Source organism: Cupressus sempervirens, chromosome 11, assembly GCF_028749045.1.
Source record: "Cupressus sempervirens isolate cs-2001-9-10 chromosome 11, ASM2874904v1, whole genome shotgun sequence".
NCBI lineage: Eukaryota > Viridiplantae > Streptophyta > Pinopsida > Cupressales > Cupressaceae > Cupressus > Cupressus sempervirens.
The window spans coordinates 435,934,904-436,006,992 of NC_143128.1; positions in this window are offsets into that span (position 1 = coordinate 435,934,904).

Here is a 72,089-nt window from a genome sequence, read left to right on the forward strand (position 1 = left end):
GCCAAATTTAGTGAAATATAAGCTCCTAAGTGTTAGGGGTATGGGTTGGGGAGCTTGTTAACACTAATAGAACCTCCTATGGCTTTGATGACCCTCTAAATATTCCACTATCCATATGTTGTGAAATTTGAGTGAACTCTTGACCTTTCCCAAACCCACACTCCTTCTAAATCTTGCATTTATGATGGGGAAAACCTGATGCCCAAAGGATATAGGGTCAATTATAAATTTATTGCTAGTAGGTGGATTGGTTTTAGAGGCCCTTGGGGAAGTGAGTGGATGTTCACCCAATCTCTATCTTTAGAGAAATTAGGTTTGGAATGGGAGCAAGCAAAGGGATTAGGGCTCTTCTCAAACATCATTTATCCATAATACATTGTGAAGGTTGGTGACCTCCATTTCCATAGATACTTGTTATTATTTATCAATAAATTAGTATGAGCTTGTAAATCTCTTACATATGTGCATTGTATATTTTTTTGTATTGTAATGTAAGGGATGATATTTTGGGTTTTTTTTTCAATCTTGTTCTTGTTTGCTTCTTGATTTTTTTGTCTAATTTGTGAAGGGAGTAAGGGCATTACTCACCCTTTGATAAGGAAGAAGTGACAATGTGTGGGGGAAGGGGTTAGTTGGACTCCATGGAAGTGTAGACTCTCTTCTAATGGGGAGAATATGGAAGAAGGCAAGGTGTATGGGCCCTTGCTTGTAAATTCATATTGATCTTGTTTTAGATGTGACAAGGAGACATGAGTATGTAAGTTGTATGTAATCCTTGGAAGAGGCATACTTTTGTATGTCCTTCATTGCAATCTCTTACATGGAAGTTTCACCTCCACCCCTTGTCATGGATTCAAGGTGAAACCCATTTGTGAATACCTTGGATGGGTGCTTATTGTTGTGGTTATGTAATTGTGGATTGGACTTGAATATCATCTAGTTAGCTATTAGTTCTCCTAGCTTGGTGGTAACCTATTTAAGGCCTAGGTTGGTGTTGGGTGTTCATTTTGCACGAGGTCAATGACAGGAATTCATAGTGTAATTCCTCTCTTGAAAAGCAAATCTTTTAAAGGATCCGCTCCAAGGTTTAGTGTTTGTCTTGCAACGTACCAATATCCACTCAGTAGAAGATAAATGTGAATGTTCACGAGGAGGCCTTTGCTGGCTCCAAAAACTCTTTTACTTTGGAATCAAGTAAAATCTATTCGCTATCTCAAAATATCACACCAAAAGAACAATATTTTTTGTATTTTCTATTTTTCAATGAATGCAACTCTAACAATGCAGCTACTATGAGGTCCTATTCTAACAGGGGGAGTTAGCAAAGAAAATAACGAAATTGAAAGAAAATAGCATGAAGTCAAATAACTTGAAAGTGAAATTCCTAAACGGACATAAGCTATAGAACACAACACGCTACGATGTTAAACCTTTGAAGAAATTGGTAGGAAACCAATGAAAAAAAGAGCAGCGCTTCCTAGAATCCATTGATGCAATCGTCGGTGAGAATCTTTAACAAATTGGATGATGTTTCACTCTTCATCAAATCGCAAGGCCATGAAAAGTGCGCTCATGCAAGACAAAAAGCTATGTAGACACAATCAGGTGATTTCTTCTCAAGCTCGTTACGTCAACAGAATCCATATATCTGTAGCAAACACCAGAACTAAAAGATCACACAACCAAAAACAATGCAATAAACCTTTGGCTCAATCAAAATCTCATGAATAAATCCACAAAACAATGACACATTCAAGCAAGAATAACTACACTCCAAATGCTAGCACCAAAAGCATAATTTTATTGCATAATAACAGTGGCCCTTTTTACATTTTACAATGGGGTATTTATAAGAAATCATCTCCTCAATTTGTGTTGAGAGTGAGAGATATCTTGATGCAATAAAATGCTTTTAAAACATTTAAACAAACTAAATATATACAAACTTGTAATCTAACTAGTGCTTAGAGGGACTCAATCCATATTTTATTCATTAATTGGATGCATGAGCCCTTTACATGTCAAAAACAATGAAAGCATGAGAGAGAAAGTAGGAGGGAGCCATCAATTGAAGTAGAAGTGCATGGAGACACCAAAAATAGAAGTTGGCCCTTCACTTGATGTGGGTTGGAGTTAACTTGTCATCAGAATGTGCTCCCAATGCATGGAAAGTGCTATTTTTGGAGCTGGTAGTTAATTTTTGGTGCACCTCTGAATTGCAGAGCTACATGAAAATGCGGAGTTGTGGATCTGCAGAGCTCAATTTGCCAAAAAATCGAAGTTCTCAATTTTGAAAACGGTTTCTAGGTTTTGCTCAAATGAGGTTTTAGATCACTTTTTGTATATGCTCCATGCCCCTTTTTGATGATTTACACCCTCTTTATAGCCAATTACTTTCATCAACTTGCACTTCTTCTGCTTCAATCAAAAATCTCAAGGCGCCTACATTGAATCTTGTCCCCAATAGCTGCATAAGATGAGGGACCTAATTTGCTTTATGTGTCCAATTCTTTGTCTTCTCTCCACTTGTCCAATCCTTCCCGGCAAGAAACCAAGTGATCCAGATTATCCAAGATGATCAAATGTTTGCAACTTTTTCATATTTTTTCACAAATTTTTTAAGCATTTTTAAATGACCCTTTTGGAGGTCTTTTGCTCAAAATTTCAAGTCAGAACCTTTGTCGGTCCTTAAAATTGGGCAACCAAAGGCTCACTATTTTAGGGATTGAAATTAGATCTTCAGTTCTTCTTTCCAATGGTGTAAGCAGTTCTGAATTCTGAGGCCCGAGTCAAAAGTTATGATCTCGACAAGTTGAGGATGCAATTTTTACCTACAAAAGAAGCAAACATTAGTCCGTAGAGTTAACAATGCATAGTAAAGACACACTAGCCATTCAAAAAAAACTGGAGGTGAATCTAGAAATTTGGCTAAGTCTAAAATTTTGAAGCCCTGAAATTTGGCTAAGTCTGAAATCCTGAAGCCCTGAAATTTTCTAAAATCTTTACCTTATCTCCGGGAGGTCTGAAACCTATCTCAAAAGATTCGTTGCATTTATTAAAATATATCTTAAGTATAAGTTGTCAACTTATACTTAAACGATATATTTTAAACCCCTTCTATGGCTATTCAAAAAAAACTGAAGGTGAAAAAATAGCTTGACAAGCACACAAGGCTCTTAGGAGCGCGATGGCGTGAATGCGCATGAGGTGCCTTTGGTCATCTGTGCATGCTTAATTTGGGCGCACAACCCTTCTTGGCGATGCGCGCGCACTTCTCTTGGCGATGCGCACACATTGCCCCATGGTGGCACGCGCATGCACGGCCTTTATGGGCATGCATGCGCTCCTCTTGGTGACATGTGCTCCTCTTTGGCAACGCGCACGGCCTTTAGGGGCGTGCAAGCGCTGCCCTTGGTGGTGCGCCTGCACTTGGTCAGCGGCACATTTGATTTTTTTTCTTTTTTTTTTTGTTAGGTTTTTTGTGTTTTTTCAATTTTTGATTTTTTTTTGTATTTTTTCAATTTTTGATTTTTTTGTGATTTTTCAATTTTTGATTTTTTTGTGATTTTTTCAATTTTTGATTTTTTTGTGATTTTTGGACTCTAAACAAAAATTTGTCTCCTGACTCTTGAATTGTGAGTCCGGGAATCAAAAAAAAGTAGGGGGTCCCCATTCCTAGTGAGGAATGGGGCGTGTGTTGTGGACACCACAACAAATAGCCCCAAAAAAAGGAAGAAATGATCAAGGCATTTCTTCATCGGCAAACATTCCTCCGACGTGTGTTAAACACCAACCAAGCTTCGAACATCCCAAGCGTCTTTTTGATGACTTCTCAATCAAAATCTCAAAACTTGAAACCTTCTAGCTCAGTGTGTGCATTGTGTATTCATTCCTTTTGATGTGTTAAGCTGTAGTCAATCAGAGTTTTCTGACAACTCAAAACAATTTTTGACTCCTCACAGCTTATTCATTCAGAATCTCCATGAAGGCTCTTTATCAATCAATTGCTTGACTAGATGAGAGAATTTGTTTGAGGGCTCTTGGTGGGATGTCATGTTCTTTTAATTTTTGGCCTTTTGCATAATTGCTCTATGTCATTCAACATGTTACTTTTGATGAAACAGTACTTTTGAATACAAGACACTTTGTTTTGCAATGTATCTTTAGCCATTTCAGATCTTTAGAATCCTTCAGACTTAACACTGTCTTTTCTTCTTCTTCTTCTTCTTTTTTCTTTTTTTTGAATTCTGTATCCTGACTACGCTTAGACTATGTAGTCAGAACATCAGTGTCATTTCTTGGATTCGATCTCTTATGAACATCCCTTGCGTTCCTCTTATAGAACTTTTTAGGAAACTCTCATGCCAAACAATGATCTTAGTAACCTTTTGAGGAGACCCCTCTTGCTTGAACCAGTTAGAGTTTGGATCATTTGTCATCATCATTGACTTGAATTCAACAGCACCCAAAATAATCAAATCTTTAAATTTGCAAAGTGTTGAGAACTTGTTGGTCTAGACTTCTGATTTCAAAACTGAAAGTCCCCTATTTCCACAAGAAATGTCGGTTGCTTGGTTGGTATAAAACACACAATCATCCAAATTTTTTGACAAAGAAATACCTCTTCCTTAAATTGAAACCAAAGAGTGGTTAGTAAAATCTTGAGAAAAATCTCAAGTACACCTTACCCCCTAGGACTGACATAACTTTAAAAAAATAAAATAAAAATGAACACACGACTAAAAGGAAACATGCAACACCTAACTAGAAAGACTAAAAAAGACTAAGAAAAACAAAAACAAAAAAAAAAACTTATCTACAAAAAACCTTGAATAATAAGAATGTGGGGTAGTTGCCAGTAGATTTCTTATTATGTGCAATAGTAATGAACCACCCCATGTAGTTCTCAAAAATGCTGACTTGTCTTTGTACTCAGAAAAATAAAGTCTAGACAATCTTGGTTCAAATTCAGGGGACACATCACACAAAATTAGAAGTTGTGCTAACTCTTTATGGCCATGATTAATCCACAAACAAGTTCTCTCACCTTTAACATCATATTCAAATTGAAAATAATCAGACTGAGAGGGATAATGGAAAGATATCACCTAATCAAGCAAGTCCCCCACCGTAGGGGTACACTCACACATTGTAATTTCTCCTTCTAGTGGTCTCATCTCATGGTACACCACTTCACATGCACATGGAAACACTTTAGGTTTTTCTCTAGGCTCCCTTGGACTAGAAAACTCAATTACCAGCCTCCCTTCTGAATTACAGGATTCATTACCATCATCGACCAAGATGTTTTCCACCTCATATTCCAAAGAAGCTTGTTCAAAATCATACTTTCCCTCCATTTCGATCTCCCAAGCTTACAAGAAATTAGGGAAACTTTCTTCTGAATGGAACCCAAATGGATGGATTCTACATTACTCAATTATTGTATGGTTTGATATATGTGTAGAATACCCACAAATAGACATTTTCTCAGTCAAGCTTGAGACCAAATTGAACACTTTGTCCATCTCTTCTAATGACAAATCTTGTTTTGAGGGAGATATCTTATCTTTATCCAATGGGGAATCAATATCACAGTAGGAAGAATTGGTGTCTTCTTCTTGATGACTTTGTGATTCAAAAATCTCACCAACCTCAAGATATTCTGCATTTCCATCACCTTTTGCAACTTCATGGAATTTTGGAACTTCAAAATTTCTTATGTCCTCAAAACTTCTTGGAATATCCACACTTATTGCGACATCGACACTTGGAAGAATTTCTTCATTGAATGGGAATGCAAACTCCTCTTGACCATCTTCATCATTTAGTCCTCCTGTAGATTTATCATATGATTCAAACATCATTGCACTAAACTGCAAAGGTTGTTTATCCATGATTTGGGGAGGCTGATATGAAACATCATTGTGCCCATACCCATTTTTACTTGGACTCATTCCTGTAATATGATTATTCTCACTGTTGATGTTGTTGTAGAGGCCAAAATTTCTACTCTGATTTTGAGAATAATTGTTCTAGATAGCAAGTTGTCTTGGATGATTTCCTTGGTCTCCTAAAGAATTCGCCTTTATTTTGATGAGTTCATTGGATAAAAGAGACATTGTCTCCTTCATGGCCTTAAGCTCTCTAGCCATATTGCTTTCTGCTTCAATGGATGCAACTACCTTTTGCTCAAAGAAAGCGGTCTTTTGAGACCCATATCCAGAATATGTAATCGTTGGCATTGGAGTAGCAATAACTTGACTTGTGAATGTAACAGCCTCTTTGAAAACCTTTTCAATGGTATCAATGTCTGTAGGTGGGAGCCTTCTTAGAAAAATAGAAGTTAATGAATCCATTGTTCCAAAGTAGATCTGGATGGCAGCCTCCTGTGGTATAGTGTATAGAAACTCCATTCTTTGATACATCCTATAGAAGCGATGATTAAACTGTGAAATAGTCTTATGGGGATCCCTCTTAATCGAGATGAACTAATGATATAGAAGATTTGGATCAACATAGATCTTGAATTGTTCTAGAAACTTGCTCTCAAAGGATTTCCAATCCATTATTGATGCTAGTGGCTAAGTCTAAAATTTTGAAGCCTTGAAATTTGGCGAAGTCTGAAATTCTGAAGCCCTAAAATTTTCTAAAATCTTTACCTTATCTTAAGTATAAGAAATTAAATATACATCAACTTATACTTAAACGATATATTTTAAACCCCTTCTATGGCTATTCGAAAAAAATTGAAAGTAAAAAAATAGCTTGACAAGCACACAAGGCTCTTGGGAGCGCGATGGCGCGAATGTGCATGACGCGCCTTTGGTCATCTGTGCGCACTTAATTTGGGCGCATAGCCCTTCTTGGCGGTGCACGCGCACTTCTCTTGGCGATGTGCGCAGTGCCCTATGGTGGCACGTGCGCGCTCCTCTTTGGTAGCACGCGTGGCCTTTAGGGGCGTGCGAGCACTGCCCTTGCCGGTGTGCCTGGTCTTGGTCAGCGGCGCATTTGATTTTTTTTCTTTATTTTTTATTTTTTTGGGTTTTTTGTGTTTTTCAATTTTTCTTCTTTTTTTTGTGATTTTTTCAATTTTTGATTTTTTTGTGATTTTTTCAATTTTTGATTTTTTTGTGATATTTGGACTCTAAACAAAAATTTGTCTCCTGACTCTCAAATTGTGAGTCCGAGAGTCAAAAAAAAGTAGGGGGTCCCCATTTCTAGTGAGGAATGGGGCGTGTGTTGTGGACACCACAACAGTTGGGAGGTGAGCTCTCCATGGTATGTCTTACATGTGTTTGCATATTTGGGATGGATTCAAATAAGAGAGAAACTTGGATTGGATTTCTCAATGGAGTTCTTGAGTCACCTTATGTTGGAGACTTCTCTATTGTCACACCTTCTTGTTGTATCATTGTATTTATGTGTTGAAGGAAAGAATTCATAGCTCCATTGTGATCCATTGAAATGTATTCCATGTTGTAGACTTCATTTTAATAATAATAATAAATATTATTTTATGAACAAGGCATATACTATGGTGATAAGATTCAAATTGATTTCACTTCAATTCTTTCTTTTAAAGTCAAGGATTATTGTAGTGTCAAAAGTTAGTTCATTTCATAATTCATCATCTTGTAATATTGAATTCCAATAATAGATAAAAAGATATTTTATTATTAATTATATTCATAGAATTTCAGTAGGAGATTAAGTTTAGTTTAAATTAGAAATGTAGTCCTTGGTGTATCCTCACTTGAAAATGATACATTGTGCTATTTTGTAGGAGACCTCTTTTATAACATATTAAGTAGGCCTATTTTGGAATACACTTGAAAATTTATAATAGTTGAAGGAAAACTAATCACATTAAATCTTCAAAGAGAGAGAGAGAGAGAGAATCATTTGAATCTATGGATTTCCTAAGTTGTTAATTTGACTATCTAAGTACCTAGAAATTTTATTTGTTCATATCAAACTCATATTAACTTTATGCTTTCCTATACATATCTAATCCCTAATCCAATGGTTATATATTAATGGTTTCATAGGGAAGGAATGAAAACTTTTTAAAATGCATATTTCCATACATTTTCTAGAAGAGCATATTTGCTCTCTAGAAAATGTATGGACAAATATTATTTGCCATCAAAGGTGAAATCACAAAGTATCCTCTAAATTATTCTCTTTCAAATTTAAAATAGAAATATATAACAAGGTAAATTTAATATGGATATTAAATTCAATTATGGCACTCATTGCCCCTATCACTTATTTTATTTTAATGTGTTTGAGTGGGCAAGTGGAAAAGGGATGGGAAATTATGTGGATCCCACCCTCCCCTCTACACTCCACTCCTTTCCCAAAGTTGGCCATAGGTTTACATATATTTTTTTGGGGCATGTTGGTAATTAATTAAATCATAGGAAGGACCCTTAGTTGGTGTGGGTTCCTCCCAAACCCCTTCCCTTCCTTCTCCAACACAACTCTCCTCTCTCCTAGCATGCTTCCTTATCCAAAGAGATCCCATTAGAATTCAAAGAGCTGTCTCTATCCTCCATCATTGTGCTAGTCTTGAGTGGTGTACTTACCACCTTAGGCAGTGCCTACCTTAGACTGTGAATCCCACTTGCCAAGTGGGAATGTTAGCCAAGGGAATATGGGAGTTGTATAGGGTATTAGGTAGAGTTTAGGTGTAGTTTAGGTATGTAAGATAGGTTTAATAAATAGTTAAAGGGGTTTAGTAAATTAATAATCATGCTTAGGTTATGTAATGAAAAAATAAGTTGTTTAATAAACTTTAAATTAATAGGTTTATCTTTGGCATTATGTAGTTAATATTTTATTAGGATTTGAATTAGAATTTTGTAATCAGTATTTAGTGATGTAAATATGAATAGTAAAGGGTGTGATTTTATGTTGTATTTAGAGTGTTTTTTTTAGTTAATAAATTTGTGTGTGTATAATTTTTGTAGTATTTCGACTTTTGAGTTAGCAGTTAATATATAGTGATAGGAAGAGATTAATAGTTGTGATTTTAATAGGATTAGTGTTGTTCGAAACAATAGTCCACCAAGATAAATGGGGGGTTAATCATTTATCCAACAATTAAACTATTTATCTTCATTAAATAAACTTAATCATTCAACCAAATTAAATAGAAACCATACCATGATTCACATAAACAATTACACCAAATTTGTTGACTAGGAAAACCCTTGATCAGAGGGAAAACCCCAATGGGAATGATGCCCACAAGATGATGTACTAATATAAATATTCCTTGTTAGAGGACATACCCTATTAGGAGTCTATTACAACATTTAGTACATATGAGTCCCTATTAGGGGACTTTGAATCCCTGTTAGGAGATTTTAACCTTATAAGGAGTTGTGCCAACCTTGTTAAAAGTTATAGTACAATGTATGCAAGATGAGCCCACTAACCAAACATGCAATTTCAACTACAAAAAGAGCTCACTACTCAAACAAGTAATTTACTATTTTTTTCTTATGTCCTTTGTTTTCTCAACTAAACCAATCACTGTCAGACTTTGTAGACTAAATCACAAACCTTAAATCACTTAGCAAAACCTCAACAATTAAGTTTCCTTCACTTCCACTCTTTTTTTCTCAACTTCACATTCTTCTATTACTATTTCTTATCATCAATCAAAAGCATACCTTTTCATAAAGGAAAATTTCCTTCCTTTATACTGAGTCCATAATACAATTCCCTAAGTTGGTTGTTAGAACTTCTCAATTGATTATTATAGGACCACATTAAGAACACGATACACTTAGTGATAAAATTAATCTTCTACCTTGCAACTTGAATATCTTTCCATACACACAATATTATGAAAAATAAACTTAGCCATGTCATCACCAACATGTCTTCTTCATCTCCTCAACCTTGATCCTCAAAATAACAACTTTTCTAAGAGATATAACAAGTTTACTAGAACATGCCTATATAAACTCTATCTTAGAACAGACATCATCAAAACTAACATAACTTCTTCCAGACTTATCATTTCTTCTTCTAAAATTAACCACATATACAATATACTTAGAAGTATCTCTCATAACCTTGGATAGTTAGAATACTCAAGTAGTTGTCCATACCAACTTGATCTTTTCATTGTTCTTTTATCAGATACCACAGAAAATTACTATGTTGACATCAATAACAAACTCAATCATGAATGTAACATATTATCATAGTAACATATCTACAATACTCCCCCATAGCAATATCATCAACATTCATGCTTTCAACAATCTCCCCCTTTGGCATTGGTGGAAATGTAGATGAAAAACATCTAGTTCTAGGAATACCAACAAAAGATTATTCATCTTCTTTTCAAATCCTCTTCATCAATCATTCTCCCCCATTGATATACATAAATGTGCTTTCTATCAAACTATCATTCCATGTTGTACTTTTTCCAAACATATTGTATTCATGCTGAAATTCCCCAACTATCATGTTGTACATGCTTCTTTTCATGCAAAACTTCTCCCCCATTGACATCAATGTCAAAGGTTTCTTACTAAATCAAGTGTCCAAAGACACTATTCAAAGCAATATTTAACAAGAGTCTTAGATGAATCTATTCATCTCAAATACTCCCCCATATAGGAAGCATCAACATTCAGTCTAGACAATAATGGTGCTTTGTTACACTGGACTGATGGACTCTTGCATCTTCTACTCTAATGTAGGAAGGGGCATAGCCCCATGCATACCTTGCAAATACTCAAAAGTCTCTTTGGGAAGAGGCTTAGTGAATATATTTGCAATCTTATCTTTAGTGCTCACATACTCCATTCCTATTTCCTTTTCTGCAACTTTCTCTCTCAACATGTGATACTTAATAGAAGTGTTCTTAGTCTTCAAATGCAACACTAGATTCTTAAACATATTTACCATGCTTGTGTTGTGACAATGTATGACAACAGGTTCACTAATTTCTATCCTTATATCCTTTAGTATCTACTTCATCCAAACAACTTGATTGCAATTGTTTTCTGCTACAACATATTCTTCTTCTAATGTACTTTGTTATGTACAATCTTGCTTCTTGCTTAGCCAAGAAATGAATCTTCCTCCAAGAAAGAAGGCTCCACCACTGGTGCTCTTTCTATCATCCATACTACCTACCCAATCAGCATCAGTATAAGAACTTAGAGTAAAATAATTAGATTTATCATACCACAATCCAAACTCTAATGTTCCTTTTAAATATTTAAATATCCTTTCACTGCTACATAATGTGTTTCTCTGGGATCAGCTTGGAATCTTGCAGCAATTCCAACTGTATTTGCTATATCTAGCCTTGTGTGAGTTAAATATTGCAATCCTCCAATCATAGATATGTACTTTGTCTACTCAATAATAGGTGTCTCATCCTTCGTATATAACTTGTGTCTAGTCACCTTTGGTGTTCCAATGGGTTTGCATGTTTCCAAACCAAACCTTTTTAGTAAATCCTTTAATTACTTAGTCTGAGAAATAAGGATTCCTTCTTTATTTTGTACAATCTGCAATCCTAGAAAATATTGCATTTCTCCTATCATACTCATCTCGAATTCTTCCTTCATTTCTTCTGCAAAATTCTTACTTTCTTCATCATTTCCTCCAAATATGATATCATCAACAAATATTACCAAAAAAAAAAAAACCATCATCAATTTCTTTCCAATACAAATTACTATATGCCATACCTTTGCTATATCCAAGCTTTGGCAAATGCTTGTCCAACCTTGCATGCTAGGTTTTTGGTGCTTTCTTTAAGCTATACAATGCTTTCTTTAGTTTTCATACTATGTCCTTATCATTTGTTAAAGGATGACATTTAGGCTACTCTATGTACACTTCTTCTTCAAGTTATCCATTTAGAAATGTTAACTTGACATCCATCTAATACACTTTAAATTTCTTATGTGCTACATAGGCTAAGAATAATCTCACTACCTTTATTCTAGCCACTAGAGCATAGGTCTCCTCATAATCTATTCCTTCTTGTTGTAACCTTTACATACCAACCTTGCCTTGTTCTTTACGACTTCACCTTTTTCATTCATCTTCTTCCTGAATACCCATTTAGTTTATATCATATTTTTATTTGCTAGTCTAGGGACTAATTCCCATTCTTATTCTTTATTATTTGATTTGATTCCTCTTTCATAGCTTGTTTCCAATAATCATCTTTACATGCTTCATCTACATTCTTGGGTTCAACTTGAGATATTACATATAGTTCTTCATTGACTCTGCTTCTTTTCATGAAACCTTTATCTTTGCTTCTGATGATCTACTTAGATGGATGATTCTTTATTATATTCTTTCATAAAGTAGGAGTTTCTATCTGAACTCTTGGCTCTATAGATGTTTCTGAGCTTTGTTCCTACCTTGGCTCTCTTTCATTCTACAAATAATTGTTAGTCTCAAGAAATAATTCATCATTCCTTGGCTTAGTAACAACATCATCATCTGAATTGTGATCAACTATTCTCTCTTGTATCCTAAATTTCTTATCAATTCTCACATGTACACTTTCCATAATAGTCTTAATTCTCTTATTATAACATCTATAAGCCTTTCTTTTGAATGAATAACCAAGAAACATACCTTCATCACTTCTAGCATCAAACTTACCAATATCATCATCTCTTTTGATATAACACTTACTTCCAAAAATTCTGAAATACTTAACTATAGGTGAGTGACCAAACAAAATAATTCATAAGGGGTTTTGTTTATGTCTTTCTTAACTTTCACTCTATTCATAGTGTAGACTGTTGTATTCATAGCTTCTCTCCAAAAAAAATTGGATACATCATTTTCAGCTAAAATAGCTCTTGCTACTTTTGTAATTGGCTTGTTTTTTCTCTCTATAATGCTATTATGTTCAGGGGTTCTTAGAGCTGATAACAGTCTTTTGATTCTATTTTCTTCACAAAACATGTTAAACTCATTTGAAGTGAATTCTCCTCTATCTGATCTTAGAACTTTAATCTTCATACTAGATTCATTCTCAACTCTATTCTTGAATATCTTAAACTTATCAAATGCCTCATATTTCTCTTTAAGAAATGCAACCCGCATCATTCTAGAAAAGTCATAAACTAGAATCATAAAATACCTTTCCCCAAAGAATCCTTTAGTCTTCTTTGTGCCTCTAAGATCTATTTGTACAATTTCCAAGTTTGTTGTAGTAGTAAACTTCTTGTAGGGAAAAGAAGTTATGTTATGCTTTGCTAATACACATTCCTTGTAAATTATGTTAGTAGGCTTTACAATCTTATAAAAAATCTCTAACTGCAAACATACTACTAGTCTTCACAATACTGTCAAAGTTTATTTGACAAAATCTCTTATGCCATAACCAACTATCATCTACCTTTGTAACCAAACATGTCATTTTAGTAGGATTCAACTGAAATACATTACCTCTAGAACTGGTTCCTATTCCAATTACCTTTCCATATTTGTCTTTGATCATGCATGTCTTCTCTATGAACTACAATTGATAGCCTTTGTCCAATAATTGTCCAATACTCAAAAATTTATGCTTCAAACTATCAACAAAATATACATCCTTAGTGTTAGTTTTACCATCAAAAGTTATAGATCCAATACCTTCAACTTGACATGTTACATTTTTTCCAATTCTAACAATGCCTCCATCCTAACTTTTGAAATCAACAAACTTTTTCATATCACCAGTCATATGATGTGAACAACCACTGTCAAGTATCTAATCAGATACCAATGCTACTTTTACTAAACTTTCTTCTTTAATTGCCACAAATCCAATTTCATCATCACTAGCACTTATTGCATTTCCATCAAAATCATTATTTTCAATTGCATACAAGCACTCTCTATCCTTTCTAGTTTTGTAACTCCCCTTATACTTTTTCTCTCTTTTAGGACACTTAGAGGCATAATGACCATATACATCACAAGTCTATCATTTGAAGATTTTCTTACCTCCTTTTTCTCTTCTTACCAGAAGGGCTACTCCTTCTTCAATCTTTCTATCATCCTTAGATCTGCTACTACTAGTAAAATCTCCTCTAGCACTTGTGCTCCTTGATAAACTAGGTCAAATGTTCAAGGCACTAAAAGTGGTCTCCTTTCTAGTAAACTCTCTAGACTATCTAAGCTTATTCTCAACTACTTCAAGTCTTCTAAGAAATGTCTCCTTTGTGAAATATTTGGTACAAGATATCAATAACTATATCATTTGAACTACTGGCTTAAATGGTGGTTTTAAGCTCTTCAATATCTTCCATATAACCTCATCATCTTCTTTGGTTCCTCCTTGAGATCTAATACCTGCATTAAGTTTTGATATTTTGCCTACAAATGTTCTTACAGATTCATCTTCCATTATTTTAGCATCTTGAAATGCACAAATCCAACTTTGTAGCCTCAATTTCTTAGAATGTTCATCACCTTCAAAACTATTTTCCAAAGCTTTCCAAATCAAATGTGAAGTAGCAAGTGATTTTACCTAATTATATTCAATTTCAAGAAGTGTGGTCAATAATGCCTCCCTAGCTCTCATGTTGCACATAAAAAGATATCTTTCAGCCTCTGTAAACCTTTCCAAATCCTTTTCAGTAGTGATTGTCTTCACTGGTTTTGTCAAGATCTAATATCCTAAAGCCATACACAATAGATGTGTCTTCATCTTTTCCTTCCAGCTATCATAATTTATTCCATGGTACTTTGCACTATCTTTCCAGAACATTTTCACCATGGATCTCCCAAAGTTGTTAAACTTTATCTTCAAGGACCTGATGCTCTAATACCAATTTTTAGAAACAATAGTCCACCAAGATTACTAAGAGGGGGGATGAATCAGTTATCCAACAATTGAACCATTTATCTTCATTAAAAAAACTTAACCATTCAACCAAAGTAAACAACAACCATATCAAGATGCACATAAATAATTACAGTAGATTTTTTGACTAGAGAAACCCTTTGATCAGAGGGAAAATCCTGATGGGAATGATTCCCACAAGATGATCTACTGTATAAATATTCTTTGTTAGAGGATGGACCCTTTTAGGAGTCTTTTAAAATAAATATTACATATGAGTCCCTATTAGGAGATGTTGAATCCTTGTTAGGAGATCCCAACCCTATCAGGAGTTGTGCCAACCCTATTAGGAGTTGTAGTACAATATATGCAAGATGAACCCACTACCCAAACATGCAATTTCAACTACAAGAAGAGCTCACTACTCAAACAAGTAATTCATTGTTATGTTCTTATTTCCTTTATTTTTTCAATTGAACCAATCATTCTCAAACCTTGTAGACTAGGTCATGAACCTTGGATCCAAATATCAAACCTTAGATCACTCAAAAAAACCTTTGCAATGAAGTTTCATCCACTTTTACTGTGCTCTGCTCAACTTCACATTTCATTCTTACTACTGCTTATCATCAATCAAAAACATACCTTGTGATAAAGGAAAATTTCCTTCCTTTATACCAAGTCCCTAATACAATTCCCTAAGTTGATTGTTAGATCTTCTCAATTAATTATTATAGGACCACATAAAGAACACATTACACTTAGTGATAACATTAATCTTTTTCCTTGCAACTTGAATATCTTTCCATACACGCAATATTATGACAAGAGAACTTATTCACATCATCACCAACATGTCTTCTTCACATCCTCAAACTTTATTCTCAGAATAACAAATCTTCTAAGAGATATAACAAGTTTACTAGAGCATGCCTCTGTAAACTCTATCTCAAAAAAAATATCACCAAAACTTACATAACTTCTTCCAAACTTATCATTTTTTCTTCTGATGTTAATTGCATATACTAGATACTTGGAAGTATCTCTTATAACCTTGGATAGTTAGAATACTTAGGTAGTTGTCCATACCAACTTGATCTTCCCATTTTTCTTCTACTAGATACCACAAAAAATTGCTATGTTGACATTAATGACAAACTTAGTCATAAATGTAACATATCATCATAGTAACATATCTATAATACTCCCCCATAGGAATATCATCAGCATTCATGCTTTCAATAATTTTGGCATAGGCATATGTTATCTCTATTGGTGACTTATTGTGTCAATGTTTGAATGTAATATCATTTATTTGTATGTGGTTTTTATTGGGTAGTAATTGCTAATGCTAATGTTAGAATATGTTATAGGTTAGAGTTTGTATAGATGACTTGATAGTTGTTTAGTTTTTTGAAGATGATTTTCATATTGTAATTGATTATATGATTAGTAATTAATTTTTTTTTTAGCTCTAATAGGTTTTGGATTATAATTGGAATTAATTATTATTAAATTGATAGGTCAACTTGTAGTGCAAAATTAGCTCCTCTAGGAGATTGATCTAGTATTGCAATGAGTTTTTTGGTATTGAATAAAACCTAATACATTCATGATTATTGTTCTATCAAGTGGTACATAATTTTATATAGTTTAGTAAGATAATTTAAACTATTAATGAGATTCAAACCCAATTGTGTGCTTTAATTGCACCTTACTACCATTACCCTAATCGATGTTTAATCTGAAACCATAGAACTCTAGCAAACTATTTGTACAACTTCGAGGCTTGAACTTGACATTACCTAGTTATCATCTTCCTACAACATATTTTATTTTATTATGTATTAAAATTAATTGTTATTACCTTCTTTTTAAAAATTGTTTGTGTTTTTTTCCTAATTTTGGGCATGACATTTTGGTATCAAAGTCTAAGTTTGTAATGCTTGGGTAACAATGGGTCCATGTTAAATGTAGAAGTTTAAAGGTTACTATATGAAGTAGATATTTCTCATTGTGGAATTTTAATAATCCAATTTATTCTTTATAAACTATGAGAGTGTTGATTAAACCTAAATAAAACTTGAAATTGGTATTAGCAATTGTAAATGGTCAACCATAATAGATAAGCCGGTCTTAATGACTTGAAACAAATGGTTAAATGCAGGAATGTTGTATTTGTATTAAGTTGGATTATGATCTCATCAAGTATTCAAAATAATATTGAACATTGATGAGAGCCGATTATAACTTATTTAATGTCATATTTTAATCCATCTCACACACTTTCCTACTTGCTTCTCTATTCCATTTCCATCCAATTTCGTTCCATTTTACCGTTTTAACATTACATATGGATTAATATAAATAAATAGTATTTAATATTGTTTTGGGATTAAAATATGGAAAATTCATTATTGTTTGATTTTTACTAATTCTCATTATTGTAGCATGTTGACTAGTAGGTATAGATGTTCTTGTCGCATCTAAGATAAGAATTGTTAATGAAGCATCTTCCATCATTTACCTCTCATTTAACTATACCACCTCACAATAACTAAGTTAAACAATAATAATATCTCATATTTAATAGTCAAAAGATACAGTTTCATGTTGGAGACTTGCTGCTCAATCATCGGGGATGTATTTATAGGAGATATGATTCAACATGGAACCTGATTGATATGTGCCACTAAACTATACCATTTCTTTGAAGATGTTGTTATAACCAAATGACTTATCACAAGATATGTAAGGTCAATATTCTTATATGGGCTACGTGACTTTCTCTCCACCAGTTACTTCATTTGTTGTTTTGTCTCCTAAAATAGTCTTCTCAAGGCCACCAAGAATAGCATAACACAATACTGATTAAATCCCCATGTGTATTATTTGTATGGTGATTAAAACAAGATGGAGGTTTTCATACGTGGTAGGAACTAAAATTGTCATTTCTTATTCTCTATTACAACTACCTACAACCTATAAATAAGCTTATACATTGGTTACCATTTGGAACCTGATTGATATGTGCCACTGAATTATACCATTTCTTTGAAGATGTTGTTATAACCAAATGACTTATCACAAGATATGTAAGGTCAATATTCTTATATGGGCTACGTGACTTTCTCTCCACCAGTTACTTCATTTGTTGTTGTGTCTCCTAAAATAGTCTTCTCAAGGCCACCAAGAATAGCACAACACAATACTAATTAAATACCCATGTGTATTATTTGTATAGTGATTAAAACAAGATAGAGGTGTTCATACGTGGTAGGAACTAAAATTGTAATTTCTTATTCTCTATTACAACTACCTACAACCTATAAATAAGCTTATACATTGGTTACTATTTGGTTTTCATTATCTCTATTATGGTCTAAGTTGTTATAAGCTACATCTATAGAAAAAAGTAGGATATATATGTATAGTCCTATAGAACACATAACATTGTACACTGACTATTATTATTCTTATTTTGAAATTTAAGTTCCATATTTGCATGATTACAAAGGTGTAAAACTATTATTTTTCTTCACTAGGTCATTGAGGAGGAAGGGCCCACTCTAAAGTTATGCAGTGATTATTTTATGTTGGTTATGTTTGGAGTGCATTTAAATTAGTTTTCATTTGTATGTTAATTAGCTTAGCATTACATAGTATGGATCTAATCATAGTATATTATTTTATTTGTTTAATATCTATATTTTATTGTATGATAACATTTCATATGAATTAGATTACTAGTTTATAATTTGTTAAGATTTGTAGTTATTTTATCATAGAGCATTTCTATTATGAGTTGCTTCTACTTCAGTAAGTTTTTGTCGCTGGAAGTGACAATTCCTATCGTAGAATCATTTCAATTTGGTGCAAGTTTTTTTTGCATGTTGTTTATGCATTCATAATCCCTCATCTCAAAATTATCATCCCTTGAGAGCATATTGCTCAGACACCTTTCAAAAGCTTATGCTCTCAAATTGACACTTATTGACTAGCCAAATTCCATCATAAATCATTAATTCTTTCATATTATTTGCCCTAGTGTTGGCCTATCAAATAGTATCACCATGGGAAAAAACTAAGTTAAGATCCCTAAAAAAAATTTCAAATCATTTGACTGATGTGTAAATAACTTAGTAAAGAGAGAAAGTGTTTAGCATTGTCCTTAGTAGAAGTCAGATTATGCTTGACCATGTCACTCATGAAAGTGTTGTAGTTCATATCAAGTATGGAAGTAATCAAGTAGATGAGTGTTGATTTAGACATTACAACATAAATAAAGGAAACCTATGATCATCATAGTTTAATTTTATTCCTTAGGATTAAATTATTGTATAGATAAAATAAAATGGTGAGTGAGAAGGAATGTAATACTTTAAAAGTATATAATGTTATAAAGATATGAGGATACCTCTGATCTATTATGGTGTTAAAATGTATTGTTTTGGTGATATCTGGAAAGAAAACAAGAGCTCAGTTTAAATATGAAAGTAACCTTTGGTAACCCTAAACACTATGATAATAATCCAAGAATCTATTTGAACAAGTGAGTTTGTTAGGAACACGCAAAGAATAGGAGTATCTCAGTTCTACTATAAGGAATAGAACCTAATCAGGCAATAGAATTATATGAATATGATGGTAAGTATGTAGCTAGATGGTGAGTAGTATGTAGCATTTAGCATTGAACTTGTAATATAGGAACCTTAAATTTCAAAATTAGGGATATGTGCATGTGTTTATGCTAGCAGGCTTTTTGTGTAAGTATGAGTGGTACTAAATTATAACCATCTATTGTATTCTTGTATTCCTTAGTATTAGAAATTAATAGAATCAATTATAACACTATGGTATAGAGTAAGTAACTTCATGATGATATCACTTACCTAATATAAAATGAAGGTTCAAGTTTCAAAGTTACATGATAGAAGGATTGCAAGCCACAAGGTGTGGTAGGAAAAGTGATGATGACCTTTTACTTTGTTGAGGGCATAGTAGTAAGAGTAAATAGTAATGATTGAAAACATCTTACTTATGATTTTATACCTACCTAGATGTAGACCTACAACCTAAGGAGGAAGTCTTAAGTCAATTATGGCTAAGGGGTGTAAAAATATTTATTATTAATAGGAGCACCAACATTTAGTGCATTCTTTTATGATAATTAGAAATTGTGCAACCAATGAAGTAATATAGGACAAGGATATATATGTATATAGAATCATACTAAATTTGGTGGATTAATAACACAACTCCAACTTATATATTGTGGTGAATTTGACCTAAGTAAGATTGTGGGTAGATGCCATAGTTTTTAATTATAGTGAATTAAGGATAGGGGATTTGGTGTTATAAAAATGGCTTTTAGTAAAACTACACTATCAATAATCCCCTGCATATTAGTTATATGCATGCATGAACTCTATCAAAAGAAGATTTCCTCTAAGTTCGTTGAAAAGGGACTCATTTTTTTATGGTTACCCTCACATTTACACACTATCATTAGGTTTCTAGTCTAGACATGCCCCTTAAGTAGAAAACCCTACCCTTTGGGCAATGCAAATCAAGACAATTATGTTAATGGTATGAGGGACCAACCACTATTTTAGCCATATGGCCTATATACAACCATCTCATTTCAAAGAAAGATCCTTATAATGAATTAGGGAGACCCAAGATCCCTATTTTCCCATACTAACCCTAGTATGGCTGCATTATATCTATAATGTAAATATTGCAAACAATTGGACTTGTTTCCTTATTTGTCTGATTTCAATTTTTTGTATTTTATTATTCTTTCCTTCTTGTCAATAATGTGATGTTGGGCTACTTAGCCAAATTTATTGTTAATGGTTTTATTTTTCCTCTAGGACATGCCTTTATCTCTTGATTTGAAGTTTACTATTGTGGCCACTCTTAATTTCTTTTGTTTAGTTCTTTTAAATTGAATATTCCATCCTTGATTTTGAATTTAAATTTTAAGGCACCTTCATGTGAATTGTGTTGGTAAAGTGACATATAAAAGGCATACCAAAGGGATTGCTAACAATCAAGTGGAGTTATATCATTAGGGTATGGGGTTCTTAGTGAAGGTATTTGTGCCCCACCCTCTCCCAAGACTTCAATAATAGGACTAGTGAATATCTGTTGACTATTATGAGTAATGGATTACACCCCAAAATAAGATTGGTTGAGGTTACAATTTTACCTTAAAAACTTTTAGATGCAAAAGGTACATGCATAATGATGGACTTGTTTAGTGTCCTACAAGGAATCAGTAAGCAATGGAAATTCTAAATTGAAAGTGATTAACCTTTGATAAATATCGAAGTTGTACTATAAGAAAACCTTATTTGAGGGAGTCTCATACAATTGTTACCATAATGAATGATCATATGGAAATTCGGAACACCTTATGGTATTACTATGAGAGACCCTATAAGAATATTTATACCAATTTAGAATTTTATATATATGTGAAGCATTTGACTCTAGGACACATACTCATGTTAGATTTATGGGTTGAACTATTCTTTTAGTAAGGGTAATTAGGTGAATATGTTATCATCTTTGAGTGTATATGTGAATTATAATTCATTCTTTTGTATCAAAGTAAATTTTGGAATAAGTTTAGAATAGGATGAACATTTAGTTTGTGTGACTTCCAAGAGGAAGTCAAAGACAAGAGGGGGAAGATCTAAGACCCCTCCTCATATGTACTTATTTAAATATGAATTTTTTTATTAAATCCTATATATAAGATTTGAATGGATATATGAGCTCAACAAGGTGATGGCATGGAAAATGTTTATGGTTCTTGTTTGAAATCCTATAGAGGGAATTATGATTAATTCTAGCTTTCTCATGTATAATGATGTGATGGTTGTTACGATAGTATGCTTTAGTACTTACCCTCTTAATGACCATTAGAAATTTTAAGATAAAGATTATCAACTCACTGGAAGTTCCCTTAGGGTAACTTAATATTAAATATTAAAAGTACATTATGGTGTGTTAAGGTTAATAGGGCATCATGTACAAGAGGTTATACTTCTATATTTAGATGAATTATTTGGTTGTTTGAAATTATGGTTTAATTCATAAACATTGTATGTGTTCTCTAAGGTACATACACATAACTAAGTGATAGAAAGTTAATGAAAAAAGATGATTAGGATGATGGATATAAATTAAGGTTGTATGGTTTAGGTGTTCTAATATAAATTGATATCAATTGATATGTTCATATTTTGATATCCCATGGTTTGAGACTTGTTACATTGTTTGACTATTTAAACATTGATTTATACTATTGATGTTTTAGATTAAGGTAAAAATAGGTTTTGAAAGGGGCCCGAAACCCTTAATAGAAAATAAAAAGATAAACCATGAAGCACTACTAGGTTTTACAAGGACCTAAAACCTACAATTTAACAATTAAAAAATGAGGTTTTATAGGGACCTAAAACCACATAAAAGGACCATAAAATGAACCCAGGTTTTACAAGGATCTGGAACCTAGTTTTTACAATAGACAAAAACCAGATAAAATAACCAAGATGAGCAACCAATTACCATGACCACTACAAAAAATAGAGACCAGATACTAGTGACACTACTAGTTGCTATTATAGCTCTTTAATCAAATAGACCGCCTCTTTGCCTACCTCCGCAATGCCTTATACTATTGATGTTATGTGGTGTTTTACCTTATGATTTTATATATGGTACCTTGATGTTAATTTTATATGCAATTAGATAGTTAATTTTGATAATATTAAATTGATTAGAATTATATTTAGAATTATTGATGAATTATGTTTGAAAAGTTAAAGAATGAAACTAATGGATTACATAATCATGTTTAAATTACATAAGTATATTATATGCACACTATTTAGAAATGATTATTTCATTAAAATGAGATTATAGATATTAAATGATTAATTCAATTATGCAAATCAATTCTATTTAATCAATGTGTAGAAATGGTAAAAGTTTATTAAAATTAGATTTATAATTTTTGAGCTGATTTGAGCATGTAAATTTAATTTGTGTGTGTATATGATTTTATCGAACTACTGATATTCAAATTGAGTGTGCAAGGAAGTTACCATGGAATTAATCAAAGAAATAGTAACCAACCCTATGTGCAAACTATAAAACCAAGGTTGAATCTAATGAAGAGATTTAAACCTCATATTCAAGTGATTTAATTCGTAATCATAATCTGAATGTGTGTATTAGGTTTTTTCATTATGCAACTAGTGACATGTCAAATGTTATGTAATGTAATTTTTATAGTGTCACTTAACACTTGTCATGTGTATGTGTAAATGAAAAGTCTACTAGGATTGGCACTATAACCCTTAACATAACTAACTTATTAGGAGCCTAATTAAATCCCCCTTGATTAGAGGTAACTTGTAAAGTCCCACCAATTAGTTTATTTGGATTTAAACTTTCTAGTCACTTCTAGAGGCTAAAAAGTGATCCTAGAAGCCAAAGTTTGTGAAATCTAAGTGCATAAGTGTTAGAGGTATGGGTTGGGGACCTCTTTAGCACTACTAGATCCTCCTAGTGGCTTTGGTGACCCTCTAAATATTCCACTTTCCACATTTTACGAGAACTAAGTGAACTTTTGACCTTTTCCAAACCCACACTCCTCCCCAATCTTGTATTTATGATAGGGGACAAGTTGATGCCCAAAGGACATAGGGTCAATTCTAAATTTATTGCTACTAGGTGGATGGATTTTAGAGGAATTTATAGAAGCCCTTGGGGAAGTTAGTGGGTTTTAATCCAATCTCTATCTTTAGATAAGGGTATGTGCACAAAGTTGTGGTTCCAAAATGGTGGTATAAGTGGCCACTTTTTTTTCTAAAATTAGAAATTTCTAAACTTTGAAAAGAATTTGAAGATAGTGATGCTCAAAATTCTAAGATATAACAAAAACAAAAGTATGATTCATTTATATCTAGTTTCTAAACTACTAACATTTTTTTTAAATGGTTTAGTTTTAGGCCCTCAAAGAAGAGGGACACAAAAGTGGTACTATTTTTTTAGAAAAAAATATAACATAGTTCAAAGTGTGTCCCCCCTAAAATTTTAACTTTCTTTTTTGAAATCCTTTAATCACTCTAGTCAAAAGTTACATAACACTGTGTAGTTTATCAGATATTTTTTGAGTAATTTTATAATGTGAAATTTCTTTAATGAATTTTGTAAGTGGGCACATCCCAAAAATGTGAAATACATGTCTGCTCCCCCTAGAAATTATTCAAAACTAAACCAAAATCAAAACTTCTTTTTTTTAAAGTGTGTAGAATGAAGTCTAGTTTCTAAAAAATTAACTTTTTACAAAATTTGATGAATGAGCTAAAATCTATACCCCAATTACTACATGTTGGTTTTTGAGAGAAAATGGACATACTTTCAAAATAAGTTATGGTTGAAAGGCTTGAAATAATATGAATTAGAAATAAATTATATGGTTATATAGCTAACATAGAGATCTATATCATGTAACTGATTTTATCAATACTCAACCACAAGGAAACTTGGAGAACACAGAAGAAAACTCAAAAAAATTTGTATGCTTATTTCAAAACATATCTCACACTAGTTTAGAGCCTCCAAACCTTTGGGTTGGATCCCTAAGGAAAATCCAAATATATGGCTTGGTTTAATCCAATGCTTTATATAGCGTGTACATGTTATAATGTGTGCATAGTATAAAACATTATTTAATTCAAGGCTTACATAGTGTGCATGCACTTTGTAATTATTTTAATAGAGAGGATGGATAGGGGAGAATGAAGGAGAGAGGTAGAGAGAGAGAGAGAGAGAGAGAGAGAGAGAGAGAGAGAGAGAGAGAGAGAGAGAGAGAGAGAGAGAGAGAGTAGGGTATGGGGAGGCAGAAATGGAGGAGAGTGAGAGGAATAGAGATACAACTCAAGAGTGAAGGGGAGAGGGAGAGGGAAGGGGAGAGGGGGAGGGAGGGAGGGTGGGAGGGAGAGAGAGAGAGAGAGAGAGAGAGAGAGAGAGAGAGAGAGAGAGAGAGAGAGAGAGAGAGAGAGAGAGAGAGGGGATGGGGAGGGAGAAAAGGAAAAGAGTGATAGAAATAGAGATACAACTCAAGAAATTAGGGGAGGTAGAAAGGGAGAGGAAGAGAGAGGGAGAGAGAGAGAGCATGGGATAAGGTAGAGAGATTAAGAGAGATGAAGATTTTAGGGGATGGGGTAAAGTGTATGGGATATGATGAAAAAAAAGAAAGAGAGGATGGGGTAGCAAGGGAAGGAGAGAGGAAGGGCACAAATATATATATATATATATAGAGAGAGAGAGAGAGAGTGTGTGTGTGTGTGTGTAGGGGATGGGGATGGGGTAAAGAGTATGGGGTAGGGAGGTGGTGCAAGGGAAACTAGGTAGGCTTGTGAAAGACTTAGGGCTCCTAGGGTATTTTGGCTTATAGTGTTGCTATCCATACCACTAGGTGAATAATAGGCCTAAACCTAATCCTAGGTTGAGGTTAGTTAAGTTGTGGAAGTCTCCAAAGGTCTTATTTACTCCTTGTTTCTCAATTAGGCTATGCAACATTTTTGTGTTTTGAGGGATATAATGGTTTTAAAAGTATTTGAAGGTCCTTATTACATTTTTTATAAACATATAAGGCTTTTGTAAAGGTTTTAAAACATTTAGAGAAATTTTGAGAGTCAAACTCCAAAAGATGTGAAAGTTGCTCCAAAATTGTCAATGTTGTCATTGATAACATTGACAAATTTTTGTTGCAATCGAGAAAATTTTTAGTTGGAGCTTGGTAGCTATCTAAAGTAGTTAGGATTGGTGTGGTGATGTATTTATAAGGTCATCCTTGATCTTTTGGAAATGTTGTAAGTTTGAGAAGTTTCTAGGTGTATAGACTGAACATCAAGTTTATTATCATCATTTTATGCTTTTGAATATTTTGGCACTTTAATGGATTATATTGAGAACTATCATTGATTGAAGTGTTAGAAGAGGTTGATATGACATTCTATATAATTCTATTTTGTTTTTTTGTGAAGTTTTAGTTGCTTGTATTAATTATTTTTCTTTTTGTATACCTACTCTTTTGAATCCAGTTTTTGAGCAAGATGGGGTCATAATTCCCTCTCCCACCATAGGATCTATATGGCCTCTTTGGATTTGTGATATGATTCCTTGTACATAATATAAAGAAAAATAGGGTCATTGGAAAGAAAATCAAGTGATTTTATGGTGATTCCCTAGGTGAGCCAAAGATGCATGGCTAGGGATCATAGCCAAGTGCAGAAGTGATTGAATGTGCATGATACTTATATCATAACTTGGAAGGTCTTAGAAGGATATGTAATGAAGCCCCAACTTCTATAGGAGGCATGGTAGAAGTTCCATGGTGGGAAAAAACATGTTTTCTTTTAGATAGCCTATTAAACCTTTAAAACCCTTTTTTTAGGCATATTTTGTGGTTGTACTATATGGACAAGTTGAAAACCCTAGACCTCCAAAATATTTAAGTTCTCCAAAAATTGTGTTTGAATTTATGGTTTTTTTAACCCTTTGTTAAGGAATTTTTTAATTTATTTGAGATTTCCTTCATTAGGAGAGCTAATTTCTTGTAGCCCTATTACAAGCATTTGAGTGAGTTCTTGCTTGATATTTGGAACTCGATTAGGGTCCCAAGTCTAATTTTGGTTGTTAATCTTGAAGGGGATCCAAATGCCTTCCCAAGTGACCATTCAACCATTAGGGTTTCATTTGAGCATTTGGAGTTGGTTGTAGTGTTGGAGAGTTGTTGACCTTATTAATTGGTGAGCACTAGTTGAATGGCCTAGGACCTCATGGTTAGGTTCCTAAGGAGATTAAGGTAATTAGAAAACCCTATTAGGTTAAGTGGAAGAACTAAGGTTACCATAGAGGAATCCAAGGTAGGAGAAAGACTGGTTGTCACATCAAAGTGGTATTAGAGAAGGTTAAAGGCTTGGGAAGGATGTGTATGTTTGCAGCTACTAGAGAGTCAGTGGGTAAGTCAAGCATGGTGGCTAATTCAAAACTAGATAAGGAAGTTGATGAGAAAAAGGAGAAGAATAGACTCCTTGAAGTAGCCTTGGAAGAGGTGAATACAAATTTGGATGATGTTGTTGATGCATCTAAAAAGAAGGTAGAAGAAGATAATGAGAAGGGTAAGGAGTAGTAGAAGAAGATGTTGTCCCTAAACCAAGCCCCATCTTGAATGAGTAACCTTTCTTGAAATCTATAAAATCCCTAGGTGGAAAATCTTTGGAAGGTGTACCAATATTCATTGGGAAGATAGACATAGATTCAATGATGGATTGGTTAGATGGTATGGAGACCCATTTTGAGTGTGAAGGGGTGTCATAGGAACAAAAGATCAAAGTGGCCAAGTCAAGACTCAAAGGTTTAGCCTTGACATGGTGGAAGTATGTACAAGATGAAATGACTAGCATGGGAAAAAAGCCTATAGAAAATTGGAATGCCATGGTTCTCAAGTTGAAGATAATTTCCTACTTGAAGATTTTGAAATCTAGCTTCACAAGAGAAGACAAGGACTAAAACAAAGAGACTTGGATGTGGCCTCTTATATAGAGGACTTTTAAAGGCTATGCCTTAGATCCAAGAAATAAGAGGAAGAACCAATAAAGGTGGCTAGTTATTTGGGTGGTTTGAAGTAGAATATTCAAGAGGACCTTAGCTTGTGGACACCTATCATTGTTCAAAGGTACCATCAACTAGCCCTAAAGGTAGAGGAAAAGAATAAGAAGAAAAGGGATTCCAATTTCAAGGATAGGGGAAAGGGAAAATTTTAGAGAGGACAAAGAGGAGGTTACCAAGGTAGACGAAATGAATAGAGGAATCAAGTGAAAACAAGTTGATAGGGCAAGCCACTAAAAGCATTCTTAAAGGAGGATATAGCAGCGAAAGAGGCAACCAAGGATGTTCCAAAAGAGGTAGATGGTCAAGTAGAAGTAGCTTATACATTTCTATTATGAAGTGTTATAATTTTCATCAACTTAGCGTTCCTACATATAAGTGCCCTAAAAATCCCTCTTCTTCAAATCATGAAAAGAGAGTGGCATATGCACAAGAAGATAACTCTAGTTGTAATGGTTTGGGAGCATCTAGATTAGGTCCAAGAAACCTAAGAAGAAAATAAGGGTCTAAGAGCCTAGATGGGACATAGACCTAGTAGTTCAAAATAATGAGTCATAAGTGAGTTGTGAGCTTGTGTGTGAAACAAGAAACACTAAGGTATGTTGCATTTGTGGTCAATTAGGTGGAAAAGTGAAAAAAGTTGATTTAGAGGGACAAATAAGGAAGGTAGGATAGGTAGACATGGTAATGGCCAAAATATAACCTATATGTCTTCCATGCATGTTTTGGAGTCATATGGTATGGACTTACCAAGTGTAAGTTGATAAAATGCAAAACTTGTCAATTTTACAAAAAGTGCAACTTTTCTTGTCAAATTGCAAGAATGGTTAAAATGGCTACTGGGAGGTTACCAAATCTTGGAATTTAGTTGAGTTAATTTTTGAATGGGTATATTAATCCCTCTAAAGCATTTTGTATGTTTCATAAGTTTGGTATTGTAAGGCATCCTATAGCATATCAACAAATCCATGACTATTTGAATGAGAATTTGCGGTTTTAATTGCTATGTGATTGGAATTAGGAATTTTTTTTTCAATATAGTTTCTACTTTGTGTTTACTAAGTTTTTTTTTTTTTGGTAGGAGTTTTTTTCAATCTATTTTGTGTTCAAAAGAAATGTTTCTGTAAACAGACTACTTGTTGGCTTTTTTTGGGTAGTCTGGACAAAAAGATGTCTACCAACATTCCCCATAATTGAAACCTCATAAAACCTTGGAGAATTCTATTAGACATACTCTAGAGTATGTGGGAAAAATCATGGAGTTAGAAATAAAGGGTTAAGGCAATTCCTTGGAAACCCTAGGGGAGACCATGAGGTATTTAGCTAGAAATTGAACCAATGAAAGATTGAATCTTGCAAGGGAAAAGATTTTTATGATGAATGGGTGTTATGAGCTAGTAAACCATTGAGTGGAGCCACTAAAAGTGGAAGAAAAAGTCTCCAAGATCATTAGGAAAGAAGCAAGAGTGATTTTATTGTTGTCTAGTCTAAAAGGCCACTAAACACTAGCAATCCCTTAAAAATAGGATTAGGGCATCCAATAGAAGTTGGGATTTTTAAACATTAGGAATATTGAAAGCCTTGGAAAAGGGTACTAGCATCTGGAGTTCTTTTGGAGACTTCTTGAGGACAGTTTTTCATAAAATCCAAATTTTTCAGTTAAGAGGGCTAATTGAGGGCTAATAGTCCTAGTAGGAGATTTTGAAGAGTTTCAAGGGATCATATAGAAACCTAATTAATGAAGTGGGTGAAATGGATGGGAAGGATTCCAAGACACCCTAAGAAGAGCCTCCAACCCTTGAAAGAACATGTTAATTAGTTAGGAGGGCAAAATATAGTTTCAAGTTCATGAGCAAGAATTAAAAGATAGGTTAGGATATGGGAAAAGTTGTTCCTAGTGTAGTAGGGATTTCTTGTGTAGGAATGGATATCTAGAATTTTTTATCTATTAACTCCATTACCCTAACCTAGTCCTATCATGCAAGGAGAATGAGGTATCAAATAGAGTCTAAAATTTTTGGAGAGAATCTTATGTTTAGAAGAGTGTTGATCAAACAACTTTCTCTTGATGAACCTAAGCATAGGAGGGCTCTATTTAGGATCAAATGCAAGATCATCAGAAAATTTTGCAAGTTTGTGGTGGATTTAGGTTCTATTGGTAATATAATATTAGAGGAGGTAGTTGAGAAGCTTAAGCTAATGAAATTACCATATATGAATCCATACAAGGAAACTTGGCTCAAAAAAGGTCAAATCATACTACTAAATGAGAAAACTTGGGTGGACTTCTCTATAGAAGGATATAAGGATGATTATTATGTGATATTTTTCTCATGGATGCTTTCCATCTACTATTAGGTAGACCCTGGCAATATGATATGGAGGAATTTTATGATGGCAAAGAAAACTTAGTATCCTTCAAGAAAAGAGGCATAACTTTTAAATTCCAATCTTTGTCGGAGGGAGAAGATCCATAGTCTAAGGTGTCTAGTGTGTTGTTATGTAGTGGGAAGGATTTTTTTAAGGATCTTAAGGATGGAGAGAGTCAAGGTTATGTAGTGGTGCTGAAGTCCAAGGGAGAAGAAAAGATAGTCAAGGACCCTTTACCTACAAAGGTTCAAGCATTGCTTGAGAAATACAAAGAAATTGTGAGTGATGGCACTCCCACTAGCCTACCTCCTAGTAGATTCATAATCCATCAAATAGGTTTTTTTTCCTAGTGCATACTTACCAAAAAAAGCATCATACAAGCTCACTCCAAACCAAAATCTAGAAGTGGCAAGATAGGTGCAAGAATTTATGGACCAAGATTTTATCAAGAAGATCATAAGCCCATGTACAATCCCTATTGTACTAACATCAAAATAGAGAGGAAAATGGAGGCTATGAATAGATTGAAGGGCCATAAATAGGATCACAATCAGGTATAGGTTTCCCATACCTAGGATTGAGGATCTCATGGATTGTCTTGGAGGAGCTATGTATTACACCAAACTAGATTTGAAGAGTGGATACCATCAAATCATAATTAAGGAGGGAAATGAATGGAAAACAAAATTTAAGACAATGGATGGGCTTTATGAATGGGTTTTGATGGCATTTGGTCTCTCAAATTGTCCTAGAACATTCATGAGGCTCATGAATAAATTGCTTAAAGAATTCACAGGAAGATTTGTGGTGGTATATCTAGATGATATACTAATCTTAGAAAGACCAAGAAAGAACACATCAAGCATCTGGAAGCAATGTTGAAAAAATTCATGAGGAAAAGCTTTCTATAAACCTTGCGAAGTGTGACTTCTTCAAGCAAGAATTGGTGCACTTAAGTTTTATGTTGTCTAAGGAATCCTTGAATATGGACCAAGAGAAGGTTGTTACTATCCTCAACTAACCACCACCTCTACTGAGGTAAGAATTTTTCTTGGTCTAGCTCAAATCTATAGGAAACTTATTAGGAATTTTAGTGGCATATGTGAACCTTTTCTTGAAACCATAAAGGGTGGGGTGAATTCTAAGTTTGAGTAGACCTTAGAAGTAGAGAAATCATTTGAAATGTTGAAGAAGTAAGTAGATACCCAACCTGTTTTACAATTTCCTAGTTTTGAGAAACTTTTCACCACAAGTGGCCTAGCAGTAGGAGTGTTAAGTCAAGAAGGTAGACCAATAGCCTTCTTTAGTGAAAAACTTAATGAGTCCAAAAGGAAGTACTCATCATATGACCTAGAACTCTATGCTCTATTTTAGTCTCTTAGGAAGTGGAGAGACTACCTCTTACCCAAGGAATTTTTTGTCTTTATAGATAATCAAGCTCTTGGCTATATTAACACCCAAGAAAAGTTGAGAAATAGGCATTTGAAGTGGATGGATTACTTTTAGGCTTTCACCTTCACAATCAAGCATAAGAAAGGGTAGATGAATAAAGTGGTAGATTCACAGAGCAAAAGGTTGTTAACAATTCAAGAGGTACTATTGCATAGCATTGGAATAGAGAGCTTAAAGAGTCTTTATAAGGAGGATGAAGACTTTGTTAAGGCATACAAGGTATGTTTTGACTTTGAAAATCACTTTCTTATCAAGTTCTCTAAATTTATATTACATAATGGATTATTATCCAAGGGTAATTAGTTGTGTGTACCTAGAGGATTAATAAGGGAGAATCTAATATAGGGAAAGCACAATGGAAGCCTAAGTGGCCACTTTGGTGTGAGAAAACCTTGGAATTAGTCTAAAGGTTCTATTACTGGCTAAAACTAGCCAGGGATGTGACCAAGTTTGTGGAGCATTGTAGTGTGTGTGAGTGAGTGAGTGTGTGTGTGTGTGAGTGTGTGTGTGTGTGTGTGTGTGTGTGTGTGTGTGTGTGTGTGTGTGTGTGTGTGTGTGTGTGTGTGTGTGTGTGTGTGTGTGTGTGTGTGTGTGTGTGTGTGTGTGTGTGTGTGTGTGTGTGTGTGTGTGAGAGAGAGAGAGAGAGAGAAAGATAAGGGAGGAATGAGTAATATAGGTCTTTATTAGCCCCTACCAATTCCAAAAAGGCCATGGGAGTTTGTGAGCATGGACTTTTGATGTAAAAATTGATCTTATTATTACCCTAAGATCATCCACTTGACCAAGAAAGGATATTACTCACCCCATGCTCCTTAGGATTCTATCCAAGAGATCCTAAATAATTCAATTGGTGTACATAAACTAGGTAGAAAAAACTTTCTTTCTAACTCACCACCATCACAAGTAACCCCAAATGTTCACTTGACCTTCCAAAAGGATGAATGGTCATCTAGGAAGGTATTTGGAATTCCTTCAATGTCCCTAATCATAATCAAACTTGGAACCCTAATTGAGCTCCACCAACCAAGCCAAAATGCACCCATATGCTTGTAATAGGGCTATAAGCAATTAGCCCTCCAACTGAGGTAAAACCCAAATATCTTGAAAAAAACACTTAACAAGGGGTAGAACACACCACCAATCTAGACACCCTTTTCATACACATTAAGGATTGTAGGGGTCTAAGTTTCTCAATATGTTTGTATAGTACGAGCATAATTATAGTCTTAAAAGAAGGGTTTAAAGAGTTTAGTAGATAGTCAAATGCAAAGAAGGTTTTCCATTCCTTAGGGATTTTCCCAACACTTTCACTAGTACATATGAGACCATTATTGGTCAAAATTTTGACCCACTTTTCGACCAAAATTTGACCAAAGTCGACCAACCCATTGGTCAAAATTTTTTCGGTCAAATTTTTGACCAACCTTATGGTTGGTCAAAATTTTGACCAATACTTTGGTCGAAAAACGTCCATAGCCATTGTGAAAGTTTTGTTAGGAATTGGTCAAAATTTTGACCAAAGAAGGTAGAAATTTTGACCAAAGAAGGTAGAAAATCTTGACCAAGAAAGGTAGAAATTTTGACCAATGAAGGTCGCAAATTTTGACCATTGAAGGTGGAAATTTTGACCAATGAAGGTCAAAAATTTTGACCATTGAAGGTAGAAATTTTGACCAATGAAGGTCAAAAATTTTGACCATTAAAGGTAGAAATTTCGACCAATGAAGGTAGAAATTTCTACCAACGCGTGTGTGTAAATTTTTTTTTGGCATTCTATAAAATAGTTCACATGCCTTGCGTATGATATGAGATTTTGCATGCATCCTGCACTCTCTCATCCAACTGATGATGGATTACAGAGAGTGATCTGAAATGATGATGCTAAAACACACACAATCAAATCCAAAATGAACTTGCATTACAAATGGATTGTGGAAATCTGATATTGTTGATTTTGCATGCATGTCTACCAGGACAATTACAACTTAAACATATATATATGTTTAAGTTGTAATTGTCCTGGTAGACATGCATGCAAAATCAACAATATCAGATTTCCACAATCCATTTGTAATGCAAGTTCATTTTGGATTTGATTGTGTGTGTTTTAGCGTCATCATTTCAGATCACTCTTCGTAATCCATCATCAGACGGATGAGAGAGTGCAGGATGCATGCAAAATCTCATATCATACGCAAGGCATGTGAACTATTGTATAGAATGCCTAAAAAAATATCAACAGTAACTAATATGCTTCTTCATTAATATGCCCGATACAATAAGAAAACTTGGCAACTATGCACAGCAAGTTATACACTAAAAGGAAATCGTTTAGGAGATACAGAATTTGAACAACCATATGTTAAGATTCTACAATTTGTATCACTTGCCTGAGTCTGACAGTTGAGAATAAGTTCATCATCCTCCCTACAGTATGTTCCAATGGCCTGCACATCCACAAAAGTTCCAACGTCTCAAATTTGTAGAATATGAATTGTCACTCTCCAGGTCAGCTCGCCAAGTCACTCCCACCCAGTCACCTCAGTGAGTTGACTCTATCAGTCAGCTCACCAAGTCTACTGTTCAAGTACGCATGCCAGGTCGGCTTGCCAAGCCAACCCACCAAGTCATGTCACCAAGTTGACTGTTCGAGTACGCTCACAAAGTTGACTCTTTAAGTTCGCTCATCAAGTCACCCCACCAAAGTGCCTCATCAAGGTCAGTGTTTAAGTCCACTCACCAAGTCAACTCGCCAAGTCGCCGCACCAAGTTGACTCACCATCTCGCCTCACCAAGTGGACTTTCTAAGTCAACTCGCCAACTTGCCCCACCAAGTCAACTATTCAACTATACTCACCAAGTTGACTCTTTGAGTTTGATCATCAAGTCACCCCACCAAAGTGCCTCATCAAGGTCAATCTTTAGGTCCACTCATCAAGCTTTCTCACTAAGTTAGCTCGCGTCTCTAAGTGGCCTCGCTAATTCAGCTTGCCAACTTGCCCCACCAAGTTGCCACTTTAAGCCCACTCACCATGTTAGATCGTCAGGTCGGCTCCCCAAGTCAGCTCACCAAGCTGACAATTGAAGTACGCTTACCAAGTTGACTCTCTAAGTTCACTCACCAAGTCTACCCCCTAGGCCAACTCTCCAGGTCAGCTCACCAAGTCACCCCCACTTGCCCCACCAACTTTCCACTTTAAGTCGACTCACCATGTTAGCTCGCCAGGCCAACTCCCCTAGTTATCTCGCCAAGCTAACAATTCAAGTACACTCACCAAGTCGACTCTTTATGTTCGCTCACCAAGTCTGCCCCCTAGGTCAACTCACCAAGTCACAAACTTATCTTATCTTGTGTAAACATGGTTGTTAAGTTTTGTTTTGCCAAGTCTTATACTTGTGCTTATCTAGCATTGTAGGAGATGTTCATACTCTTGACTAACTTATTTGGGCCTAGAATGACCAAAAAAAACAATTCCAAACTCCTTTTTCCAATGACTTTCCAAACTAGCTGTATATTTCTTTGCAGCCCTTTTTGTAATTAGCCCTCCTATGTAGGTTTTTGATCATTATCTTGCAAACTTTCTTAACAACCTACAAGACAAACAACAATTTAGGATACCCATTTGGACTATGTAAAGGGTTTTGCTGGTTTAGACCTTTGATATTGCCTATACAACACATTTCCCAAAAATAAGGGTTTTGTGGCTTTACAAAGATCTTTGCAGTATCCTGCAATGCTTTTTACCACTAATGTCAATAAGTCATAATATTAGTAACAATTATGAAGCTATCTTTTACTAATACTAACTCAAATAAAAACCAATGCACCAGAGAAGACCTATGAAGTATACTTAAGAGTGCCCTCAGCTATTTTTAATACATTTAAGGACATGGAGGAATAGAAAAGAAGCATAAAATAGATATCTTCGCTGCTACTCATAATAAACAGAAGACATACTCAGCCATGGTTGCATGATATAATCACAATGTTACACCCATTAATAAATAGTATGAAATGCTTTCTATAACAATAATCAATATAGTCTTAATCAAAAATAATAATTAATGTTGCCTCAAACTAACCAATATTTAAGAGAACTATATGAGAGCTTCTAAAAGAAGAATTATTTTTCACCACCCACACCACCCAATTAGCAAAAGTAAATTCAATGTAATAATGTGATCAAATGTATATAGAATGGAAATCTCTCCAGAGTAAAGGCGGGCTTACGGGTTACAACAAAAAGAACCTAATGCCCACACTTATTCTCAATATGGTAGAATGAGTTGCAATCAACTCTGTCGCTCTGATAATAAAACTTCCTGGAATAGACTAAATTACTCAGAAGTTTCACAGACATCAGATTCAGTAGCTGTATAACTATTAATTGAAAGGAAAAGCTTATAATTCTCCAACAACAAAATTTACAATATCTTCATATTGATTGGTATCCATGTACATATAAATAAAGCACAAAAAATGAAATTGGTACATATAAGAACTTCTAAAGCTAAAATGTATACATCGAGCACCAATATAATTCTAACAACCAATTCCAATGGCACACCCCCAACATCACTTGAGGAAAGGCAACAAACAATTAAGTACGCATACATCACAGACTTAGGAATTAAATTGCAATACAATAGTCCCATAGAAGAAAAACCATGCACTGAGTCATATCAACAAACCTAGAAATTCCTTGTGGCAGTGGCAATGCAACAGATACAACATTCAGTTGATTTGAGAATCCATTTGTTGAAGGGTTCACTAGCTGGCCTTGACTTTGATTTTTCTGATACTGTGGTACACGTTGTCACCTTTTCTACTCCTGATTCTTGGGCTTGTCACCTGAAGGTGAACTTCCTAGCAGTCTTTGAGAAGCACTAGGTGAAGGTTGAGCCTTTTTTGCCTGATAATAATAATTTTTTTTCCTGTGCTGAGGATATATGTTTGGGTAGGAACCATTTGTCACTGTCGCCCACTGCTGAAGTTTTTGGAAAACTTCTTCTATAGGAGGAGTGGAGGAGGCATCTTTTGGTGCCTATATCAACAATCAACTCCATAGGACTAAATTACACCATGCTTGTTGCAGAGAAGATAAATCAGCATTCAAATCACAATGGAAATATTCATAGCTTTAGCGACTTAAAAAAGTGAATACAGCAATTCCAGACCTATGCAAACTGAACATAATTAAAAATGAGAAAGCTGGCAAATGCCTCCAAAGCAATGAAAAATGATATGTCCAAAATCGATAGAATTCAGAAATTGTCAACTGCAATGCTCATATTTAACCAAATCTAGGACCTGAAGCTAGTGGATATCATAATGCATGAGTGTCCAACAACACAGTTCACAGCTCATCACTGAACAAATACTAAACATAATCCTAAGTAAAACTCACCAGTGAGCTAGAAGATGGGGGTGTCATAGATGCTGTAGGAGGCCTTTGTGCAGGAAGAGGCATCCTGATATTGTTCATCTGTTATAAGAAAATGACCTAGTAGTGAGGAATGAAATAGGAAAAATAGTCACATGGATAACAAACATGCACAAACAACAAAAACAATAGATCAACATGCAATAATCAATGAGTCTCAAACATAACAGGGTCTTGAGAAATGTGATTACTACAACAAAACACCCAGCATCGCAACGAAACTTGTTTCAAAGTGAAAAAATTGCTCAAATACAAATTACATAATTAAAATTTCAAAATTAACTTACTCCAACTACTGTCACAAAATGATAGAGTGCACATTTTATAGAAGGTGCTCCAAATGGATACATAAGTGTTGTGCAACAATTCTCGCAGTTCACATGTGCAACCTGATTTGCTGTTTCAAATGCACATTGTCCACTACCAAATTATTATAAAAATCAATAGGACATTTTAGAATAACATAGTGAATTACTTCTACTAGCTGGAAATATTCTGGCAGAATTACTAAATTTTTTAAGTGACTAATACAAGGGGTAAACATAGAGATATAAGATGTGAAAGCTGCAACATACCAACCTGCACCTACTTATTTATCATTCAGTGAAAACGAAAAGAACCAATCACCCTTCCCATCATTAACACCCAACACATTGTTGTTGCTCCTCAACCCTAATTCTTGTTAGAACTTTTCCTGCTAGCCCAACAATCTCATCCTCATAGCCTAACAATCACATGAAAAATCCCCCTTCAAGCACCTTGATATCATGTTCACGTTCATCATCAAGAGGGAGAGATCCTATGGATAACCCTCTTGACCCTCGGGCCTTATTGTCATCGAATCAATTCAATGCTCTCCTCATAGATGAGGAGATTCTTGACTCTTAATGATCTGTCGTATACAGTGATGGAATGTGAGGGGATTAACAATCTCATCTTGCAAGTATTAGTTAAAATAGTTCATCTTGAATATCCAAAAAAATGTCTTAATGCTTCAGTAAGTGAAAAAGTCAATGTCATCTTGATGCCTTGCTTGCTATAATTTGGAAAGAGGTCCATTTTTTCCATACTAACCACTCGGAAGGTAGTGGAGGGGTTGTGTTGTGTCTTGCTCCTTAGTTAGCCAAATCAATTATGGCCTTGGATTAGACCCTAATAAATTGTTGCGTGTATGCAACCATGTTGGTTGAAGGTACTATTTTGGGCTTTTGTTCCATTTATGCTTCCAACTCCTCATCCAAAAGAGCTACATTGTGGGATTGGTTACATATCCATTTACCTACAATTGAGTGGGTTTTGGGGGTGACTTTAACATGGTGGAGCATCTCGCTAATCGTAGTTGGCATAGCCATCCCAAATTGCTTCCACTTGAGTTTGAAGCTTGGACACTTTCTCAAAATTCTTTGGGCATGCTTGATTCCATCTTAGACAAAATGTATTCTCATAGACCCCATTGGTTCACATGGAACAACTGTCGTAAAGGGTCTTTTCATAAAATGTGTCACTTGGATAGATTTTATATTTCACCCAATTTGGTTGTTCTTCATTCTCTTTTAGGGCACCTCATTCAACTAGACTTATCTGCTACTCTTTCAGATCACCTCCTATATTCACCACCATTTCTCTTAATGGTGCTAATGCTCTATCCCATGACCTCCCATACAAATTGAACACATCTCATCTTCAAAACCAAGACTGTATTGATGGATTTCTTGTTGTTTGGAGAGTTGAGCCTAAACCCCAACATGATAGATGGATCTATTGGTGGGAAAGAAGTCTTGCTTGTTGTACCATTTTCCTTCGAGACTATGGTAGAAGAGCTTTTGTGAAGCATCATAGACTTGAAAAATCTCTTAAAGGCAAGCTTGTTCAAGGTAGAAAATGTTTGGACAACAATCCCTACAATATACCCTTACAACAATCAATTGCTCACACTAAAAATTGTCTACACAAATTGAATGCCTATAAAGGGAAAGGTGCACAATTGTGATCTCAACTTCAGTAGTTGAAGGATGGTGATAAGACCACAAAGTTACTGTTTCAATTTTTGCAGTAGAAACATAAAAAGTAACACATCTCTATGGTTAAATCTATTAGTGGCAAGGTCAAGACCAGCTAAAAAGGAATCGTGGAAACCTTTTTTAATCATTATAAACAATTATTCATGGATGATTTGAGCATTGATCCTCTAATTATCATTTTAGAAGATAGTCTAACTCCTTGTATTCAAAATCCCACAAGGCTATAAGAAGTACCTTGACAATATTTGTCCTTGGAAGAAATTGATGAAGCTATGTATAATTTGGCACTAGAGAAAAGCCCCAGCATGGACATACTCCCTATTGAATTCTATTGTGCACTTTGGCCACATATTAGGGAGGATTTCTATACTGTCTACTTGGAAGGCATTGAAATTGTGACTCTTGGTCCTTTGATTAAGCAATAGCTTATTTAACTTGTCTTGAAAAGAAAACACCAAGATTTAGTAAATGTTTGGCACCCATCACTTTTCTCAACACCTCATATAAGATCATAGCTAAAGCTTTGGAAAAAATAATTAAACCCATTACTCAAGAATTTTTTAGGCTAGAGCAAACTGGCTCCATGGGGGGAATTTTATTTTAGACAACCTAATTCTTGCTTGGGAAACTACTGAATGAGCTCAAGTACCATCTCAAGATGCTTTGATTCTCAAGCTTGACTTTGATAAGGCCATTGATCATATCAGGAGGACATTCAAGATGCTTCAATGGCTAGGATTTGGGCACAATTTTTATGCTCATGTTCAAATGTTGTTCATGGATGTGAATGCAAGACTAGTTATCAATGGAGCCCTTTCCCCACAATTATCTCTCCAAAAGTCTATTCGTCAAGGCTTCCCTCTTGCTCCTTTCATCCATGTTCTCACAACCAATGCTCTTAGCTATCTTCTTTAGCATGCTCAATCTAACTCCCCCATTCATGGCATCTCTCTCCCCAATAATATTGTGGTGCTTAACTCCCATTTTAGTGATGACAGTATGATATTTGTTCATAATTATGTTGAAGACATTAGTAACCTACTAGATGTTCTTGAATTTTATTGTACTGTATTAGGCTCCAAATTCACCATGCGTAAAACTAAGTTTTGGATGACAAATCCTTGTCCTCCTCAGCCATGGATTCCAAAAGAATGTAAAGAGATCAAACATGACACCATTTGTAAGTATCTCAATATACAATGAAATAAACTATGAAACTTCTGCAATGGAGTCATTGTGCTAACCAATCCATCCAAAATAGACCCTAATCATCTAATCAACTTTGTAGACTCATGTCCAAGGCTTTTCCACTATCATTGCAAATATTTACTAAAAAACTACAAAATTACATCATTATATTAAGAGCCCAATGAAGTGTGTTCATTGGATCCTTAACACTTAAAAACACCAACAAGAGTAAACACACAAATTCTTACCAATCACACTTTTGTCAAATAAACTCAAAACCATCAAGCTTCTCTACAACCTTGTCAAAATTGGTGAAATTGGAACATGTTCATCAATAACATTCTAAAAAGCCAACATCCCTGAGTTAATGAATCCAAGAAGCTTGCAATATAAACATTGACAACCAACCTACGTCTCCAGGAATTCACAAAAGTTTACCTTTTAGACTAAGGGCCTAAGAGTAAAGGATTGAAAAGTACCCATTCTGCCAAAGTTGCCTAGGGCATGATCCTAGCCTCATCGCTTATTGCATTGAGGGCCTCATATGTGATATTTGACCTCTACTGAGCCCATTCCCAACCATTCGACTACAAGGTGGACTAGAATATTTATAATCATTTAGCAATATCAGCTTAGGCACATAGAAGTTAAAATCCATGGCATTAAAAAAAAAGGCAGAAGTATCCTTAAATGGCAGATTAGAGTTGTAAAGGTGCCTTTTAGTGTCTTAGCCTTTTTGCTTTAGTTTTTAAATTTTTTTCCTGTCTCTTGCTCATTTTTCCTATCTGAATCTTACTATCAAGACTCAGAAAGTCTGCTCATAACCCAAACTCCAATATAATTGCATCAGAGTTATGATTACCATAATACCTGCTTGGTGTGCCACCAGCAATATTTACTCTTCCCTTCAACATGGAAACCTGGATATATTTTAGAAGATTGATGTCAATTGATAACTAAAAGCAATAATATAAGACATTTAGGCAAATTGACAATCAATTGCAACATCTTGTAAAAGTTCAACCCACAGATAAAACTAAGTAGATCAGATATTTATATCTGATCCAAAACACAATTTGCAAAAGGAAATGTTATCACCAATAAAAGGAAACACACATGCATATGCATGTGCTTGAACTTTGTATATACACTCAAAGACTTAGGTCTACATTTAAACAAGAAATTCAAAAGCCTTTTGAACAAATCAATCTTATCTCAATTTAGATTATGAAAATGAAAGCACAACTTTTACTTCTTTACAATGACTGATACATATCATATCTATCCATTTAGAATGGAAGGCAAATAAGCCTTTTCAACGAGGTAATATCAAATAATTTCTAAATATTCAAACAAGAAAATGAACTACCTTATCTATGATTTGAAACAGTGAATATCAAATGAGCCATTTAGAACAGTCAATGAAAATGTTCTAAGTGGTCAAGCAAACTGTCAAAACTGCGTAAAGATCAATGGTATGTAATAACCCCAACTGGGTATGGCTTCAGTAAGCACCAATTTCCTTTCCAATTCATTTGTTTGACATTTCATCAAACACTTTGACAATGACTAACCCTCACTGTTATGCAGTTTCTTGTGGGATTTTTAAGTGATTCTTCTAGTTTGAATTTTAGATAATATGTTGGAAAGAAATGATAGTACTAAAACTTCATCAAACTAAGCCAATTCTAAATATGAGAATCAAATTTGTAATGCTGAATGTACCAATGAAACTCATAAAATTGAAATGCGAATAACTGATATCAGGAACGGTGTAATAATCCCTGCTTGCTCTGATCAAGGAGATCAAGTTTGGGCTAGAAGTATTTTGTCAAATAGTTAGCATGTAACCCAGGTCTTAAGCTTGGATACTACTATAAGAAATCACTCATGGGAACATAGTAACAAGACCAAAGGAATGTGAAAACAATATGAAAACTCAAGAGATAATAGTTCTGAATTTTTATTATTCTCCACTTCAACAGAGCTCGTACAACATTTAATCTATCCAAAACCATGAAGGAGCAATCACTGACTGTATCCCAAGAAACTAATCTATGTTTACATTACTAACACAAGTTACCAACACAAAAAAATGATAAAGAGAACCTAGTATAAATCGTAGATAACAGAGGAACTATGCTGCTATTTACGGCATGTCTTTAATGATCTCAGTTCGGGGCTCCTAACTCCCAGTTACTCCAAAGTGCACCAGCTATTGTTAATCTATCATAGCATGGTGTCTTTGACCTGTGAACTCTTTGCAACTGAAGCTATCTGTGCAATGTGTCTCTTGGAGAAGCTTGGAGTGTCGGCCAACTAGTACTCTCTCTTTCTCCTTCACACACCACCCTTTTAATGCTACAAGGTTCTGATGCTACACATGACTAATGAAAAGTTTCTTTGTGGAAAATTCTTCTTGTCCTTGGAATGATTTGGAAGAAAGTTTCTTTACTGCCACTGTAGTTCCATCATGAAGTACCCCCTACATTGAGCAAATACATGAAGAAAATAATTAAAACATCAAACAATTCTAACAATAGAAGCTACAAAATTAAAACATCAAACAATACTAACATAAGGCAGGGATAAAAGATAGTGGAACCAAATTGAGGTTGAGGATTGGGGAGAAGGATTCAAGATACAAATAAACAATAGAGAAGATAACTTGTAGTGAGTCACCATAAACATGGCAGTGAAATTAGACAAATGTAGCACTCGGCTTGGTAACAATCAAAGACTACTGACAAAGAGGCAACTAAATTGGTCCAAGCACTAGAAAAACACAAGGAGTTGTCTCCAACCAAATTTACAGACAATTAACCATTGATTTTCAGTCAATAAGGATTAACTCCTTAAGTCCTCTCACCAAGTTAGCTCTTCAGGTCATCTCACCAAGTCGACTCACCATCTCGTCTCACCAAGTTGGCCTCTCTATGTAGGCTCACCAATCTACCCCACCAAGTTGCCTCTTTAAGGCCACTGACAATGTCCCAAAGTAATGGTCTATTCCTTCTAATAAAATCAACTTTGCCGCTTGGTAGTAGGAGATGATTTCATAAAATTTATCTATGAACCAAAACTGTGATAACATGACAAAATAATTAGCTCCTCCAACTGGTTTGGAAAATTTAATTTAAACTCCTTATAAAAAAATAAATTTTATAATCAAAATCTACAAATCACGTGTATTTGTTCATTGAGATTTTCCAATTAGAATATGCTCAAGAATGAGCATTTACAACTATTAAAAATATCACTAGCCCATGTTAAGCATAATGATCACAATATTCAGAAAATTGTCAAAGGTGGGGCTATGTAATAGACTACTTGGGTTGGGAATTCATTAAAGATGATAAATTTGCAATAATGCATTAAACATTGGAACCTCTTATTATTTTCTTCTTTGGAAGGTGAAAAGATCTAGCAAGTGACCTTAACATAAACCTGCAACAAGATTATCCATCAGCACATTTTATCAACATTGGTTAGGATAAAATATAAAATAGGGTTTGAGTTACTTTATTGGGTTTTTCTCTGACTTACATGAAAGTGCATCTATTTGAAATCTCATCTTCATCTGCAAGCTTGAAATACCCAAAACTCCCAATGTATCCGTGCTTTCTATAATTATTATAAACTTTGGTATATATAGAAGTGGTGATGTGACCAGGCTGATAAGGATTCAATGGCCATAACTCTGCTCTTCTTCCTATTTTTCTCACAGTCTTGAGCACCATCTTCTGATCCATAGACCCAACAACTATTATCTTGTGCATGCTCATCTCTATGTCCACAGTTTGCACACCTGCAAAGTTTTATGACAAAATTATCAGCTAAATTTTGAATGATTTAACATATCTTATTTAATACCCTCCTTCCTTAGTTTCTCCATATTGATATTTTCTTTGGCAACAGTTCAAACAACAACAATTTTCATTCCACACATTGTAGCAATTGTAGGATTCATTCCATGAGCTGAGATAGTAATGATAGAAGTTTTGATGCCCATCTCCCCTTGCTTAACGATAAGCATATAACCTTTACAATATAAAGGAATGGAGCATCCTCAACATTAACAGTGCCCAATTTCTTTAATCCACTAATAAATACTCCCGCCAAACCATGTACACATTCTACATTTTTTTTCAATCCTTCCAGACCATGATAGATTGCATACATAGAAGATATATTGTAATTAATGCCTGTATCATGTAGATATTTCTAGTGGCATTATCTTTCCTGATGTGTTGCTCCCTTGTCTACATTTCCATCCTTAGCACAGGATTCCTATGGGAATCCACATTAACTCCAATAATCCTCCCAGATATCATTCATTTTTACTCTTAAGATGTAACCAAGCAATATAAATGAGGGGCCCCCATAGTCCAGGGGGACACCAAATCTTTGAGAAGACCCAAAGATGATATCCACCCCAAATTTTTTTGTGCTGGTCTTATTTTTAGCTTGTCGCATGTTTCCCCAATAAGACTCTGTGTTGCCTCCCATTATGACTCTAGTGCCAATCGGATAATGCATTGGTTTCTGGGAGATCCTGGGTTCATTCTTTACTTCCTTCACAGTCCTTGACCCCAGTTAGAATCAGTTGTTGCCTTGTTTTTTGAAGACACCAAAAATTAAAAAATTTCAAGTCATTTTCCCTCTGTATGGGGAAGTTTATAAAAAATCTTAACTTTCACACTTATCCAACCTCAAACCTTAACTTTCACATGTTTGGAGCATTGATCAAATTGGTACACTTGAGATCATTGCTTGGCAATCCTTGGCAAAGGAAGGCTCATTCCTTTAATTGTGAACTTATTGGTTGGTTGCAGACCAGCCACACCACTCTGTAGTTTGCCATAATAGTAGAGAATTGGCAAGTTCTTCTTGGCTAAGGCAAGGAGAGTTCATAGTCTCAGACTCGTGCAGGCTTCTTCCAGCCACTTCTGAGGCAATCTAGACTGAGGCATATATAACATCTTAATCATATAACATATATAACTTATTATGTGTTTAACCACAATGAGGCTTGGATATAGAGACATGATAGGGTGCTTGAAATGTTCGTCTACCCTAGACCCAAGAGTAGATATACTATCCCTCTTGAACCTCAAGAGACCTTCTATCCATCCTTCATGACATGGGGTAGCTACTGAACCCTGTGTTAGTTTACCCCCTTGTATTTCCTCCCACCTTGCTATGATTGATTGTTACCATTTAGTGAATAAGCTAGAAATTCAACATCTTTGCTTATATCTAACTATATATGATGTTATGCATCAAATATATATCTTTTGTACACATATTATTGCTTATATTAATAGCTGAGGAATTGTGCAATTGTTTCACCATACTAAGTATTGGTTCTATCTTATATCTCCTCTTAAACTATTGTAAAAGACTTAGCGGAACAGTAGTTGAAGTCATCGTATAGTGATCCATTATGTACAATGTGAGTCATATGGGTACAAAGTGGAGAGTGTCACCACTCTGTACATTTATGGGTGTCTCATACACTATGAAGTGGCAAGTACGTGCAGGTTGAGGTGAGTCCTACGAGGCATTGTTGCATACTATGAAGTAGTCATACAAGAAATATCACCCACCAGTACATCACATATTGCATTGGACTACTAGGTTCAATTATTCTTATGTGCACAATACATCAAGCAAATTTAAAAAGAAAAAGACCCTTCACCCTTTTTTCTAGTAAAAAACTGGCATAATTGTTCATGATTTTCTTGATATTGGATTTGTCTAAAAATGAAAAATACTTCTTGGGCTTTGAGGTCAGGCTGAAATTTTATGTAGTTTCAAACAAACAAAAGTCTCTCAAAAGAAGAAATCCCAATTCGTGGCCAAGGAAGAAATTAGAGGATGGAACCTGGTTTCATGCGCATGGATTTTATTCGTAGCCATGGACTCGCAAATCTACAACAAAGTAAGTTCTCCCTAACTGTGCTTTCTTAATCATCATTGAGATTTTTAGTAGAAGATTTTGACAAGGAAAAAGTGGATCCAAGGTACAAAATTGTATATTCATTTTGTATTAAGTAGCTTCAGACAATGAGTAACCTTTAGTTCCTTAGCTGTGGGAGAATGCATGCAAAATGGGGAGCCCGAATGCTTCAAATTAATATGATATGCTTCAAAAAAACTTTGAAAATATAATGTTACATTCTTCCTTACTAAAATTTAAAGGCATCTATCGGTTCATTGGAAGAAAAAGAAGTTTCAAGCTTAAAAAATGACAAACTAGGGCACGCCCACGACTTCCACTGTTACAGCAAGACATTCTTCCTAAATACTCCACCAATCGATCTTAGCTCAAAATGAAAATGGATGAATGAAGACAAGAGAAACTTACAAAGAGCATCTACTAGCATTTCACAGTGAGGACAGATCTTTGGCATTCAAAGGGCGAAAACCATTTTTGCAAGAAGCTCCCACGCGCGAGCAATTTCATGATAATGAAATGCGAAAGCCCTTTTTGAGTTTTGCATTATAAGCCCGTGTTGGTCAAAATTTCGACCAACACAGGAATGGATTTTTAAAAAAAGATGTTTTCCTTTCAGATTTTGACTAATCTAAAACATTTTAATGGATGGTCGAAATTCTTGGTCGAAAAATAGGGTCAAATGTACTAGTGTTTCCACTAGGATTGGGGTTACTCTACAACACCTTCTACTATATTCCAAGCTCTGGTTGAAGTATCACAAATGTTCAACCAATCCAAATCCACTTGCTCTGCATTGTGATCCCTAACCAAGTTAACTAGGACTTGCCTAGGGAATCACTTTAAAAATAGCTCCTTAGCATTCTTGGGCCCCATCTTTACTATAGAAAATGTACATGGAGTCATGTTCCAAATACCAAAAGGCCATATAGAACCTACAGTGTGAAGAGGCCCTGTGACCCCAATTTTGCAAATAGCTTGATTCAGAACAACATTCTAGTGGAAACAAAAATAATTTAATCAAGCACCCAAAACCCTATGAAACAAAAAAATAAGTTTGTACAAAATGTCAAAATAACCTACTCTAAAACTTAAAATCTAAAAAGATTCAAATCTAATCCATATACAAGACAAAAGAACTTAAAAGCATAAAATTCTTACAAAAAGCTTATTAGTTTGTGGTGACCGATCAGAGAAGTATTGTACATACTATTCACCAGTGGTGAGCTACTATTTTCCAATGGCTAATATTTTCCAATGGCTATTATTTATGTTTGCCAATTTATGGCCAATATTTTGTAACTAATTTTAACCCTAAAGCAGGAAAAATACTTGTATAAAAGGGCTTAGGGTTAGGGATTGTTTCATAAGGTGTGATGTAAAAATTGCTTTTTTGTGGTAGTATTGAGCTATAAGGGATTATGGATTGTAATCAAGTTTTAATTAATGGATCATAATAATATTGAACTTGTTGTTTGGTGGATGTAGCCTAGGATTTGGGTGAATCACATTAAGTCTTGGTATCTTGTATTTTTTTGTGTGATCTATTATTTTCTGATATTGTTTGTATTTAAATGTAATTGTCATTTTTATTCATAGTTAAATCTTAACAAGTGGTATCAGAGCGAGGTTTTTTTTTTAGTTATCCTCTACAAGAAAGTCTCACAGTTGAGAGGAAGTCTCACAGTTGAGTGGGAGCAGTGGTAGATGAGGGTAAGCTAAGGGTTGACAAGTTTAATGGGTATAACTATCCGTAGAGAAGATGCAAATGGAAGACTATCTTTATTAGAAGGATTTATGGAAGTTGTTGGGAGGAAAAATCAAGAATCAAGGATCTATGACAAATGATGACTGGGATCTTCTAGATAGAAAGGCACTTGGAAGTATTCGATTATGCCTAGAACCATCAGTGGCATTTAATATTACAAAAGAAAAGATGACAGAAGAGTTGATGAAAATCCTAAAGAAATTGTATGAAAAGCCCTCCACTTCAAACAAGGTACTTCTCATGAAGTATTTATTTAATATGAAAATGATAGAAGGTGGATCTATTGTAGATCATTTAAATGAGTTTAATACTATTACTAGTCAGTTATCTTCTATGGGTATCAATTTTGATGAAGAAATTAGGGCTCTCTTGATTCTATGTTCTTTGCTTGAAAGTTGGAATGGCTTGGTAATGGCTATGAGTAATTCTATTTCTAGATCTAGTACACTAAAATATGATGATGTGATCGATATTATTTTGACTAAGGAAACTCATAGGACAACCTCAGGTGGATCTACATCAGGAAGTTCTTTGAACACATAAAGTAGGGGTAGAATGACTGAAACAGGAAATAATTCTAGAAATCATGGGAAATCAAGAGGAAAGTCAAAGGGGAGGAGGTATCAATTGAGAGGACCAAACAACTGTCGGTACTATGGTAAAATAAGGCATAAAAAGAAAGATTTTTGGACTTGAAAGAAAAATGAAGGGGAAAAGCAAGATGGAGACAAGGAGGAAAATGTGGTAAGTAACAAATCTTAAGAGGATGCTTTGCTTCTATCTTTAGAAAGTATTGATGATTCATGAGTTTTAGATTCTAGTGCTTCATTTCATGCTACACCTCATAGAGGTTATTTCATTGATTATGCTTAGGGGATTTTGGGCTTTTTTATTTGGGGGATAATGAACCCTATGAGATTGTTAGAAAGGGAAAAGTTAAGATTAAGTTGCAGAATGGGAATCATTGACTACTACATGAGGTAAGACATGTTCCAAGGCTGATTGGAAATTTAATTTCAGTAAAGCAACTCAATGATGAGGGTTGTGTAGTTACTTTTAATGATAAAAATTGGAAGGTTTCAAAAGGTTACCTTATAGTAGCAAAAGATGTGAAAGTAGGCACCTTATATCTTTGTATAATTCATATTGTTCCTTCTACTTTAATTGTTTCAGAGAAAAATGAATGTTCAGGAATAGTTCTTGTAGTTGAGGAAGGAGAAAAAATAGCTATTATAGGTTCTTATATAGTGTTGTGGCACAATAGACTTGGGCACTTAAGTGAGAAAGGTATGAAAGTACTTCATTCAAAAAAAGTTTTACCAGGTCTAAAATGTGTAATATGGATTTTTGTGAAAGTTGTGTGTATGGAAAACAAAAGAGAGCGAATTTTGTGAAGACTAGGAAGGAAAATAAAAGGGAGAAATTAGAGCTCGTGCATATAGATGTATGGGGACTAACTTAGGTATCTTCCCTCAGTGGCTCTCGTTAATATGTTGCATTTATTTATGATGCAACTAGAAAAGTATGTGTTTATATTCTTAGATAGAAATCTAATGTATTTTAAACTTTTAAGAAATGGAAATGCATGGTTGAAAATGAGACTAGTAAGAAATTAAAATGTCTTAGATCTAATAATTGTGGTGAGTATTGCAGTCATCAATTTGAAGATTATTGCTCCACTAATGGTATTCATAGATAGAAAAATTTTCCAAGGACTCCATAGGAAAATGGAGTGGCTGAACGCATGAATAGAACTGTAACGGAGCATGCAAGGAGCATGAGGTTGCATGTTGGGTTTTCCTTACACATGTGGGTGGAGGCTATCAATACTATTGTATATTTTATTAATAGAGTTCTCTCTACTCCTTTGGGTTTTGGTATGTGTGAGGAAGCATGGATTGGTAAGAAGGTGAATTATTCTTTTCTCAAAACCTTTAGTTATGAAGCATTTTCTCATATATAGATTCTAAAAATAAAACCAAGTTGGAAGCTAAGTCAAAGAAGTGTATATTTTTTGGATATAAAATTAATGAATTTGAATATAGGCTTTGGGATTTTGAAAATCATAAAATTGTAAGAAGCAGGGATGTCATATTCAATGAGAAAGTGTTGTACAAATATCTATTGCAACAACTTGAGAATAAAGAAGATAATTATGTAGTGTTGGATGATACTCCAAAAGATGATGTTCCAGCCATTCCTCATAATATGCAACAACTATAACAAGAAATACCACAAATAGGAGTGAATGTTAGATGGTCAACAAGGCTAATTAGACCTCCAAAAATATTTTTTTCCCTCTTTGTATTCTATTTTACTTACCGATGTTGGTGAACCTAAATGTTATGATGAAGTTATATAGTTGGATAATAAGATTTAGTGGGAGTCTACAATGAAAGATGAAATTGAATCTTTGCTAAAAAATAAGACTTCATATTTATGCAAATTATCTGCAGGTAAAAGGACTTTATAGAATAAGTGAGTTTATAGGTTGAAAGAAGAGAATGCAGGTAAGAAAAGATTTAAAGCTACATTAGTTGTAAAAGGATTTTGCACTAAAAAAGGAATTGATTTTGATGAGATATTCTCTCCTATTGTTAAAATGACTTCTATCTATACTATTTTCAATATTGTGGCTACTAAAGATTTGCATTTGGAGCAACTTGATGTTAAAATAGCCTTCCTTCATGGTGATTTGGATGAAGAGATATATATGGCTTAGCCATAGGGTTTTGAGGTCAAAGGTAAGGAGAACTTAGTGTGCAAATTGAAGAAATTTTATATGGCTTGAAGCAAGCAATTCGACAATGGTATTTGAAATTTTATAGGTTTATGTATGATCATGGGTACAATACGTATCATTTAGATCATTATGTTTACTTTAAGAGGTTGGATGATGACAGCTACATTATTTTATGTTTATATGTTGATGATATTCTTTTAGATGGGTCTCCTATGGATCATATTAAGGGGTTGTAATGCCAGTTAGCACATGCGTTTTCCTAGGATTTGGGGGCAAGAAAAAAAATTATTAATATGAAGATTTGCAGAGATATGAAGAACAAAAAATTGATGCTATCTCAAGCTAATTATGTTGAGAAAGCGTTGCACCATTTCTTTATGGAGAATGCTAAAGATGTTAGCACACCTTTGCCAAGTCATTTGAAGTTGACTAAGGAGATGTGTCCCAAGACACAAGAAGAGGAGGATAAGATGTCCAAGGTACCCTATGCTTTAGCTGTAGGAAGCTTTATGTATACTATGGTATGTACAAGGCTAGATATTGCTCATGTAATGGGATTTGTTAGTAGGTATATGAGTCATCTAAGAATTGAGCAGTGGAATGCAGTCAAATGGATTCTTAGATATTTGAGAGGAACATCTAGTAAGTATTTACACTTTGGGGGCTCTACTACAAATTTATAGGGATATGTTGACTCAGATCTAGTAGGGGATATTGATATGAGGAAGAGTAGAATAGGTTATGTATTTACTATTGGTGGGGTAGCAGTGAGATGGGTTTCTAGGTTACAAAAGGTTAATGTTTTATGCACTACAAAGGAAAAGTATGTTTTTGCTACAAAGGTAGCCAAGGAGATGATATGGCTTTAGTTCTTCTTGGAAGAATTGGGACACCCTTAGAGGGATAATTATTTGTTTATAGATAGTCAAAGTGTCATTAATCTTGCAAAGAATTCAGCTTTTAATTCAAAGACAAAACACATTCAATTATGGTACCATTTCATTCGATCAAGTTTGGATAAGGACAATTAAAGCTAGATAAGATACATACAAATGAAAATCTAGTTGATATGTTTACTATTAGCCAATGGCTATTGTTTATATTCGCCAATTTATGGCCAACATGTTGTAACTATTTTTAACCCTAAAGTGGGAAAATACTTGTATAAAAGGGCTTAAGGTTAGGGATTATTTCATAAGGTGTGACGCAAAAATTGCATCTTGTAGTGGTATTAAGTTGTAAGGGATTACAAATTGTAATTAGGTTGTAATCACTGGATCATGATAATATTGGACTTATTGTTTGGTGGACATAGCCCAAGGTTTGGGTGAACCATGTTAAATCTTGGTGTCTTGCATTCTTTTCTATGTGATCTATTATTTTTTGATATTATTTATATTTGCATGTAATTATTATTTCTATCCATGGTTAAATCCTAACAAAGCTTGTTGCACAGTTAGTATAATCCAAAAACTAACTTCTCCAACCCCATGAATAGGTTAAGAATGGCCTCATATAGCCTTAACATGAGTGCTCCTAACTATTTTAGATAGTTATCTCCTCGTCTTGGAAAATTTACACAAAATGCAAGAAAAGTTGTCATTGTTGTCATTGACAACATTGACAATGATTGAGCAACTTTGTACATCTTGTTGAGTTAGACCCTCAAACTTGCTCCAAAGGCCATGAAGCTTTTCATAATGTCCAAATAGAACTTTAAAAACCTAAATATGGCCTCAAAATCTCTATTTTACCATTCTATCCTTTTAGGCCTCAAACACCTAGTTTGGCCTAGTGTGCAACTAGAAGCAACTTTGACCTATTTGGGCTTGTCAAACCTAACACTCAAATTCTTAGGACTACACGAGTCCCTTTATTCACCTAGTGATGTGGCTATCACCACTAGAAAAAATCCAAAAGGGATCCCTAAGTCTTCCTTAGCCCACATAGGTGCCCCTACACCAACTTCATAGTAGGTCTACCTAAGACAAAGCAAGAGTAGGATAGTTGTATGTGCTAATTTTGGACCTCTAAATTAACCACTCACTTCAACATGATCCTTACATGCTAGAAACATCATGAAATGAACATGGGATTTTCCACTTGGAATGATCCAACAAATCAATATGTTTCCTTCTAACTGGACAAATTTTGTTGTCCACTTTCAGAGTTGAGAGATCAACAACTAGACCACTAGTATGAAGGATTTTAATCTACATGAATGAAAGATTAGACTAAATGATGAGCATATTAATCTAAGAATGAAATAGGAAAATTAATCTAGATGTATGCATTGTAATCTATATGAAATGGACATGTAAGAGCAATAGAATTATGAATACAAATGCTTGAGTAAATAATTTGGCATTAGTTTGATACTTTTCATATGTATCCTCCAAAATGAGGAGTTGAGGGTTTCTTAAATAGTATCTAAGAATTTGATCAACAGTCAAGATCAAACTGAATGAATGATTGAGATTAAAGATGAGATTCAATCAGAATGGAAATTTCCCTTATGAAAAGGAAGTTAACTGATCACTTTTGAGTGTAATAAGGAGTTAATTGATCTAATTCCTTTTCTAATTTCAGTTCACTTAGTGTTTCCATTTCCAAACTAGAGAGAATTAAAAGAAGATATTTGATTTTAAAAGGTTAAATATGACCTCATAAAGGAATAATCTAATTAATTAAATAATTAAATTCAATAATTAGAATGAGGATATTTAATTAAATCAAATATATTTAATTCCTCATGTATATTAGCTAAAGGGGTGAATTAAATTTAATTAAAGTATGAGGACTTGTAATTAAATCAATTCAATTAATAGGTTTAATTAAGCTAATTCAATTAGTATTTAGGAATTAAATAAAGTATGTGACTAATATAGATTAGGGATTTTCTACATTTTACACTTGGGTCAAGTAGAGATTGTCAAAATCAAAATTACCTAGTACAATAGGACTTTAGGTAAGATCAATAGTTGATTTTGCATGCATTCATTAGGTTGTAGCATATGTAGAGATAGTACAATGTTTCACATGTCAGATATTGATCGTGTTCATGTTGTTTTTGTGTTTTTAGGTTAGCTTTCTAGATGTTACATTCAGATCCCATTATCCCCCCATCAAAGATCTAATTCATCAGTTGGATGCCATAGAGTTGGCACATATTGATTCACTTGGCCTCTCACATCTTTGTAATATCCCCAATCTGTGAGTGAATCACAAATTACTGACATCACTTGTTGAGAATTTCCATTCAAAGATGAACACAAATTACTAACATCACTTGTTGAGCATTTCCATTCAAATATGAACACTTTCCACTTCCCCCATAGAGAGATGGCAATCACCCCCAACGACATATATAGGATTCTACGAATACCCTTCCATGGGCCATGAGTTGAGTATGATACTCAGGCGAGACTAGGTACATAGGTACTTAGGGCCATCTTCCAAGAGGATCTCATCATGAATAGAGCCATCACATGGGAGGAGTTGGTACAAACATATGGTCCTACACATAGATTGGAAGTGGTACTTGGTATATTCCTTAGCTTCTTTCTGATGCCTAAGAGAGGCTAGCATGAGTTGGAGTGTGGTTGGGGATAGTTGTTGTAGAAGATGTTGGTGGAGCTAGCATGTTTTGGATGGGGTCAATGTATGTTGTCCCATATATACCATGAGATGTATCAGGTGGTATACTGGGAGAAGAAAAGCATGGTAGCTAGAGTTTATGTTCTTTAGGTATGGGCATGGGAGCACTTGCCCATCATGAGGTTGATATGTGTTGACATGAGGCAGGACCATGAGTTGTACATCTATAGATACAGAGGGTATATGACCAAGACAAATTTGGGTAAAACCGAGCAATGGTGAGGTCAGCTTGATGACCTAATAGTAGTAGTATGGTGGCCATGGAGAGAAACAGAGGCATGGGATGATGCCCAAGTGGAGCTTGGACATATGTTTTCCTCTTAGCCACTAATTGGTTGCTCAATCCAAGTGATTGAGAGATTTCTACTAACACATGTGAGGAGGCAATACAATTGACCACAGGACATATCATAGGAGTACTACACTTATTCCCACTTTTCCTCTGAGGTCGAGAAGGGGTGGTCTATTTGTTTAGACCATGGGAAGTCTATCATTGATGTATGCTCCCTTGCCCTAATGCACTAGGATTATATTCTTACATTTGCAAATGGGGGGATGACTCTGACATATAGGGAGCATTTTGTGAGTCACCCCTTCCCTCAATTTATAGACCTAGTAGGGATGGAAGTTCCCATACAACCTGTGCAAGCACTACAGTAGTAGTCATAGCAGTAGCCACAACATGAGGGTCCAAGACCATGGATGAGATAGGTATAGATCCCTCCTCATCAGATGAGATGGGCTCCAAATGGTTTTGGGAGTGGGATAGGACATAGACATACTCAGGTTGAGATGGGTACCTTAGGTGCCATTGGTAGTGATACATAAAGGCTATGTGCAAAGGAGTAGCCAATTCAATAGGCCAAGCTTGGAGTGGGCAATGAGGAGATGTAGGATTAGCCTACTCATGAGCCACAAGGCAAAGACATCATAGCATAGACATAGGATTACCTAACAAGAGCTAGAGATAGATTGACGACAGTATAGTGGTAGTTAGGAGATCTCCAAATCTAGAATTTTAGGAGGGATACCCAGTTAGAAGATCAATAGTGGGAGGATTGCAAGCTATGAGAGCAGATTGGGTGATATAAAGATGAGGCTCAGCTACACTTTACAATAGCAGCATGCTATTATGTAGCTTATGTTGGGGTAGTTCTAGATACATTAGAGTAGGTGCCATGATTCTCAAAGTACATGATGCATGTCCTCTAACTAGAGAAGATGTTCCTCCTCCTCCTCCACTTGAGGGTGGAGAAGAGGCACAAAGTTAGTTATTCTCTCTTCTAATTTTGTTCTAGCTATGTATTGATTGGTGTGCCAGCACCATTTTTTATCATTTTGAGATCAATAGTGCTTGAGTAGCACTCATTTTTTGTATTGATGTACACTTGACTCCATTGGAGTTATATATATATATATATATATATATATATATTCAAGTATCTTTTCATGTGTCACTTTTTCTCTTATAGTTTTTCATACATGAGATTTTTAGTGATATGATTGATTGAATGCAAATTGATATGATGTATAAATGTAGTGCAGATGAGATGAGTATGAAAATATGTCCATCAAATTTAAAATGTGAATGAACTAACATCTCATGTAGATTTCAATTTTATTATCAGTGATAGGTATCTCATGAAATTCAAGAGGACAAACCAAGGAGTTGAACACTTGTGCAGTCATGAAGAAACATGATACTTTGAAGAAACCAAAAACCTCTCATGTCAAAAGATGCAATTAAAGTAGCGATCGAACTGTCCTCTTATGAAAGTGGAGTATGCAATGCAAGCCTATGCTAGATGCATCCCTATTTTTGGTTCCTAAAATCATAGAATTATCATCACTAAGTGTTTAGTTAAACCCACAAATGTTATACAATTCATACAGATGTTGTAATCATGAGAATATGAATATGACATGTGTCTTAGTTTTGTCAAGATTAAATATAAGTATTAAGATGCAAGAAGCCAGAATGACCAAAACATTTGTCCCTTTTAATGTAGAAAGCTAACATAAGAATCGGAGCATAAACGCTAGTAGGACAAGTATTAGTATTACTATAGCATAGAGAATTCACTCGAATAAGCAAGGAAAAGAACCAACCTCACTAAAGTATCTATATAAAATGAGTCAAGATACACATGGCCATCCAACATGAGATAGAGGCTCTTATAGTGGACACCCCTTTTATATGGATGTTTTAGATCATTAGAAGTAAACCATGAAATAGAAAACAAAGAAAAGATCATGCCCCACATCCTCACTTCTCTAGTCAAAAGAGACATCCCTGAGTTCCTCATGGGAAATGATAAAGAAAAATGCAAAACAAACAAAGAAAAGCTCAGCATAACACAAACTATATGAATGTTTCTATTTTAGTGTTAGTGTTATAGGATTGATGTCAAGTGTCAATGTTCAAAATATATGTGAAATAAATCTCTTTAGTAGGAGGACGATAGTAGACAAACTCAGTTAGGATAACTGGTGATGGACATATTGAGAAGAACCTCAATAGGAAACTAAGTGACTATAGACATATGTAGTTAGAATAACTGGTGATTGATATGAAAGAGATCTTCTTTTTGAGGCATCTCTATAATGACACAAGTGACAATAGGCAAACACAATTAGAACAACTGGTGACTAATGCAAAAGAAATCTTCTTCGAGAGGCATCTCTATAGTGACACAAGAAGCATTATGCAGATGTAATTGGAACAACTGGTGAGTGATGTAAAAGAGGTCTTCTTTGAGAGGCATCTCTATAGTAACATAAGTGATAGTAGGTAAACATAGTTGGAACAACTAGTGACTAACACGAAAGAGATCTTCTTCAAGAGGCAACTTTGTAGTGACACAAGCAATAGTAGGTAGACATAGTTGGAACAACTAGTGATTGACATGAAATAGATCATCTATGAAACTATAGGGTGTTGCCCCCGAGACTATAAAAATATTCAATCCATGGATGCATGAGCAAAAAAAGAAAACAAAAGTAGGAAAAGCAATTGTACAAGAGCTAGAAGATGCATTGCAAGATCTAGCATTTGAAACAAGAGGTGCCTACTTAATAGGTTTTCACCTTGTTGGCAAAGATTCTATATTTCTACCATGATTCCTATTTGCCAAGTTTTCATCAATGGCACTTTTCTTGTTTTTCAATTTTTTTTGTTCTTTTTTTTTTTTTTTTTTTTGAAATTTTCACTTTTTTTGGTATTACCAAGGTTCCTATTACTAGGTTTTCACCAAGATAATGATTTTTTTTTGGACTTTTAAGTATGTATAAAAGATCTTTTGAAAGCATGTCAATTGTAGAACCTCTTTAGATGAAGAGTGTTGATTAGCTCCTTGAGCAATTCTCCCTTAGTTGTTGAAAGTTGGTACGCACCAGATCCAAGCATTGTATTAACTATGTATGGACCAAGCTAGTTGGGTTCAAACTTCCCTTTTTGTACCCATTGTTGTTGATTCTTAGTGTTTTCCCTCAGGATAAGGTCACCCACTTAGAATTCATGTAGCTTGACTTTCTTATTATAGTTATTAGATAGGCTTTTGATAAGCTCAGAGATGATCACATACCACTTGTTGACATTCATCTAACAATTCTAGCTCTTGAAGTTGAGATATTCTATAATCATCATCAATAATGTGGCCTTTCATAGATATTCTCAAAGTAGAAATCTTGACCTCAATTAGAAGCACAACATCTACTCCATATGCCAAAGCAAAGGGTGTTGTTCCTATTGGATTTTTGATACTTATTCTATAACCCCATAAAGTTGGATTAATCTGAAAGTGTTAGTTCCTTCAAGATTTTTTGACTATGTGATGTTAGATCTTAAGGATAGCCTTGTTGGATGCTTCTGCTTGATCGTTACCCTAGGAGTAATAAATAGAAGACCAATGCTACTTGATTCTGAACTTTGACACAACTCTTTAAGATCATTTTCTTAAATTATCCCCCATTGTCAGTAATGATGGAGGATGGTACACCATACTTGCATATAATGTAATTCAAAATGAATAGAGCTATAATTTTTCTATATGTTAAAAAGAGAGGGACTGCCTCTACCTATTTAGTGAAGTAGTCTATAGTTGTGATAATGAACTTTTGTCCATTTTAAGAGAATGGATGAGTTTGACCTACTAGATCAAAGGCCCATTGTTGAAATGGACACAACATGATAGAGAGAATTAGCTCCCTAGCTAAAGCATGAATAAAATTCCCATGGAGTTATAATTTTTTGAAGGACTTTGAGTATTTAATTTCTCTTGCTCCATATTTGGCCAAGAGTAACTAGCTCTAATAAGTTTACAAGCTAGTGTCAAGCCATTAGAGTGAGATCTGCAAATGCCCTCGTGTACATAAATTAATGTGTTTTTTGACTCATTGGATTCTAGACACCTAAGGAATGTTCCATCAAGACCTCTCCTAAATAAGCCATTAGCAATGATAACATACTATGATGCATTATGGATAAGGTGACTTTTTTGTTCTAGGTTAGATTCTATAAAATGATTTGGTCATGTAGGTAGGAATAGATATGATGGTAGTGGGATGAGTCATGTTCTACAATAGAACAAATCATTTGGGATTCAGGTGAGTTATAAGCAGGGTTGAGTAATGTCTCCACCAAGAATTCATGTTGAAAATCATTCTCAAGCAACTGTATCATAGAAGCAATAGTATCTATTATGTTAGTTGCCTTGTTGTCTGCCCAAGGAATTTTATGAAAAGTGACATGAGAAAAGTATTTCTTGAAATCATCAACCATTTATTTATAAGGTATCAACTTCTCATCCTTCATTTGATACACATCATTGACATGGTTGATTACTAGTTGTGAATCACCAAAGATATTCAATTCATCTACTCTCCATTTGACTGCAATCTTCATATCATTGAGTAGGGCTTCATATTTTACACTATTGTTTGTACAAGGAAATAGAATCTTGTAGGCCTTAGGTAATGCATACTTTTTTTGGTGTTATGAATAAGATCCAAGCATCAGATCCTTGTTGTGTAAAGGAACCATCAAAGAACATCACCCTGGTTTGATGTGTTAGCATTAAAATAAATTCATCATGAAAGTTAATATTCAATGGAAGTAGACTTTACATTGGTGCTTCTTCTAATTGATCAGTAATTATGTGTCCTTTGATAGCCTTTCATTCAACATATGTAATATCAAAGTCACTTATTATCATGACCCATTTGGCTAACCTCCCTATTAGAGATGCCTTTCTGAGTAAGTACTTTAATGGATCAATTTTTGCAACTAGTCATGTAGTGTGAGCATGCATGCAGTGTCTAAACTTTTGAGTCACAAAGACAACTACCAAGAAAGATTTTCCAATGATGCTATAGTTCATTTCATATGAAATCAATATGTGACTAAGATAATAGATAGCTTTTTCCTTGTTATCGTTGTCCTCTTGAGCTAGCAAGATACCAAGAGATGACTTTGTTGCTGAGATGTACAAAATGAGAGGCTTACCATAAATAGGAGGCATTAGGATTAGTGGATTAGAAAGATATTATTTTATCTACATTAAACTCTAATCACTATCTGTTTTCTAGTCATATTTTACACCTTTATGTAGAGTCTTAGTAAAAGGTTGTGACCTATCCACTAACTATGAAATGAACTTGTGAATGGATTGAAGTCTTGCTTGCAAGCCCCTCATTTGACTAATATTATGGGGTGGAGGCATTTCCATGATTTCTTGAACTTTTTCTGGGTCCACCTCAATTCCTTTTGCAAAGACAATGTAGCCAAGTAGTTTCCCAGAAGTTACACCAAATGCACATTTAGGGTTTAGTCTGAGACTGAACTTCTCCATTCAATCTAGGATTGGTCCCAAATATTGAAGATGAGTGTTTCATTGTGTTCTCTTGACCAAGGTGTCATCGACATAGTCCTGTATTTTCTTATGCATCATATCATGGAAGATTGTTGTAACTTCCCTTTGATACATGGCACCAACATTTTTCAGACCAAATGGGATCACATCCCAACAAAAGGTACCCCATGCACAAGTGAAATTAGCCTTCTCCTAGTCTTCTAGTGTAATTTTATTATGATTATAACCAAAAAAACCATACATGAGTGAGTACATTTCATATCCTATTGTCATATCCTCTATCATATCAATGTTGGGAAGTGGAAAATTATCCTTTAGACATGCTAAGTTCAGAATTCAAAAATCTATACAAACTTAGATAGACTTATCATGCTTGGAGACTAGAACAATGTTTGAGATCCATTCAGCATAGTCGATAGCACAAATGAAACTAGCTTTTAGAAGATTTTCCAATTTAGGTTTAACAAGTAATGCTGCATGAGGATGCATTTTACTAAGCTTCTATTTGACTAGTTTTACTATTGTTGCAATAGATAAATGATGCATTATGAGGTCAAAATCTAAGTTTGGCATGTCTAAGTAGGTCCATGCAAAACTTATCTTTTTTAGTTGAAAGAAAGTAGTAAATTCCTCTTTTTTCTTCTATAGATAAAGATTGTACAATGTGTACCATATGAGGTTGTTCCTCTATTCCCAAGTTGATTGGTTGTGTTGGCTCTATCAATACTAATAATCTCTCTTTAAAATGACTAGGAAGTGCATCAAATACCCCATCCTTAGGTGACTTAGAGAATTTTTCACCTTTGGATATGTTTTTTATTTTTAATATTTTGGGTTCTGATAGTACCATAATGTGGTTTTCACCATCTAACCTTCTTCTTTTTTTTCTTCTAATTGTGTGACTGAGATATTTGATGTTAGCCTTAGTCATATTGACACTCTATTCATTGGTGGAGGACATTATTGGTTCAACAACATTTAAGTAGCAAGCAAGAGCATAATCATTCTAGAATATGGGGAGTTCACTATATGTATTGGAATTCCTATCTATGAGCTTAGGATAGGTGAGTAAGAGAGATGTGGTGGGTTTGATGGTATTCATGGTATAGTCATCAAATGCTTGGACAAGTAATTCAAGACCTAAAGTAATTTCATCCAAAGGTGTATTTGAATCCCTAAGTTCTAACAACATTAATCAAAGACTTGTTGGCATTAGTTGGATGAGACTCATCCAATTGAACCCTAGATTGTTCACCTATTTCAAGCTAATTTTCATATATGTGAACTAGATCTACATCCTTATCTATATTTTCCTTTGAGAGAGAATCAAATTCATACTTTCAAGAATTTTTACTACATGGAGTCAAACTATAGAATTCCCTAGCAATGATGGGAATCCATTCTCCACTTTCATTATCATCTTGATTTTTACAAAGGTTTTTAACAACTATAGTAAGACTGGACTCTCCTTATTCCTATTGAATACAAGAAGGATGAGAAGTGTTGTTAGAAGAATCACAATCAACATTCATAGTGCTAACACATGGTACAAAGTCATCTGGTTCTGCAAATCATTTAGAAAGATCAAAAAGAATTGGATAAGGATAAGTATCCTCATTATCAAAGTTCTCCTCAAGATTATCTAACTCAATATATGACTTGTGTTTAGATGAGCTTTTAGATTTTGGTACAAATTTATTAATCATTAGATGAAAGGGGATCTTCTTGAAACCTATACCTATTGTACCCTAAGACCTTCTAGATATTTCTTGGATAGGATCAATCAAGCCATTGTTATTACATCCAATTAGACCATTTCCTTCATAACCAAAGCATTTTATGAGCTTAAGACTTGGACCATACTTTTTAGGAGTAATCTCATGAGACTGTTCTATGAGATCCACTAGATTTTTCTCTCTATATATCCATGTAGCAATGGCTCTATCTTTGTCTTCCTCTTCTAGGGGTATAGTAGCTTTGACAAATGTATCACTGAACTTAGTCTAAGGTAATAACACAAAAGGTCTCTTCACTTTAGGTAGTCTCCCATAATGATAGGAAGACTTGGGAATATATGTCACTGATAGAATAGGTTCAATTTGATATTTTCCCATCCCAATTTGTGTCAACTCAAGTAATTTATCCATTTTTTAAAGCTTATTAGCATGATGATTCATAGATTCCCTATTAGCAAGTACAAAGCTTTCAACAGATTTTAGCATGTTACAGGTATAACTAGTATTAGTAGGTATAGCAACTTCAAAGCCTTAGAATCAAAACTTGATGCATTGATGGTACATTGAAAGCACAACTTGCATTTCATGTATCCATGGTCTCCTTGACAAGATATTTATGCTAATGGAATGTCAAGGACTTGACAAGTAACATCTCTTTCTACTGGATCAAATCAAAGAGGCAACACAAAAAGACCTATGAGGATTTATGTTTGACTTCATCATATGCCTTGATGGTTACTTTGTGATGAGGATCATTAGATTCTTCATAATAACCCAATTGCTTGATCAAAGTAGTAGAATAGATGTTTAGACTAGCTCCATTTTCAATGAACATGTGACAAACACATTTTTTATGTATCATAACTTCAACATGCAATGGTTGGTTATGAGGATGACTCAATGAATTATCATCCTCCTCAAAGAAGTACAAGTAGTGAGGTGAGGTCAAGTGACCCACCATAGATTGAAACTTATCAAGATCAAGATCTTGAGGTACATTTTACTTATTAAGGGATTTGTCAAGAATCTTCCTATGAGCATGCAAGATTTTGAGTAATTCAAAGATTTTTATTTGAGTGCTCACCTATTGCAATTGGTCAAGGATAATATAGTTGGTAACCATAGAATACATTGCAATTATGTTGATCTACCTCAGGAGTCGAATGTGCAAGTCCTGTAAGTAATATCTTGGTACAAGAATGTGTAATAGCATTGGCACAAGATTATGAATGTTCTTGATCAATTGTGAGAGATGTAGCACCCTTTAAGACAAATGGTATTTTTAGTCTTGTATTTTCATGTTTTCCATTAATCATGATAACATCACAATGTTCAAAATCCATGGGTTCAATCATGTTGATTACATCATCATCATAGTTGTATGTATAATTGACCTTTTTATTAGTTTTTTGTTTAGAGTTTTCTCCTTTCTCATAAGGTGGACATGGCTCCTTAAAAGCCTTTTGGTCTAAATTCTTATTATGTCCATCTAGAATGATTTCACCATTGCCAATTAATTCTTGAACTTTACAATGTAGTTTGATAAAATTGCTTGTTTTATGACCATTGTTCTAATGGTATTCACAAAATGTACTCTCATTCCACCATGTGGGTTGTGGCTATGAATAATAAGGATGAGAATTATCCAATGGAGAAATGATCTTGTTTTGCAGTAAGGTCTTATAGACCACATCCAGAGGTTCACCAAGAGGTGTGTACTCTTATTTTTGTTGTGTAACCCAAGCTGAGTTCTTTGTTTTGTTCTCGAATGTCTTGTTATCAGGAAGATATTTGTTAGTAGTCTTAGATGATTTGATGTTGTATGTGAGATTGAAAGTCATTTTAGAAGGTTTGGGAGTAATGTTATCAAATGCTCCATCATGTACTACCTCTCAATTCTTCTTCACATATTTTTCCTTACTAGAGGTAGATCCTTTCTTAATGTCTTTTTGAAGGGTTATCTCACCTTTTTTGACCATGAACTCCTCTATTTGGATATCTTATGTGATCATATCTTCAAAGGTGTGCAGACCTTGAAGTTTAACTTTGTACCCAAAGTTGGGCAAAAGATTATCTATGAAGATATCAAGTTTTTCGATTTCAAGAATCTTCCATGAATATTTGTTATACAATTGTTGCCACCTTTGAAGAAACATGAGGAAAGGTTCTCCAACCTTTTGTTTGAGGTTTCACATATCACGTATGTTGATTGGATGTTGTATGTTGTGTGAGCATTATTGAATAAACATATTAGCAATCTCATCAAAAAAATTAATACTAGGAGGTAACCTTGAAAACCATTCAATGGCTTGACCACCAAGACTCTATGGGAATAAATGCATAAGATATATCTTCTTGTGCATGAATTCCATGGATAAAGCACCAAATTCCCTCAAATGATCTTGGGTATTAGATGTTTTGAATTATTTTTCATACTTGTGTAACTCAACTCCTTTTGGAAAAGGAGGCATATCCAAACTCTTGTCAAAAGAAAATGGATAAATAGTGTCTAAAGTATATTTTTTCAATGGCTTATCCTTGTGACACATCATTTTGGCCAATTGTTCTTGCATGGCCTTCAATTGTTTTTGTAACTTGGATATTTCAATTTTTTCTTCTTGTCTGACAATTGTTTTAACATTAAAATGTTGAGGTAGTTTTGCTCCTTCTTGAGTGAGCTTGAGAAAGTATTTCTCTTTCTCCTTATTGAGCAAGATCTCCATCCCTTTCTAAAAGTTTTTATCCTTACAATATTTATCTATGTCTTTAGGAGGTATCTCTTCAATATCCTCATACTCATTTGTTTAGTTGTAATGGTTTTTCAATCTTTTATTTCTTTGGTAGTCTTGATTATGTTATCTTCTTCTATGGTCTCCTATTTCTTGATCTTGATCAGGCATTTTAGGAGTGTAGAATGTTTTGGTATATGTTAGTTGAAAAGTTGTTCCAAATGAGAATTCAAATGTTTCATTTAAAGATGTAGGTGTTTTGTCAATTTCAGGATTCTCTTGATACAATGGTTTCCTAGTTTGCTAAAAGTTTATGAAAAATGTTCTTTGAGGACTAGGTGGACTAATAGGTGAAAGAGATCATGAGGATCCTTCACTAGATTTAGACTATTTTCAAACTTGGGAGTGACCTCTACCTCAATTTTGACCTCTATATGTAACACGTCATGATCTATAAGAAGAAAATGAGTTTCCACTCCTTGTGGCAATAGTCATAGACAATGATTTAAAACCAAGTTTAAAGAAGAATCACACTAGAATGTTGTCTCAAAGTGAGTAAGGGTGTTGTATATGTCAGTACAAAAAGTCTAAGAAATGGCTAGGATAGCCAAGAGTTATGACTATCATGATGCAAGGTATAACAAATACAAAAGAACAGAATAGGACAACCAAGTAAGGAGACTAGTTCATGTGCAAATCACAAGTGTTCAACTAAGAAAGAAATCAGAGTTTGATGCTATTATAGATAGAGAAATGATTAAATGTTTTAGAGGCAGATTAGATTTGGATCAAGTTTTGATGAGGGAGCTTAGAATAGCTCATTATTTTGGAAAATTTTGGACAAACTTGCATGAGGAAATGACTTCAAAGCAAGGAAATACAACAACCTAGGCAAGAAAACACCTCTAGCAGAGAAATTTTGATAGTTTTTAGGACAAAATCTCATGCAAAGATCTACATAGAGCCGCACGAGGAAATACAATGAACCAGGCAAGAATTTAGAATAGCAATTTTGAAGTTGTTTTCTCGTGTGAGGATTTGGACAAAACCACGTGAGGAAAGAACAAAGTGAGAACAATGATAGGATTTTTTACTCAAAATTTAGCATTTTGAAAATCTTCTGTATGAGGATTCACATCTAGGCTCATAAGGAAATGTAGAGAACCAAGTGATGAAATGCAAATAGACAATTTTTTGGCATAAAATTGTGTAGAACTACAAGTGAGAAAAGGAAAAAAGTGACAAGTTTGAGCTATACTTGAAGAGATTTTCAATGATTTTGGTAGTTTATAAATAGAAGACTAATGGTGTTTGCAAGTTTTAGGTAGATGTAGACATCATTTTCAGATTCTTGGACATCATGTTGGTTTGCATGTAGACAATTTTTTTCTAGACAAGGTATGCAAGCAGTAGTCTCAAACAACCCAACCGAGGACAAAGAAACTCGAGAGGATGGGGGAGTCTTGACCTTTTTGTTGTTTGGATGACTTGGATAGTTTATAGACTCAAAAAAGACACTCTTTATCCCTATAACCAAAAATGGTAGAAGAAGCAAAACCTTGTTCTCATAACCTATGTACATGCATTCACCTCACATAATTGTGTCACCCCACAAGAGGGTACTTGTGTGTTTGGTGTATTCCAAGGACTCAATAACATATACACTCAATGAGCACCCTTGTGGTAGGGATCAAGGGCATATACCACCTTCCAATGTTGAGGTACATGCCTATGGTGAGTATTTATAGGAGAGCTTCTTCCTCCTCCTTACACAAATATTCTGTCCTCTTTTGGAGGTGAATCGGGTAGCAATTATCTAAAAAAATTTACTTGGCTTCCATTCAAATTAATCCCTGGCGGTTTCACAAATTAAGTTGAGGCTAGCATCCCACACTAGCATATATAAGTGCACACACTTGACTAGCAAGCTTGGGGGCAGCGTCACCCAGTGCAATAGACAAAGCCTCTTCTTGATATGTGATATTAGAGTGAAGAAGAGGAAATTGCCATGGCTTTGGAGTCTTTTACTCTACAAAGCTTCTTTATTATAGTGAGTTGGAATCATCGGTGAAAGGTGTGTGCTCACTTGGGTCATTCCTAGAGGTTGAATCACTCTAGTAGGCCCTCTAAAGGTTGACTCAGACTGGTGGCTCAAATTCAAGGGTCAAAGTTTTTTATTTTCCCAATGGGAAAAGAGCATACTCCTCTACCATTTCACCTTACCCAAAAACATATAAAACATTCATCATCAAGTTAGTTTATCAATCCCAACTTGTCTCTTTCCAAGATTTTCATTTTCTTAAAAGGAAATCATCTCTTCGTAAAAATATTTGTAAAGGAGAACTGCTAACTTTCTTGCCTCCCTTGGGTACCATCTTCCAAAGGTTTCTAAGTTTATAATTTACTCTTGGGCATCACTTTGAAGTATCAAAGAGCATCCTCCCCTATTCCTTTGTCTAGAGCCCTACAAAATTCACAAGCCCTATTAAACTATGTGTGTAAGAAAACATTAAATAAGCACAATCTTTGAGTGGGTTTGAATAGATTCTTTGACATGTGAATCTTTGACCAAACATCCTATAATCAAACCATCAATATTTTTTATATGTTCATGATAAGGTATCTTTGACAAACAATCTGCACATCACTATTAGGCTGTCAAAAAAATAGACATCAAAAACCAAATGCTTCAAAAACAAGTATTAGATCAAACAGCTTCATGAAAAATATAATCTGAAAATTGTATTTTACACTTACTAATGTCAAGTTTCATGCAAGCTTCTACGTAGTCTTGCATGAGAATAGGTTGTGTACCACATGAGAAATTTCTTTCTCACATGCAAGTGTACACTTTTTCATACGAGAAAGTATAGAACTATAGGCAACTATTTTGTTTCTTTGTGCGAGAATTGATCTTATTGCACGAGAAATTGCTGAATCATATGGATAGAACATTAGAATAACAAAAAATAAAAAAATGATCAATAGTTGAGGCCACAAAATTAATTTTTCTACCCCACGGTGGCTGCCATAAATGTATGGGCTAATTATGGGCCTCTAAATTAACCATACACTTCAACATAATTCTTACATGCTAGAAACATCTTGAAATGAGCATGGGATTGTCCATTTGGAATGATCCAACAAATTGATCTATTGCCTTCTAACTAGATAGATTTTGTTATCCACTCTTAGAGTTGAGAGATCAGCAGCCAGACCACTAGTATGAAGGATTTTAATCTATATGAATGTAAGATTCTAAAATTATGAGCATATTAATCTAAGAATTAAATAAGAAAATTAATCTAGATGTATGAATTGAAATCTATATGAAATTGACATGTAAGAGCGATAGAATTATGAATGCAAATGCTTAAGTAAATAATTCGGCATTAGTTTGATGCTTTTCATATGCATCCTCCAAAATGAGGAGTTAAGGGTTTCTTAACTAGAATCCAAGAATTTGATTGATGGTCAAGATTAAACTGAATGAACAGTTGAGATTAAAGATGAGATTCAGTCAAAATGGAAAATTCCTTTATGAAAAGGAAGTTAACTAATCACTTATGAGTGTAATAAGGAGTTAACTGATCTAATTCCTTTTCTAATTTCAGTTAACTTGGTGTTTCTATTTCTAAACTGGAGAGAGAATTTGGAGAAGATATTTTATTTAAAAAGGTTAAATATGACCTCATAAATGAATAATCTAACTAATTAAATAATTAAATTCAATAATTAGAATAAGGATATTTAATTAAATCAAATACATTTAATTCATCGTGTATATTACCTAAAGGGGTGAATTCAATTTAATTAAAGTACTAGGACTTGTAATTAAAACAATTCAAATTATAGGTTTAATTTAGCTAATTTGATTAGTATTTAGGAATTAAATAAAGTATGTAATTAATGCAGATTAGGGATTTTTGCATTTGACACTTAGGTCAAGTAGAGATTGTTGAAATTAGAATTTCCTAGTACAATAGGACTTTAGGTAAAATCAATAGACCGAAATTGGGTCAGCATATCAATGTGCCAATTTAGCGGTATTACAACAGTGTCTATGTAGTTGTTGATAGGTTCAGCAAGATGGGGCACTTTATTCCATGTAAGACTACTAATGATGCAAGCCACATTGCAAATTTGTTCTTCAATGAGGTTGTGAGGATTCATGGACTTCCATTGAGCATAGTTTTAGATAGGGATGTAAAATTCATGAGTCATTTTTGGAAGAACTTGTTGATCTGTATTGATGAAGTGGGTTGCAAAAATGATATATGGTGAATTAATTACTTGTGATACTAATGTTCAAATTCTGAAAATTCTTGCAAAACTTGAAAGAGTTGTATGCAAATCAAAAGCCTTCTTATTCATTGAGATTAAAAGAATATATACAATGATGGGATATCAATAGGCACCATAATCATGAATTTAAAATGTTTATATGGCTAAAAAAAATTACAAAAATAAATAAATAAATAAACTAAACTATTCAAAACTAGGTGTCTAATTATCCCAACTTGTTAGGGTCATAACTTTTAACTTGTAGCTCAAAATTCAAAACTACTTACACCATTGGAAAGAAGAACTAAAAATCTAGTTCAATCCCTAAAACAACGAGCATATGGCTGCCTAGTTTTAGGAACTAATTATAGTTTTGGCTTGGAATTTTGAGCAGAAGACCTTTGAAAAGGCCAAACAAAAAGATATAGAAAAACTATTAAAAATATATGAAAAATACTTTCAAAAAATATATATCTTCTACATAATTTGGATCATTCCTCCCCCCTTAAGAAGCAATGGGTCCCATTGCATCAATCTTCTATAGTAGATGAGGGAACTGTGCTACAACCTAGTCCTTGGTTAACCATTTTCCTTAATGAGAGAATTGACCAACTAAAACCACCCTATATAGCAGAATTCTTTTATTTCTCAAAGATTTTAGCATGACTTCAGTGACATGATCACATTGTAATGGCATAGTAGTGGATGGATTTAATTATGTAACATGAATATGTTCAATAGCTTGAGAGATGTCTAATAATGGACAAAAATAGGGCCATAATAGATCCACATTAAAAATTGGATGTATTCCCAAAAAATATGGCAGATTCAGTTCAAAAGCATTCTCACCAACTTGTTTCTTAATGGTATATGGCCCATACTAAATAGGATGAAGATTTTAATAAAGTCCTTGGAGGCGCTCCTTCTAAAGATGTATCCATACCTTGTCACCAACCTAGAAATGATGGGGAGTTCTATGCTGATGATGTCTTTCCTTATAGTTCTTATTGCTCTATTCTAAAATATCATGAACTTATTGTTGTAACTATTTGATCTTCTCAATAAATTTGTCTACTTTATTTTCCTCCTTTTTAGTATTGAGTGACTGACTAGATTGTAAGATGGGTAGTGCTACATCTATGGGTGCCAATAGTTGATACCCAAGAAAAACCTCAAATGGACTATGTCCTATAGTAATGTGGAGTGCATGGTTATAGCTATGTTGGACATAAGGCAAGCTCTCATCCCATGTGTGTGGGTATTTGGAGTGGTACATTTGAAGGATATAGATAATTATTCTGTTGACTACCTCTATTTGGCCATCTATTTGAGGATGGAATGTTGTAGACTTTTTCAACTTGGTGTCCATTCTACCCCATAATTAAGACCAAATATTATTGAGGAACCTACTATATCTATCTAAAATAATTCTTTTTGGCAACGCAAAGTGCACCCAAACATGTTCAAAAAATAGCTTAACAGTCTCCTCTATTGAAATCATTTTTTTACAAGCCACCATGATAGCCATCTTAGAAAATCTATCTACTACCACATATATATAGTCATTTCCCCTTCTTCTACTTGGGAGCCCAAACATAAAGTCCATTGAAATAGAATGCCATGGTTTCTCAGGAATAGGTAATGGTAAATAGAGGCCCAATTTATAATTTGCAGGCTTTGCAATTGCACAAGCAACACAAGATTTTATATATGAAATGATATCATGTTTCATTTTTTGCCAATAGAAATACTTTTGAAGAATTACAGTAGTCTTACCAATACCAAAATATCCTGCCACCCAGCGATAGTGTGCTTCCCATATCAATTTGTTTCTTTCTTCACTAGGGACACATATGTGACCAATATGACAAAGTAACCCATCCTGTATATAAAAGTCAAAAAAATTCTTCCCTTCTAAGGTTGCATTGTAAATATTACAAAAATTAGGATCCTTACCATATTGTTGAGCCCAAGTTTATGTTTGATGGCCACATGAATCCAACACCACTGTCAAACCAATGATTAGAGGCCTACTCAAATGATCTGCTACTGTATTAGTGCTACCATTTTTATGATGAATGTTGAGGTGAAATTGTTTTGAATAAGCTAACCACCACTTATGCCTATCATTCTACAACTTCCCTTGTATTTGTAGGAATTATAGAGGTTTATGATTTGTATGTATCATAGTTTCTTTTCCCAAAATATAGTGCCTCAACTATTTATAGGCCTAAACAATGGCATACAACTCCTTGTCATAGTTGGGGTACCTATGAATTGTTTTAGAAAATGTTTCACTATGATATGCAATAGGATTCCCGTGTTGCATGAGTACAGTAGCAAGAGCATAATATGATGCATCTATTTCTATTTCAAATGACTATTGCAAATCTGGAAGAACCAAAACTAGAGCTGAATACAGTCTGAGTTTTAAGTCCCCAAATGACTTTTGTTTTTCCTTTGTCCACCAAAATTTTTCTTGTGTTCCACCTTTGAGTGAATGATTAAGAGGCCATGTTAAATGTGAAAATAAAAATACAAATTTATAATAGAAGTTGGATAGACCCAAGAAAATGTGAAGTTCTATGAAATTCTGAGGAGGTGGCCAATCTTGACTATGTGTATCTCTATAGGGTCTACGTGAACACTCTTATGATCAATGATGTACCCTAAGTACTAGATTATTTTCATACCAAAAGAGCTCTTGTCTATGTTGGCATAGAGTTTATGTTTCTACAAACTCAAGAGTACTTGTTCAACATGTTGTAAGTGTTCAAACCAAGTTTTACTAAATATAAGGACATCATCCAAATAAACAATTACAAAAGAATCAATGAAGGGTCTAAGCACATCATTCATCAACCTCATAAATGTGGCTAGTGCATTTTTCATGCCAAAATGCATAACCATCCTTTCCAAAAAAAACTTCCTTGAACTTGAATGTAGTCTTTCATACATCTGTTGGGTCAATTGGTACTTGGTGATATCCAAATTTCAAGTCAATTTTTTGTAAAGAACTTAGCCCCCTTAAGTTGATCCAAAAGGTATTCAATTTGAGGAATTGAATATCTATTTTTCACATTCATTTTGTTAAGTACCCTATAATTAATAAAAAGTCTCCATGTCCCATCTTTCTTTCTTGCCAAAACTATAGGACTGCCACAAGGTGAAGAACTTAGCCTGATATGACCTTTTCAATCAATTCTTGAATCTATCTCTTAATTTCATCATTTTCCAAAACTAATCTCCTATATATTGGTCCATGAGGCAATGGTGTTCCTGGAATTAGTTCTATAGAATGCTTGACTTGGCAGTGTGTTGGAACCC